Raw genomic sequence first — 72,089 nt, forward strand, 5'->3', positions numbered from 1 at the left:
CATGTAGGGAATTTATTTTGTTGATTTTTATAGATTCAGGGTAGAGCTTATGAATGTATATTGCATGTGTCACTTTTTGTAAATTAACTCTGATTAATTAAAGATTATTACTTTGTTTATGTCATTGTGTATATATTGTTGGGGGCCGATTTGTGGCATTTATTTCAGGGCATTACAACTTGGTATCAGAGCGTACCGGGTTTGAATACTTTGGGTACGTGGGAAGTGGTTAGTACCACAATGGGTGTGTCTCGCTTAACAGAGATGTTTTTATGTTTGTAATGTTATGTGATAACATGTTTATGTGATTATATGCGTATGGGATTTAATTTCTAGGGTGTTGGTTGAGTCCATAGGTTTCTAGGAGTCCTATTAGAAAGGCACTTGATCATTATTGTTTCTAATTGGAACTCTGGCAATGCTGCGAGACGATCACTATTCGGGAATGAAATTTGTATATGTTGATGTGACTATGTGTTTATGTGGAGTGAATTACTGTTGTCCACCGCATTAGGACGCAAGTGAGTTAGCTTTAGCACATTTGTAAATGTGCTAATCTCTTTTGTTGCCTTCATTAGAATGTCAAGATGTGGACGTGGTGGTGGTAGACGTAGTAGGCCTAGGAGGCATGAGGCGCCTTTACTGGATAAGATTTTGGCATAGGAAGAAGGGGTTGGTCAGGCCAATGTGGCCGAACCAGTTAGCCAACAAGCCATAGGCGCCTTAGCCCACAAAATGGAAGGAGCATTGCGGGAATCCATGGACATTCTCAAGGTTGAGAATCAAGTCTAGGCCCAAGTAACTAAGGTAGGGCCGTCTTTCTTGAAATGAGAGTTTTTTCGGCCAAATCTGGATGAGTTTTTGGGTGATCCCAAGGAGCCACTGAAGGCAAATGAGTGGTTGGAGCAGATAGCGAAAACATTCAAGATGCTTGACATTGAGGATGATCAATTATGAGTTGCCTTGGCATCCTTCCAGTTGAAGGGAGATGCGGGTCAGTGGTGGAAGTATGTGCGTGGACGCATTGGAGTGACTTGGGAGGCCTTTGTTAACACCTTCCAGGACAAGTTCTTACCTCTCATTGTTAGGGAGAAGTTGAGGGATCAATTTTCTCAGCTCAAGTAGTTGTACACAACAGTGTCCGAGTTTGAGGCAGCCTTTACTAGCCTCTCTAGGTTTGCACCAGAGTTAGTGGCAACAGAGGAACACCATTGCTTGGAGTTTAAGAAAAGGTTAAGGACCGGGCTTCTTTTCAAGGTGGCCAGTTCGATGATTAGAGATTACAAACGACTTGTAGAGTCAACGGCTCATCTTAAGACCATAATGCAGATGGAGGAAGAGAGGATGACGGGCCCTAGTAGGAGTTAGGATATTCAGGGGGATAGTAAGAAGTAGAGGGGTTCTAGCCCACTACCATTCCAGGGAGCTCAATCGAGATCCACTTTTCCAGTACCGAGTTTAGGTTCAGGGAGAGTTAATCAGGGAGATTTCAATTGTTACAAGTGTGGCCAGTTGGGCTACAAGTCTCCTGCTTGCCCGCAGAGAGGAGGAAGGCAACAGTCTGCATCGTTTTCAGCTCATTCTCAGAGCCAGAGTCAGGGGAGAGAGCAACGAGGCATATGAAGAGATTTTACCCTCAGTTGGGTGGTACACCCGGTACGTCTGATTCCAGACAGACACAAAGCCACCATTCGGCACAGTCAGCACAGGCCTAGAGGGCCAATCAGGGAGCCTCTTCGGCTTAGTCAGTGCATTAGATTTATGCTCCGAGGGGTGAGCAGGTTGAGCAGAGACCGACAGGGCATACGTATATTATTACCGCGCTAGATCTAGTACTAGCACCTTCGGTAGTGAGAGGTACCTTATTGTTTTGTAATTGATAATGTGTTGATTTATACCCGTGCATCTCATTCATTTATCTCGTCTGCATTTGCATTAGTTTTGAGGTTAGAGTTGGCTCAGTTAGAATCTCCTATTTGTGTAGAGTCACCTATTGGTGGTAAGATTGTTTTGAAGTAGGGCTGTTGGGGTTGTGACATAGAAGTTGTCGATCGCTAACTTCCTTTTGCATTCGTATTGATTGATATGTCTAGTTTTGATATTATATTGGGTATGGACTGGTTGTCATCATACTGGGCTGTTATAGACTGGTACCACCAGAGGGTTACTATATGTACCCTGAGCGGTGATTGTTTTTATTTCTTGGGAAACCAGGTTGATAGAGTCTTATCACTGGTGTATGATCTGCGTGGGTAGAGTGAGCTTAGTTGCCTTCTTGCTAACTTCTTGAGTACTGAGTGTGATGAAGTCCTAGTTGAGTTGCCAAGGGTAGTTTGTGAATACTCTAATGTTTTTTCGGAGGATCTTACTAGTTTACTACCTCACCGAGAGATTGAATTCTCTATTGATTTAGTGCTTGGCATGGCACTGATTTCTGTGGCACCATAGATTTGCACTTACTGAATTGAGTGAGTTGAAGATTCAACTCCAGGAATTATTGGATAAGGGTTTTATTGGCCCTAGTACTTCACCTTGGGGAGCACCGACTCTTTTTTCCAAAAAGAAAGATGATGCGTTACAACTTTGTATTGATTGCCGGAAGTTAAACTGGGTAATTGTTAAGAACAAATGCCCAATGCCTTGCATAGATGATTTGTTTGATCAGTTGAAGGGGTCTTGTTGCTTCTCTAAGATAGACCTGAGATCGGGTTATCATTAGTTGAGAGTGAGGGAGGAAGACATCCCGAAGACGGCATTCTGTATGCAGTATGGCCATTATGAGTTTCTACTAATTTCCTTTGAGCTAACCAATGCACATGCTGTGTTTATGGATTTGATGAACCGGATCTTCCGTGAGTTCTTAGATTTTTTTATGGTTGTCTTTGTGGATGACATCTTGATTTACTCACCCTCTGAGGAGGAGCATGAGGAACACTTGCGGGTAGTACTTGAGTTACTTAGAGCCCGCAAACTATATGCTAAGTTTGGGAAATGTGAATTTTGGTTGAAAGAAGTTAAGTTCTTAGGCCATGTAGTATCCGGGAAAGAGGTGAATGTAGATTCATCCAAGATAGAGGCAGTGCAAGATTGGAAGCAACCTAAGAATGCTTTCGAGATCCATAGTTTCTTGGGGTTGGCCGGGTATTATCGTAGATTCGTGAAGGATTTCTCTAGGCTAGCCTCACCATTGACTAGATTGACGAGGAAGGGAGTAAAGTTTGTGTGGAATGAGACATGTGAGAAGTCATTTCAATAGCTTAAGGTTAGACTTATCACTGCTCCAGTATTGATTATTCCAGAGACGGGTTTGGGCTATTCGGTATATTATGATGCCTTATAGGAAGGTTTGGGTTGTGTTCTGATGCAAGAGGGAAAGGTAGTAGCCTATGGCTCGCGGCAGTTGAAAACACATGAGAGGAACTACCTTACTCATGACCTAGAGTTAGCAGCGATTAGTTTTGCCTTGAAGATCTGGAGGCATTATTTGTATGGTGAGAAGTTTGAGGTATTTTTTAATCACAAGAGTCTGAAATATCTGTTTATACATAAAGACTTGAATCTGAGGCAGAGGAGATGAATGAACTTTATGGAGGATTATGATTTCGAGCTACATTATCACCCGGGAAAGGCAAATGTTGTGGCTGACGCCTTGAGTATAAAATCCATTAGCAGTGTAGCTTTTATCGCTATCTGGGAATATGAGATGTTGGGTGCTATTGGAGAGTTTGACTTGCATCTTGGCAAGTCCGTTAAGTTTGCAGTCTTGTTTTGATAGTTGTACAACCTATACTTATGAATCGAGTGATAGAAGCATAGAAGGGTGACCTTGAGATGGAATCACTCAGGGAGAAGATCTCTAGTGGGAAGGTAGAGAGGGGCTTGAATATGTATCCCGACCTGAGTGTGAGATACCATGACCGTTTCATCATGCCCGAGTCTTACCGAGAGGAAGTACTTCGAGAGTTTCACCATTCACACCTTGTGGTGCATCCGGGAGGCACAAAGATGTATCACGATCTTAGTCACCAGTTTTGGTAGAGAGGTATGAAGAAGGATGTATTCGTGTTTGTATTATGAAGAAGGATGTATTCGTGTTTGTATTATGAAGAAGGATGTATTCGTGTTTGTATCAAGGTGCCTTACTTGTCAATAAGTGAAAACCGAGCATTAGAGACCAACGAGTTTGCTATAACCCATGCCTATGGCCAAGTGGAAGTGGAAGTGGGAGCATGTCACGATGGATGTTTTTTGGGTCTTCCTAGAACTCAGCGGGGTAGTGACGCAATTTGGGTGGTAGTTGACCAGTTGACGAAGTCAGTGCACTTTATTCCTATGCGTGTGAGTGGCTCAGTAGATCATCTTGCTGACCTTTACATTAGGGACATAGTGAGGTTGCACGGGGCCCCAATGATAATTGTGTCGGATAAAGATCCTCGTTTCACAGCTCGGTTGTGGCAGAGCCTACAGAGTGCCTTGGGCACGAAATTGACTTTTAGCATAGCATATCATCCTCAGACCAATGGACAGTTAGAGCGCACCATTTAGATTTTAGAGGATATGCTTCGGGGTTGTGTTATTAACTTTAAGGGCTTGTGAGAGAGGCACTTATCCTTAGTGGATTTTGCCTATAATAATAGCTTCCAATCGAGCATTGGCATGGCACCATTTGAGGCCTTGTATGGTCGACCGTGTAAATCCCTTGTGTGTTGGGTCGAGGTGGGTGATGCACCTATGTTGGGGGTCCAGAGTTGGTCAGAGAAACAACGGAGAAAATTACACTTATTTGTAAAAGGTTAGCTACGGCTCAGAGTCGCCATAAAAAGTTATGCCGACCGTAGGAGGAGACCCTTGTCTTTTGAGGTGGGGGATCATGTCTTTTTGAGGATATCACCTAGGAGGGGTTTGATGAGGTTTGGAAGGAGGGGTTTGATGAGGTTTGGAAAGAGTGGGAAGTTGTCCCCTCGGTTCATTGGGCCTTTTAAGATCCTTGAGCAGATTGGAGAGGTAGCTTATCGTTTGGCCTTGTTGCCTCAACTTTTTGAGATTCATGATGTGTTTCATATTAGCATACTTCAGAAGTATGAGCTGGATCCATTGCATGTGTTGGATTGGATCGACTTAGAGGTAGATGAGGATGCCTCGTATGAGGAGAGATCGGTGAGAGTCTTGGATACCTGGGACCAAGTCTAGTGAGGCTAGACAATTCCCTTAGTTAAAGTATTGTGGAAACATCACGGAGTTGAGAAAGCAACTTGGGAACGTGAGTTGGAAGTCCATGAGAAATATCTGGATTTATTTGTGAAAGTTTGAACATGTATTGTATTGTTGTAATGTTAATGAAATATGAAAATATTGTATATGTTTTGGAAATATAGAAACATTGTATATGTTGTTTATGTTTTGGAAATGCGAGTTTATTATAAACATTGTATATGTTTTGGAAATATGAATGGTGTATTCAGTATTGACGATTCATTCATCATGTTGACGGGATCAAATGACTGGTGGATGGGTCATGAGGTTGAAATTGATTTGCAATCATTATGGTAATTTGTTAAAACTTGGTTTTGAAACTTAATTGGTAATTTTTGGGACAAAATTCTTTAAGGGAGGAGGTTATAACGATTCTAACCTTGATCCAACCCATATTGCATTCTGGACTCTGGTTTTATGATTTTTGAATGTTGTTCATGTCTTTTTTCCCCTTATTCTTGCTTGAGTTTGGCTATTGGGTTGTAGTAGTTGTGTTTGGAACAGGTTGGTTGCTTGGTTTTCAAACCTTGTGTTGCCCAGATTTTTTTCTCTTCCGCTCGAACGACACTTCTTGCGCTCGAGTGGGCTTTGTAAACTCTCAATACTTTTGCAGGTCTACAAAACTACTAGGAGGGTGTATTCTACACTCGAGCGGCATTCTCTACGCTCGAGCGGCCTTTCTTGCTCTTGACCATTGGTCTATTGTCTGCAAAACTATTGGATGTGTGTATTCTGCTCTCGAGCGTCATTTCTTGAGCTTGAGCGGTAATGCCCTATTGTTTTGTGCCTTGGTGCTAGAGCGTCACTTCTTACGCTCGAGCGGAACAAATTATTGTGTCTGACGCTCAAGCATCAACTCTTGCGCTCGAGTATACTGTGCGCATATCAGTTCGCAAAAATGACTTTTTACATCATTTTTTCAGATCTAATTCTCTACAAACCCTAAAGTTGAGACCCTTTCTCTCTAAAACCTACCCTCTCTCTATTTTTTATCTAGATCTAGTGATCTCTCCACCCTTGTGCCTTTGTTAAAAAGGTAGAGCACGTTGTGAGCTCTCTTTTTATCCAAACAAAAGTGGGTTTCAGTGTCTTTAAAGTTTCCCCTTTGCTTTGCTCGTCTTCTCACTTTGAGGTAGGGACTTTCTACACTCTTCTATGAGTTTTAACTTGGTTATTTGTTGATGGGTAAGAAATGTTGAGACTTGTTGTGATTTTGAACAAACCTAGGGTTTGGTTTAAAATCAAAAGAGGGGTTTTTGAATTAACGTATTGGAAATGGTTACGGGAGTAGATATGAGCTTGTGTGTTAAAATGGTTGATTTTGGTGTTTGGCATGAGATTGGGAAAAAGAGGGTTTTGCCCTAAAATGTCTTGAATAATTATTTTGCATAAATAATGAAATTGGTATTGGGAATATGAAATTGGATGGGTGTTTATATAAAGGTGGAATTAGATATGCATTATCTCGCACCTATGGAAATTTAGATAATTTACCTGTTATAAAGATTGTATATTTGTTTAGAAATATTTGTTTTAGACTATCGGTGAAGGATACCCAGGATTGTTGTAGAAATTGCATGTTGATTAGGCAAATTGAAACAAATCTCTTAGCTATTATAATTGAATATGATTATGATTTATATACATTGTACATGTATGATGCTTGGGAGGAGAAAGGGGATATACTCCGTGTTTGGGAGGGCAAAGGGGATGGATTCTATTAAACTAAGTTGGCTTGTTTGTCTAGGGTGAAAGTCCTAAAAACCATGCGTATACATCGGTGCCAATTCCCGTGGACAAAATTTTTGTAAAATGGCAAGTGAATGTATTTTGTATGATAATTATGTTGGAGGCCTATGGGGTGTATCCTCTGTTTGGTTGACTAAATGAAGTGGGAATAAATAATGGATGGAGATGTAAGTTTGATATAACATGGTGTTGGAAAAGGTTGTAGAAGATCTATCATTTGGGAATTGAACATGTGCATGATACTTATATCTTTGTTAATATTCATATATTGTGTTAGATTGATTCTATTGGGCTTTGGTTCACCTTACTTGGAAAACCATTTTTAGGTGCTGGTGACGTGCCTCCTCCAAGGACTTAGCTTGGGAGGAGTTAGGAGGTGAAGGCTTTGTTTTGTCATTTTGTATTTAATATTTATTCAAGCCTAGGGATTTATATGTATGGAGCTTAAAACTCTCTTTTGTTGTAGCCAAGCATAGTCTTGGAAAGATGTAAGCCTATAAGGCATATATTTTGTTGATCTTTAAGTTGGTATCACAAGCTATAGATTTAGGGTAGAGTTTATGAATATATATCGCATGTGTCACTTTTTGTAAATTAACTCTGATTTATGAAAGATTATTAGTTTGTTTATGTCATTGTGTATATGTTGTTGGGGGCTGATTTATTGCATTTATTTCAGGGCGTTGCATTGGCAGCTAGTGGTGAGGGTAAGGGAAGGTGTGGTCGACAGTGTTGGTGGACAGTGATGGAATTAAGGTTAGTGTTTCGAGAGAAGGAGGAAGAAGAAAAAAAAAAGAAAAAGTTGAAGAAGCTATGTCAGCGGTAGTGGGTGGTGGCAGTGAAGGCAGCGGCACAGTGGTGGAAAAAAATGAGGAGGAGGTTACGATGATGACAGTGGTTGGAGGTGATAGCGGTGCTGTGATAATGGAGAAGGGGGTGGCTGGAGTAGGAAACATATGGGGAATGAAGGCTGTCGAAGAAAGAGGGCTGCATAGAAAATGGGCAAAGTTGGAAATAGTGGAGAGCACTTTTGGAAGATGAAAGGCCAAAGAATTAGATTTTTTTTTTTTTTTGGGGGGTGGGAGGGGTCCAATGCAAAAAGGTAGGGGCATTTATTAGTCCTCTGATTTTGTTTATGAATGTCATTCCAATTTAAGATAATTATCAAACTCTGCATGTATAATTTAATTGAGTAATGAGAATGGATAACTGAAATGGTTTATACTTAATAAACTAAGTTTTATAAAATAAGGAGCATTACAATATATAACGCAAAATAGATGCAAAAAGAACATAAAACACATTTAGCATTGACAATTTCACATAACTATCCAATTCATATTACAATTGACCCATAAACTTAAGTTCCAAATTATGTGCAAACAATTTGCATTTAGACTGCATCTTCCTTGATAATAGATGAGTTCAGTGTAGAAATTCCGCGCATGTTTGTTATTGTAATGTCTAACAAATTTACAACTGAAATTGGAATCACAATCTCTTTAAGAAGCATTGAAGAGGAAATATATTATTTTACCCCGTAAACTATTACTCAAAAATCAATAACCTCTATTCTTTTAATATAATCAATTTTATACCTAAATTATTTGATTTTGGATCAATTTTGCCTCTACCATTAGCTGCTATTTATAATCATACAAAAGTTGTTGATGTGGCACTGAAATTTTGTTTGAAATTTTTTTTGCCTCCCAAACACTGATTTCCCTAGTAAATAATGTGAGAATACATAATGCTCCTTTGAGTAGCCTCACAATCTAAAAGTTGCACTCGGTTGTAGAGGAATGAACATATAATGAGATTGACTCATTTCCATACTATTATCTTTCTAAAATGGATGATAACTATGAGTTTAAATTTAAACTGACTATTCTATCTACAAAACAAAATCAAGAAGGTTTTTATCCTACCTAATATGTATGAGTTCCTACAATCCAAATAATGTGGTACTTTATTAATCGTTAAAAGAATAGTTATTATAGGTAACATATTTATCTTTTTTGCAATTAAATCTTTATCTAAAAATGTAAATTCAATATTGATAATTTTTGGATGATCAATCAACTGATTTGTATTTTTTATTTTTGTAGGATCAAATTGTTCGACAATAAAATAAATATTTTTGGTTTCATTTTGAAAATTATTTTTGAGTTATTTTATTTTATTTTTTTGTCTTTAAAATAAGTTTTTCATATTTTAGCCAAATTTTTAAAACTTTTTAGATATAAATAATCTAGATGCACCTTAAAATATTTGTGAACAAATCTGGAAAAATATGTGAGTTTGAAAAGCCACTAATGTATATTTTTATACCATCCACTTGGAAGGCCAAGACTGTTTTGCATATTTTCGTAGTTAACATTATCATAGATTCATAGTTGATTCATAGATATTGGGTTTTCTTTACAAAAGTGAAATACATGATAAAGAAACTTAAGCAATTAAAAATCAATATACCAAAATGCGATCGACTGTTTGGTTTTCATAGTTTACATTATCATAATTTGTTTATATATATTGGGTTTTCTCTACAAAAGTGAAGTACATGATAAAGAAACTTAGGCAATTATAATCAATATATCAGAACTATGTACAAAGAAAGCACATAGAGCAAAAAAGACGATGAAAATTTTACACAAATCAATTAGGTAGATGATAAAGATGTAAGAATATCCATAAAGTGGCACAAATGCCACATGTTTGTTTTATTTATTTTTATTATTATATAAATATTTTATATATTTAATTAGTTTAATGGGTAATGGGTAAGTAATGTAAATCATGTCCACTACCCCATAAAGTGGTTTCATGGGAAGTTACAACTTCTCTGATGGTGGGAAGTTATGAGGAGTTACACTTGGATCATGGGTCCAAGCCTATCTATATATGCCTGTGATAGCCATCAAAACACAGACGTTGTTTTTTTGAATAGAATAGGCTTGAAACTCTATTTTTTTCACTTTTTCATATGGTTTTGTAAAAGTGTTTTGTGTTTTGTGTTTTGTGAGTGGTTTTGTTTATACATTCAAGACTTAATCAATCAAGAACAAGATTCAAAGGCTTGAATATCATGAACGGAGGCATTCTTCTTTCTTTTTGAATTATTTTAATTCTCACAATTGGTATCAGAGCCTTCTTCTATTATGTTGTTTAGCATTATTGTAACGCCCTCAAAATAATACATAAAACCCATCACTTTAGACATGCATTGATATAAAAGAAACCAACCATTTCTATTCATCAGAGTAGTTCTTACAACAGTATTACGTGTTAACAACAAAAGCAAATGCCCTATGGGCTTACAGCTTTCCAAGTCAACACCTGGTTACACAAAAGAAGAGTACTAACTCTATACAAGATAAGCCCTTGGCTTGATATACATGTAATACAAACAAAATAAACAAAAAGAGTCTTCAACTCTCATCATCATCCAAGCTATGTCCTTGGAGGTGGCATACTACCTGTACCTGAAAATAATGTCCCATATAGAGTGAACCAACGCTCAGTAGAAATATGCTAAACACAGTATGAGCAATAACTAAGACATTAGCAATTGATAAATGTTCAATTTCCATAAATCAATTCATAACCCATTTCCATTTCATGACCACTATGTTCATGTTTCATTTCAGTTTCCATTTCTTATCAATTTCACGATTTACATCAACGGCTTAGAACCTGGCCAACCACTTATACGAGACAGTGACTCATATTAAACGTTTCCCATTTTACAATAGATAAACATACTAGTTGTATCAACATCTCAACAGATAAGCATACAAACTGTATCCACATTTCAACAAATTTGCATATTAGCTATATCAACACTTCCAAAGATAAGCATATGAGCTGTATCAACACTTTCATAGATAAGCATATAAGCTATATCAACACGTTAACTGACAAGCATATGAGCTGTATCAGTGGAGTCCATCCCCTATCTCCTCCCAAACAACATCCAGTTTAGAGGTCTATCCCCTATCTTCCCTAAACCGTGGAGTACATCCCTTATCTCCTCACACACACACAACGTATATACACATAGGTCATATACACAATCAATCAATACATAACGTTAATGTATTCTATCAACAGTCATACTCTATGACATATCCAATTGATTAGTTTTAGTTTGCCTAATCATCATGTATTGTCTGCAACAATCAAAACTACCCACCATCGGTAGCCCAAGCAATTATTTCTAAACAGATAATAAAAGCTCCAACAGATAAAATATCAATGTTTTCAAAAGTGAGCGATTAATAAATCCAACTCCACTATTCTACTATATAATGAGCCAATTTCATTATTCCCAACTCAATTCCATATAATCACAATTTTCCCAAATTAATTATACCAATTAATTTATACAACCAATTAGGGTTTTCTACCCCATTTCCCAATATTGACCCAATGGTCTATATATCAACAACCAACAACAATTCGTTATTTTGAAACCCAAGATACACATTTTAGAATCAAAATAGCAAAACTCCCTTTTAACATTTTGAAATCCTAAGTCCCAAAATTTCCCAACTTCAACACTTTATCAAAACAACCAAAAATCTATGTTAAAGACCATAAGAGTGAGTAGGAATCCCTACCTCAAATGATGACACCTAACGAAGAAGATGAAGAAAACGGAAATGCTCCAAATCCCGAAATTCTTGGATCAAAAGATAGCCCTTGACGATCAACAACTTTTTTGTAAAGGCCAAAGGTGAGGAGACAACTCCTACTAGATCAATACTTAGAGAGAAGGCAAGGTTCTAGAGAGAGAGGCTCTCAAATGGCGTTTTTGGAAAAGTAAGAGAGAGAGAGTGTAGAAAAATGATTCAAAAATGCCCAACTGCCCTCTGTTATACGAGATTCCTGCTCGAGCGGAAAATACAAAGCTCGAGCGTCAAGAACAAAAAACTAGGTTCGCTCGAGCGCAAGAAGGCCCGCTCGAGCGCCAAGACACAAGGATAAAGTATATCCGCTCGAGCGCGAAAACCAGTCCGCTCGAGCGTAGATTTCCCCCTCCTAGAACTTACACCAAAAATGTACTACCCGCTCGAGCTCCAGAGTACCCACTCGAGCGTAAAGAAACCCGCTTGAGCGTGAAAAACATGCTTGCAGAAGTTTCGCAGAGCACCAAAATACTGGGAGTGTGCAATCTCTGCTCGAGCGCAAGAAGACCCGCTCGAGCGGACCTCCTAAAAACTGGGCAACAAGGAATTGAAACCAAAGTCTAACCAACCTGTAACAACTCTGCCCAATACATCCTAAAACTCAATCAAGCGGAATTAAAGGATGACAACAAGGTATACAACCCCCAACATCACAGAACCAAAGTCCGGAAAATAACAGATACAGAAAGGGAAAATCGGGATCGCTATAATTATTAATTTTACGGAGGCCAAATCCTGTTCGATCCTATTCATATTTTTGTCCCATCATTATCTTTGTTATACCAACGTATTCACTATTTGATAAAATCCTGGCTTTATCTTGATGATTGTAACATAAGACTCTGTTTATGAACTGTTGTATGAGGTATCAAAGAAACAAAATTATTTAATTCGTAACACAAGACTCTGCTGCGTATATAAATAATAATAAAATTGTTACTTTATCATTGTTTAACTCCATGAAGCAGAACATGCCCATTGTTTTGAATTATTTAGTTCGTTTTACCCATCTAGGTTTGATTTATGATTAACTGCTTGTATAAAAAATATATATCTATATATAACTACTTGTATAACATATATATATATATATATATTACTGGACTGTTTTACTAATTCAATGAATATATATATATATATAGATTATATGTGAAATTAAGTAATAAACTCATGTTTGCTTATGGAATTCAAGTTGATTTATGATTTCTTCCTGTATTTGGACTTTCTGTGACTATGATTTTTATTATAAAAAAAAAAATACAAAGGATATAATAAGTCTTGTATGTGTGGTTTTTGAGCAAAACATCATCTTGTCTTGTCCAATATTGATCTAAATTTAATCTTGAATTTTATAGTGACACTAATATGCTATTTAGATTATTCTATTGTAGTTGCATATGAAGGTAGTGATTGAATTCTCTTGAATTTCATACAATAAATTATTTTAAATAATGTCCCTTCAAGCCTTATAAATTTTCAAGTTCATTGGCATGCTATCTAGAATAGTGTAATATTATAATACATGCATTAAAGTAATTATTTATGCCATGAAAATTTATGTGAAATAAGAGCATGTATACACTATGTATTGGACTTATGGAATTTATTTTGGCCCAACTTTTAAGCAAAATCTAGTATAAGGTTGAACTATATGGGTTTTGGTCTTGGGATTTTCATGTGATATTATTCTGATTGCATATATTATATATTATGTGCATTAAAAGATTATGTACTTGTTGTGACCATATGAATTTGTTCACATTAATAAGTTATGCCATAATTAAAAAGATTCAATTATGTTTTAAGATTAGCCATAACATCTTAAAAACATAAAGATGTAGTGATCCTCAGTATTACGATTACATAAAGTTAAAAGTTAATTTGGCATTTTTCATATTGCAATTATGTTTTATGAGTAATTTCTCGGTCCCTCAGGAAAGTAATTATTTATAAAATTTAATTGGAATAAGATAATGGATTGGGTATTAAAGGGGTTGGACACTCTAAACCCACAGGTATGAGTTTTCTTTTCCTTGAATATTTCGGAATCCATTAGTCTTGTTATAAAGTAATAGCAAATCTAATACAGTTTAGCGACCTTTACCCACAGGAAGATTTAGATTTGTTACTGAATTTGACATTGGTTGATTCAGACTATAGTTATTGTTTCAAAGCGTGAATGATGTTCTTGGTAATTGAAGTGATTTCTACTCCTGTACTGTTTAATAAGTCTTCTTGTATTCCATTCTTGAACGGTGATAATTTTTCAGACTTGAAGGACAAAATCCTTCTAACATTAGGGTGCATGGATCTTGATCTGGCACTCTGTGTGGATGAACCTCCTGAACCCACAGACGAGAGTTCCATTGTAGAAAAGAGTGCTTATGATAAGTGGGAGGGATCTAATCGCTTATACCTAATGCTCATAAAGTCACATATCAACCAGAGCATTAGGGGCTCAATCCCACCATCTGATAAGGTCAAGAACTACATGCGGGCTATTGAAGAGTAATTTGTTAGTTCTGATAAGGTATTGGCAAGAACCCTAATGAAGAAACTATCATGAATGAAGCATAATAATTCTAGAAGTGTGCGTGAGCACATTATGGAAATGAGAGACATTGCAGCTCGTCTTAAGTCCTTAAAGATTGAGATTTCTGAGTCATTCATTGTCAATGTCATACTCAATTCTCTTCTTGTGGAATATGGAGCATTTCAAATTTCTTACAACACAGAAGGAAAAATGGTCTATCAATGAACTTTTGACCATGTGTGTTCAAGAGGAGGAGAGATTAAGGCATGGAAATGTGGAAAGTGCTCATTGAGCAACACATAAAGGAAAGGCAATGGAAAAAAGGCAAAGGTGATCAGAATTGGAAGAAGCTTGGTAAAGTGCCATTTAAAAATCATGGCAATAAGGATGCATGATTCTTTTGCAAGGAAAAGGGTCACATGAAGAAAGACTGCCCCAAGTATAAGAAATGGCTTGAGAAGAAAGGTAATCTTATATCTCTTAGGTGTTATGAATCTAATTTTGTTAATACGCATCAATATGATTGGTGGATTGATTCGGGTTCTACAATTCACATTACTAATACCATGTAAGGCTTCCTCAGCCTAAGGAAACTGACAGGAAGTGAACAAGGCATCTATTCGGGCAATGGGATGCGTTTGCACGTTGAAACTATGGGAACTTTTTGACTTGTTTTAAAGAGTGGCTTTGTTTTGGATCTTGAAAATAGATTTTGTAGTGTTAAGAAATTGAGTAATAACAAGTGCAATGGATGTTACCTTAAAAACAACCAAAAATGAATTATCAAATGAGAGGAATAATTTGAGAGCCCCTTTTTTTTTTTTTTGGCACAGTTGCCCAGCTGATTTCTGTAGGTGGATTGAAAGTCAAAACCAAAAAGAAATTACTCAATTCATACAAAAAAAAAACAAAACCCTTACTATTAAAGCCATGTTCTGTTATGTCCAACTTCCCAGTTAATTCCTCCATGTAAATCAAAGCCTAAAAACCTCAAAATTTACAACAAATAATTAAATTTGGCAAAAATAGAACCAAATAAATGAAACCTTAAATTCATACCATTGTAAGAAGCAAAGCTTTTGGAGGTGGACATTGTATCAAGCAAAACTAACATTGTGTTAAACCTCTTTGTCAAATATAGTTCACAAACACTTTGTTTTGTATATAAACATATATAAATAAATTAATAATAATAAAAAGTCCAAAAATTATTTAAAAATAGTAGAGCTGCGGAGATGCAATAAAAGAAACAAAAAGTTGGGACTAACAATAGCTTATAAAAGGAATAGGCAATTATGTGGTTTTTTTTTTTTTTTTTTCAAACTTTTAGTTGTGCTGTATAATTTTTTAGTTGACAGTTATGAGGTATATTAAAAGTAAAATGAACAAAATATATTGCACAGAAGGAGATGAATAATCAACAAACAAATAGAGCCATTGCCAAAGAAGGAGAACAACGAAGAAACTTAAGAAATCATATCAAACAAAGATCATTTAAAACAAGATGGATCAACAAACAGAGCATGCTTAATTCTAAAAGACAATTACATATAGTGTATAGATATAATGAACACATAATTACATAAGAGTAATTTATAAGCTTGTAGCAATGGTGGTTAGAAGGACACAATTAAACAACACAACAACTACAACAATCAAACAGATAAAGATGAAATAACATATCAAGTTAATTAGTATTCATAATAATAATAATTTTTTTAAAAAAAGGAGCGCATGACAATTGATGGTCAAAAGTAAACATTTCCTGACTACGTCTAAATTTGTAATCCTTCACTTTAACATGCAAAGTCTAAGAACCGCTCTTCAATGTGATAATGGAAAGAGCTTTCCAAGTATCTTTGAAAAGACTGTAGGGTTCCCTGTATAAATGTCATTGAGCATTATAGTTTTCAAGTTAAATAAGAATGAAAAACACAATAGCATTGTTAAAACTACATAGCTAAATAGGACAAAACTAACAAATAAGGCAGATTCAAGGAATCACAAAAAAAGAACAATAAACTAACATTTTTTTATATGAAATAAATTAAAGCGAAGTTATCATAAATTTCTATTGTGCATATTGAAAATTCTTATTACTCTCTGGCTAAGCTATAAAGTTCCTGCAAACAAATGCAATCAAAGTTAAAGAACAACTAGAAAATGAGCATAACTAAAAAAAATTAATGTTGTTTTGCATCATGGATTTGAAAAGAGAAAAGAAAATGTGAACAAAATATAAGCTACAATTTGACTTTATTTCCCTTAGCTTTTCCTTCAATTTTCTTATTTCTACTCAAATTCATGATATCTTAACAAAATCTAAAAATTAGTATAAGAGAGAGAGATCATTGGGTTTATTTTCAATATTAAGCTGTAATTTTTTTCACAATTTAGCAAGCCTTTTGGAAGAAAAAACCAATGAACAAAAAGAAAAAAAAAACACTTGTGAATTTTTTTTTTTCCAACTGCTCTTCTTCTCTGTTTATTGCATAAATAGTTTTGAGTAAAGTAAAACTTTCTCAACCTGATTACAAATTTCAAGTCGCCTTTTATATACTCTCCCAAAACATACCTCTCTAAGAAGATAGTTCCCGCTAAAAATTTTTGTTGCAGAAGCCAATTGGCGAAATGTAAAAGTTTGGCCAGTAATATGATCTGACACTATCTTTTGAGGATTCCTTCACTTTCAAAGAGGGATTGTTCTTCAATTTATCTAAAAACATAATAAACTTATAAAATAGTGGAAAATAAAGTTGTAATGAAAAAACATACAAAGAGGGTTCATAAATGTATTATTCACAGGTACATATAGTGTAACTAAATTAAGTTCAATATAGCAGGGGGATGTAGGGTATTATGGAAGTTGAAAGGTGCTTTAGCTTCTGAATTGAATGCTTCATTTAATATCATGGTAAGGGCACAAACTTGATGTGAAGACATTGAAAACAAATCAAAGCTGCACTAACAAAGAACTTGTAACAATAATTTTTACTCTCAAATGTGGCCACTGGCCATATCTTTCCCAGAGCTCCTATCTATTCAAATCAAAATAACTAACATAATCTCATAGAGATTAAAAGTTCCTTTTTCACACTTGTAATTAAGGATATTCAGTACAAAATAACTTTTGTAGAGAAAAGCACTCCTTAAATAAATATTGACAAACTATCAAAGAAGGATTTTTCATCTTTGACTCTTGCAATGATGTCAAATGAACAACGCACACCCAAATGCTTATAGAACAATGATGTCAAATGAACAAGAAATAAAATGCTTATAGAACCAACTACATACTCAAAGCTTTATTTGTGCTCATAATATTAGTTGGATTCAATTATGTTTAAGTCCATACACAATACAAATAACAAGCAATGAGGAACTATAGAACCCATATAGCGATTTTACCTTTGTGATGCATTAGATGAAATTGAAATCAAAATCAACCGAGTTAGCTTAATTAAAAGTTTCACTTTGATATTGTCCCTACATATTATGAATCACCTTAAGAACATATTTGGAAGCCAATTCACAACATAACAACATGCAAAAATCTAAAATTAGGGATGGAAAATAATTTTTTTTTAAAAAGAAATCGGTAATCCACTTTTGAAACTGACCCCACAGTCATAATAATACACAATTTTTTATTTTTTGTTAAAAGCGTCATAAGAAAGACATTCAAGCTTTGTTTGAAGCCAACCCAAAAATATACCAAGTTTTTTTTTTCTTTTTATTCTTAAAAACATCCTAAGAAAGGCATTCGGGCTTTGTTTGGTTACTAAGAAAACAGATGAACACCATTTCTAAGAGTTAAAAACTTTTTCAGTTATCATGCTTTGAAGAAAATGAACATCTAACTAATTGTACAAGAAATAGCCATAGACACAAAAATAGGATGAATTCTACTACCAAATCCCCAAATTCTTTCTCTTAACTTTTTGCCTACTAATAAAAAATTCTTCTAGGATCCACAGAAATCCCATAAATGAATGCACTGAATTTATCCAATTCTAATGAATCCAAAACAAACCCAAATACTGGTATACTATATAATCAAGTGGCTTCTGTCAGTAGAGTAAGATGGAGATCGAAGAAAAGTTCTATCTTTATTTACATATATCAGTAATGCTATTTGTGAGTTTGATTTGTTCTCCAAATTGTGTGATTAAACAAAACAAATAGATCCATGATTTATTAAATTAAATAATAGAACATCAAATAAAACCATACTTGATAAATTACATTTTAGAGCATGAAATATGAAACACGATTAAAAGAAATACATATTTAATTGAAATATGAAAACAAGGAATCAAACCAAATTCTGTGTGATATCACAGTGTCCTTAAAACAGATTAGCCGCCTCACCATGGGTGCTGGAGGAACGTCGACTTCTGTTTCCCAGGATAAGATGGTCTAGACCGTGTAGACGTCCCCGAACGCCCCGGGAGGATGGGTCCCGTTCTGTTCATCTGTGGGCTTACTACAGTTCGGACTCGATTTGTTGTCACGGTTCTAAATCTGAACCAAAGAGTCCAAATCCGGCAAATCGTTTTGAGAAAAATAGATTTTGAAAGAAGTGCCAAACATGAACTGCTTTGCCAGATACAGAGTCGCCACCTAAATATTTTTAAATGGGGAAATTTAGGAAACCCTGACTCGGTGCCAAAGGCCACGTGTCCATCATCACCAAAGTTGCCTCGGCTCGGGAACTTGGGTACGATTGGGGAAGGTCAGCTATGAGCACCCCCTCTCGCCCGGTCCGAAGACCGGCCTCTACTAACCATGATATCCAATTTTGAAAGCGTTATATGTTCTTAAACCAATTATTAGCCTAGCATTACTATGTTATGCGCACAACACACAAGTATAGACTAGATTGCCTAATTTGGAAATAAGCATTGCATATCCGTTTGTCTTAAAAAGTACTTTGGAATTTGCTACTCGTAAGTAGGCTAAAATACGGATTTCAACGAGTCTTTCCAACTCAGACAATCCAACCTTCACCCACAGGCATTCAAACAGTTTATCAAATAAGCATCTAGCCACATGGTAAGCATGCTGTCATGATAGCATTCACACGCATGCGATATGCTAAAGCATGAAAATACTTACATCGTACTCCGTGCCAAAACAATAAACTAGTTAGCCAACATGTATGGTCCTAGTTTATGTCAAATTGACTAATGCAACACATACAGGATGCACTTAGAGTAGGCTCGGCTAAACTAAACATGGGATGTGAAATGCAATTAATTGATGCACGTATTCAATTTGGAATTGAAGTACAAATGCAGTTAGCGTGATGTACCGAGCACGGTGCATGCGAGACGAATGCATGGATGCACGCATGCATAGCATAAGGTATGCTAAATTAAACATGTCCTATTACTAACCATCAAAGCAGGTAAGTAAAAGGGAAGAAAGAAGTGGGGATTGGAAGACATGCACACACACGCACCCACACTTATTACAGATTCGCCCTCGCCCGGAGGGACCAAATAAATATTACAGATAATTAACCTACAAGCTAATTAATTATTACAAATTACCTAATTAGTTAACAAACTAACTAAGCTAGGAAAAACAGTAAACTGCCTCGGGAAGAGAGCTCAATGCAATGCATGCTCGGTCTTGCTCGAGAATTCACTGCCATGCGCAATCTGCCTCTGTTTTCCCTGCTCTGCTCCTCTGAAGACTGTCAAAATCTCAGAATTGCTTCTCTGGATACTTGGGAATGCCACCGGCTGAAAGGAATCATTACCGGTTGTGATTTGGTGTCCATCGGCACACAATGAATCCATCGGCCACCGATTTATTGCCGGTCGGCACTCTATGCAGTCGATCGGCAGAAAATGTCTGCAGAACCTATTTGACAGCAGCAGAGGACAGGACTTTGCATGGCAATGCAATTCAAGCCATATATGCACCAATCATGTCTCTTATCATGTGGGTGAGTCAAAGGGACATGCTCCTTGGTTCTCGGACCATCAATCGCGCATTTCCATGCGTGATGGCCCAAGGGACCAAGTGTGCACATTTTGATGTCAAATGCAATGCAAACCAACAAACCAAAGCCCAATTCCTATTACTAGATCAAGGAACAAGACATGCATGCTAGATGCAATGCAACCTAGGCATGCAAGCTAAGGATGCAACATGGGAATGCAAGATGTACATGCAAGCATGCAAACAACATGCAAGGTAATCATGCAAGCAAGCAAAGGATGGACTTAAACATGATTTGGGCAGCTCTAATTAGGCCCAAAAACAGTGGCCAAAGCTTAAGAAGATGGGACCGAACACACATACACACATGCACATGTTAAGGCCTAAACACTTAAGCATCAAAGGACATCTTGCAAGCACACTTGAAAGAGGCATAACATGGACCAATGGCCTGCAAGGTAAGCATTGAAAATCATGCAAGAACATGGTGCCAAACCAAGCAAACAAGATAGGCTAAACATGCAACAAATGGCCCAAGCATTCAAGGCAAGCTAATTATGTATTGAACTACACTTAACAAGACCAAACATGGCATGAATTTAATGATCAGAAACAGAGTTTTAGCACATAAAACAAAGCCCAAAAGACCACTTAGATAGCATCTAAATGGCTCGAATTCAAAAGCATGCACAAATGCACTTTCAAGGAGCATACCACATAAGCTCATAAGGCATCAAAGAGGCATCCAAGGCAAGCATACAAGCATGCTAAGGGGACTGAAATGATGCTATAAATGGTGCCAAATCATTAAAACAAAGCAAGTAATGCATGCTACACACTCGCACGCTTAAGGCCAACAAGCCAAAATGCAAAGGGGCTATACTAAACATGCCAAAGTCGACCCAAACAACTATGGACAGACCTCTAGCATGGCAAAATAAGCACAAAAGCTTCACAAAGCTAGACCTAAAACATGCTAGAACAATGGTTTACAACCTAAGGCATGTTAAGGCCTAAACATGGCATTACATGGTAGGTATGCTAAGCATGCATGGTGTACCAAAACCAATTAAAAACAGAGGCATATTATGACATAATAGGCACAAAAATCAGCTAAGGCATGGTCAACATGAAGCTTGGCTAGGTGCTCATTAAAGAGGCAAAAATGGCCCTTTTCAAGGACAACAAGGAGAGGGGGTGGCCCTCTCCTCCCTAGGACCTCAAGGCACCATCCTCACCTCTGAAATCCCTCAAGATTTCAGTGGTGAGGAGGCCCAAACACCAAGGTCCCGGAGTTCACTCAAAATAGCACAAAATGGGGCCTCTCAAGGCCTAAGAGGGGTCAAACACCTCCAAACCACAAAACACTCTAAACAAACTATTTAGAGGGCCTAAAAATAGAACTTTTTTATATTATACACTAAGCTCAAAAACAGTTCTAAGATAGGCAAAAATAGTATGCAAGAATGGGGAATAAAAGGGCAAGATTGTTACGCTTGTAGACTTTTTTCAAAAATGGTGGACCAGCTGGTTCTTCAAGCTCAAAACCACCCAAGAACACCAAGAACAACCTCTGGTCCTTCAAGAATCAAGCAAATGTGTAACACTATGTGTTTGTGTGCAATAGTAAGACACAAACACACTTATACACACACAAAGGCCAAATGATAGAGAGGTATAGAGATAGAATATGTATCAATCCTAACCCTAGAACTCAAAACCCTAAAATGGCTGTCTAAAATGTCTAAAACTTCAACAAGAGAGAAGGGCTCCTCTTATAGAGCTTTTTTGTCTTGTAAAGCTTACAAGACAAGCTTCTAAAGAGAGAGATCCCTCCATACACGTGTATGGAGGGGAGCCAAATGCAAGACAGCTGTATTAAAATATCTGCAAAAGCAGATGAACAGTAGTCGGCTGCTCAAAATTGCCATTTTGACAAAATGGACTGCCGACCGGCAACAAAGAATGCCGACCGGCAATATACATTGCCGATGGAAACAAAACACCAGTCGGTGGCCCATGGCCATGGCCGGTGATGTGTGGGGATGCCTCACAAGGCATTTCCTGTCCCTCTAAGGCAAAACACAAGTGTTTGGTGCAAAACCAGACACTAAACAGTCGAGTTCGGGGATCCTGAGGCAAGGCGCGTAGCCGAGACCTCCGGGAACTCCAAACGAACACAAACATGGATGATCACCGGGTGTTCAAACGGTGACGTCCAAGTCTTGAGGACAGTCAAAAATGGGGTGTCTACAGTTGCCCCTCTTTGACAGAACTCGAAAGTCATAAAAATGACGGGAGTGAATGTCAAAGCCCAGAGATGACCCATTTTTGACAAGGCCGAAGACTTAGACAAACATGCAAGACAAACAAGGTATGCGCCTGAAGGCAGGGGCAAAATGCAAGACAATACACGAAGCCGAGCATAACTTATGATCATGCAAAGAAAAGCTGTAACGAAGCATACATGCGACAGTTTTAAGCTAGCATACACCGAACTACACTACAATGCAGAAAGGATGTAAGAGAATTATGCAATTCTCAAAACGTCTCACTCGGAGGATACAATACCTGTGCGGCTCGTCTGGTTGCACCAGCCTCAAATGAACCGTACATACAATATCGTGCCTGTAAAGAAAACAACTTAACAGGTACGATGTTATTAGCAATATGCATAACATGCAAAATGAATGCAAAATGATATGCAATATATACAAAACAATGTATAAATAATGCAAATAAAGATGCAATGTAATTGAAACAATGCAAACTACATGCAAAGCAATTGAATCATGATCCAATCATGAGCGGTTTGAAACCATACCTATGTCAAATAGATTGATGGAGGTAACAAGTCCGTCTACCATAGAACGGTCCACTGAACTATGAGTAATGTAGACGGACACCAGAGCAAGTATTGGGGGGGGGGGATGACATAAGTGGGGAAACGACCCGCTGAAGAAAGGACAATGATCCTAATGCCGGATGCAAAAATTACATTACAATGTAATATATATGTGTGGATATGCTGGGGAGATGGCAACGGATATGGCACGCGGGCCAAACCAAATCTTGCTTAGGCAAAGCATGTACGCATACAAGCCACGTCTAACATAGAACGGCCCACTGAACTATGCTTCGACACGAGAAGTATGGGCACATACCGGACCAAGCTCAACATGGAAAGGCGCGAGCCATAGGCGGAGGTGACGCAGTGAATGCATGCAAGCTACAATGCAATATTTACAAATATGCAATGGAAATGGAAATGGATATGATGGATATGGCCTGCGGGCCAAACCAAATCTTGCCTAAGAAAGGCATGTACACGTACAAGCCTCGTCTAACATAGAACGGTCCACTGAACTATGTTTCGACGTGAAAAGTATGGGCACATACCAGACCAAGCTCAATCATGGAAAGGTGCGAGCCATAGGCGGAAGTGATGCAGTGAATGCATGCAAATTACAATGCAATATCTACAAATATGCAATGGAAATGGAAATGCAATATAGCCTGCGGGCCAAACCAAATCTTGCCTAGGAAAGGCATGTACACGTACAAGTTGCGTCTAACATAGAACGATCCACTGAACTATGTTTTGACGTGAAAAGTATGGGCACATACCAGACCAAGCTCAACATGGAAAGGTGCAAGCCATAGGCGGAAGTGATGCAATGAATGCATGCAAATTACAATGCAATATACACTATATTATAATGATGCATGACAATGCAACTATTTACGATGATGCATGACAATGCAATTATATTTTTTGTTTTTGTTTTTGTTTTTGGGATGCAAATGACGCATGAAATGCATGTTGCATGGAACGCGCGACAACACGCGGCTTTTGAGATGCATGTGAACTTGAATATGCGCAACAACGTGCGGCTTAAGATATGCATGACAATGTAAATGGACTGTGCATGACAATGTAAATGGACTGTGCACATCAATGTACTAAAGGTCTTGCACCTTCTGAGGATTTAAGGTCTCCTAGACCGTATAGATTCTCGATATGTCTCACCCGGAGGATATAATACCTGTGCGGTTCGTCTGGTTGCACCAGCCTCAAATGAACCGTACATACAATATCGTGCCTGCAAAGAAAACAAACTTAACAGGTACAATATTGTTAGCAACATGCATAGTAGTGTACTCGAAATGCGTGACAACGCAAAGCAAGTGGGAAGCATAACAATGCTGTGAAGGTACAGACATGTAAGTGGAGCATGCGGTCTACGCAGGCAACGAAATTGATCATGAGCATGCGGTCTACGCAAGTAATGAAATTGAACATAAGAATGCGGTCAACGCAAGCAGAACATGCGGTCTACGCAAGCAAAACATGCGGTCTACGCAAGCAAAATATGTGGTCTACGCAGGTAATGAAATTGAACAAACATGCGGTCTACGCAGGTAATGAAATGAACAAACATGCGGTCTACGCAATCAAAACATGCGGTCTACGCAAGTAATGAAATGAACAAACATGCGGTCTACGCAAGCAAAACATGCGGTCTACGCAGGTGAAACATGCGGTCTACGCAAGTGAAACATGCGGTCTACGCAATCAAAACATGCGGTCTACGCAAGTAATGAAATTAAACAATCATGCGGTCTACGCAAGCAAAACATGCGGTCTACGCAGGTAATGAAATTGAACAAACATGCGGTCTACGCAATCAAAACATGCGGTCTACGCAAGTAATGGATTTGAACAAACATGCGGTCTACGCAAACAAAACATGCGGTCTACGCAAGTGAAACATGCGGTCTACGCAATCAAAACATGCGGTCTATGCAAGTAATGAATTTGAACAATCATGCGGTCTATGCAAGCAAAATATGCGGTCTGCGCAAGTAAAACATGCGGTCTACGCAAGTAATGAAATTGAACAAACATGCGGTCTACGCAAATAAAACATGCGGTCTACGCAAGTAATGAATTTGAATGCAAACATGCGGTCTACGTAAGCAAAACATGCGGTCTACGCAAAGAAAACATGCGGTCTACGCAAGTGAAACATGCGGTCTACGCAATCAAAACATGCGGTCTACGCAGGTAATGAAATTGAACAAACATGCGGTCTACACAATCAAAACATGCGGTCTACACAGGTAATGAAATGAACAAACATGCGGTCTACGCAGGTGAAACATGCGGTCTACGCAAGGAAAACATGCGGTCTACGCAATCAAAACATGCGGTCTAAGCAAGTAATGAAATTGAACAATCATGCAGTCTACGCAAGCAAAACATGCGGTCTACGTAGGTAATGAAATTGAACAAACATGTGGTCTACGCAATCAAAACATGCGGTCTACGCAAGTAATAGATTTGAACAAACATGCGGTCTACGCAATCAAAACATGCGGTCTACGCAAGTAATGGATTTGAACAAACATGCGGTCTACGCAAGCAAAACATGCGGTCTACGCAATCAAAACATGTGGTCTACGCAAGTAATGAAATTGAAGAATCATGCGGTCTACGCGAGCAAAACATGCGGTCTACGCAGGTAATGAAATTGAACATAAGCATGCTTGCAAACTGCAATGAGATGCGCAAAACCGCGCGATGCGTTTTAGACAACGCGAGCGCACAAGACAGTGCGATTGATATGCGATACGCATGGGGCAACTTGTGAGAGACAAAAGGATACAGGAAGGATACACCTTGCACTAATTCGGGCGCCACGCACAGAAGACACGACCCGAGGTCAAAACGGAGGCCGGTTGAGCGTCGGAAATGCACTGTTTTGCGCTGTTTTGAGCACTAAAGGCCCTAGACCCCACACATAACTCAAACAAGGGTGTAGGAGGTTCCAAAATCACAGTAGGAGACCACCGGATGCCCACCGGCCATCAGAATACATCACCGGCCGACCATCGGTCTTCATAAAATTCCATCGGCACAATATATTGCCGACCGGCAAAGAGTGTGGCCGACCGGCAAAAACTCCCTGTATCGGGGCAGTTTTGTCAATTGGCCACGGGTCTTTTAAAATAGGGTTTCTAACCCTATTTTCTTCACTCCTCTTTGGTCGAAAATCCTTCCCCCTTCTCTCTAGGGCATTTTCCTCCCTTGATTCTCTCATTTTCTTGCGTTCTAGCTCCCATTTCGTTGTTCGATTTGCGATCTCCTTCGCGTTTCGGACATTTTCAACCGAACGAAACTTCGTTTCGGTGTTTCTTTCTTGATTTTAGCCACTCGGGGCTTGTTTCCCTCGCGTTTTTCTCGATACCCGTACCTTTTCCGTACTCCGGCTTTTCTGGCCTTTTCCGACCCTCTCGGGGTTTGACTTTTTGTTGACTTTTTGCCTTCTTGCCCGGTTTTTCGTCTTCCGGCCATTTTCACATTTTCTTCGAGATGGCGGATGACCTTCCACAGGGCGGGATCCCTCCAGAGCACGAGATGGACCCTGAGGCCGAGCCCTTGCCACTCTGCGTCCGGCCGTTCGATCCGGAGACCTACAGGCCTGCAGTTCATGAGATGCTCCCTGACGGACTACGCCAGTTCAGGAGCTTTGATAGGCACGTGCCTCCCGAGCTACTACTGCGTGAGCTTACCTCCCACCTGTCCTTCGGCGCTTCCAAGGTAACTTTGTTTCTCTGCTTTATTCTCTGCAATGTAGGATGCAAAACTGCCGTAGCTGGTCATGCTCTTTAACTGCTTAATTCTGATATACTGTATACCGTAGTTGATCGTAGACATACGTGCAACTGATATCTGTTTGAGACTGACACATGCACACACACTGCACTGGCTTTGAATCACCCAAACACACGGCGCACACTGTATTTTACTGCATACACACTGGTACCCGGTATCTTCTTGAGTCTGAAAATATGCTACATGCTATACTGTACTGAACTACCCAAACACGCTGACACATCACACGTTGTAGTTCGCTGTAAGCACACCGGCACCCTGTATTTGTTTGAATCTGTTAAAACTTGCACGCATGCTACATCTGCCCTGAACCACCCAAACACGCTGACACATCACACGTTGTAGTTCATTGTATGCTTCTTAGAATTACATTTTGAATATTGCCTTGCAATTGTTGTTTTTGATTACAGGGGGATTCCCATACCATCCGCGGGTATGGGAACACCGTTGCTCGGGACTGGTACCTCGAGCTGCCAGATGCGGTTTGTGACATCGTCGACGAGGCTGGCTTTGGCATCTTCTGCAGGGGGCTCTCTCGACTGACTACCTGCAGGCCCTTGCTCGCTGCTCTAGCGTAGGGGACATGACGATGACCCCTTACAACTTCTCGATGCTTACTGGCATTGGGGTAGGGGGTGATCCGATCCCCTTCGACACGGATATAGATGAGTGGGACGCTACCCAGCTGCACCTGCTTGGCACTCAGCCTCCCCTCGCTCGAGCGGGGTTCGTCAGGTATTCCTGGTTTGAGAGCCACTTTCGGGTCCAGCCGGCTTTGGCAGAGGAGGTGCAGATGTCCCCGGAGGAGGTGCAGATGTCCCCGGAGGAGGTAGACCAGTATGCGCGGGGCTTCATTATGTTCCTCTTTGGGACGACCCTTTTCGCCGATCGGGCGAACACCGTGCCCTTATGCCTGTTGAGCGCGCTGGTGGACGTCAGGCAGATCCGCCATTATGACTGGGGTGGCGCTGCTCTGGCCACTTTGTACGGTTATACGAGCTCTTCTTCCCATCTCAGCGGACAGCTTCTCGGTGGCTACTGGTGAGCCTGGGAGGTACGTCCTCTTCCCTTTTTACATTTCTGCTTTCTGCTTTCTGCTTTCCGTATTCTGCACACTACACATATACTGTACACTACCCCACACTGACTGTACACTGTACACCCGACACACATATACTCTGCTTTACACCGACTGCACACTGCACACACTGCACATTCTGCACAATACACTGCACAACACACGGTTCTGCTATTTCTACTTTATTCTGTATTCTGCCTTATCTGATAGTCATACTGATATCTCTTCTGCAGCTGTGGGTGTATGCCTACTTTCATAGGCTTGCCCCAGTACCCGATGAGGAGATCCCACTCGGCGTCCCCTTCTCTCATCGCTTCGATGTGCGATGCGTGCGGAGACCACGGGAGTCTTTTTCTTTCTTCCGCCGATACTTCAACACCATCACCACCGCGGAGGTATGTTCAACCTTAGAGTTTATTTTTTGGCTTTGCTTTGCACCGTATGTTTTCAATAACGGTAGATAATAAACTGCATTTTATTTTCAGATCACCTGGCAGCCCTGGGCTCCGTTGCCGGCCGTGGTGAGGGATCACTATGAGGGCGCAGAGGAGACTGCCCGTTGTCGGATCCTGTTGGAGGGCCCGGTCTGTCGAGCTTGGTACCTAGGCGAGCGTTTCTTGCGTCAGACCCTGGGTTTACCGGAGCAGACAGTGCCGGGTCCGCCTCCTGCCCACATGAGGCATACAGAGAGGTTCTCTCTTGAGCAGATGAGGGACTACACCATCGGCTAGGGAGCAGAGCATCACAGAGGCGAGGGCGACTACGAAGAGTACGTCCGGACCTACATTATGCGACCCCTGAGCGGCGGTCACCGAGTTGAGGGAGAGAGGCCAGCGGCGTCGGCAGCTGGAGCGGGAGCGGGGGCTGGAGCAGGCACATCGAGGAGGGCTCGAGTCCGCGACAGGGGTGGAGTTCAGAGGGGGTAGGGGACCAGCTGGCCTGCTCTGCCCACTTTACTGTCATATAGAGGGCAGGATGGGGCGACCTACCAGATCCCCTTTGCTCATCCCCCGGCTGGTCATGAGTTAGCCGGTATCCCCGACTTGCCTCCTGTATGTTTTACTTCATTTTGCATCTTGCATTGGCATTTCATTTCAGTTTATTTGATATTCCGTAGAACATTGATGTATCTTATACTCTTGCAGGCGTCCTCCGAGTACACCCGGCAGTCCGTGGAGTTGAATGCCTCCATGATGGGGATGCTACAGCGGACCTTTGACCTCCTGGCCCTCTACAGCATTCCGGTAAGTTCTTCTGATCACGGCCTCAAACCATTCATAAGCTGATTCACGTAATATGATGCACGACACAACACCTGATACACTGATCTCACAGCATCTGATACACTGCATTTATACACTGTACTCTGCACTGACAAACTGCCCACGGCATTCACACACTGTATACTGCATTCTGCACTGACAAACTGCCCATGGCATTCTCACACTGTACACTGCATTCTGCACTGACAAACTCCTCACGGCATTCTCACACTGTACCCATACACTGTATTCTGCACTGATGCACTACTCACATTATTCTGATGTATTTGCCTTTTATGCTTTTCAGCCTCCCTTCCAGATCCCTCCGGTGGGTGGTGCTTCGGCTGGGCCCTCTATTCCTGTTTGAGAAGGGCGTGGAGACACTGCACGTCCCCGTACCAGGGGAGGGCGTACTCATGTTGGGAGTAGTTCTCGGGCGCCGACCCCTGATGATGATGATGATGACGACGATGATGAGTCCGAGGCAGAGGCAGAGGCCGGGTCATCTGAGGAGGCTGGAGATGACTCAAACTCAGGCTCAGACGGCGACGCTGATGACGATGCCCCTGGACCTTCGTCCAGGAAGAGGGTGAGGACAGATCCCCGGGCCCGAGACTACTGATGACGATCCAGACTGCTGCTTTTCTTCCTTTTGTACTTTTTTTTTCTTCTCTTTTTTGCTGGTAGTTAGATTACCTTGTACTGCCGCAGGCAGATTTTTGTTTTCAAAGCTATGTACTTGAAAAAGATAATGAAATGAACAAACTTTTTGCTTAAAAAGTGTTACATTTACATTTCTCATGTATTGCATCGCATCACATCATGTTACACCTCAATGTAAATGGAATTGACTGGTTGTCTGAAAATTGAACACTTGCACGGTAATAATCAGATAACTAAACAGCCAACAGCAAAATAACCCAAGCAACCCATTGCCTGATTCTAGACACACACAGCCCTTAATCTACTGGGGATTAATCTACATACAGCCCGTAACACAGCATTTGGTTCATTTTACACATAGCAAATTCTGAACAAACAGCCCAATCTGATAAGACGGACTACGGAGGTGAAACTAGCTGGAGTTGAAACACAATCAAATATAGAGAATGGCACAGCATTCTGAGCATAAACAATTTTTGCAATTAAATAAGGGTTTTTCAAACCGGGGTATCGAGCCTACAACTGAACACAGCGGGGAGGACTCAAACAAAAGGGTACACGACCTAAACACAACGAGACACGCTCGGAAGAGACTTAAAACAAAGGTTGAGGTAAACAAAACAAAAGACACGACACACAGACGCGTTAACGAAGACGGGGGACCTCAGATCACGAGGAGCCAGTTTCTCTGGGTATTGTTCCTCACCCTTTTCTCATTTGTGATTCTCACATCACTCTGACACTCAAGCTCGGTTTTTCTCTCAAAACCCTTTGGCTCGCTTTTTTTCTCTCAACTTACACCTCTCTATTCTTTATTCTCTCATTTTTCGTCCCTTCCCAAGGTGATTAATGAATGAATAGGAAGTTGCGGGTTCACGCCTGATGCCATTAGCTCACAGCTATTTCTTCTGGTGGGTAGAGTGCCCTCCGGGCAAGTATGTTGATGACGGGGGAAAGACAGAACACCTGACTCAACTGTGCCCCTAGTTCATCATTTTGACCGTTCTTCATTTTGGTTTTCAACTAAAACAGTTTTGATCAAGATGAGAGTCAGATTAACGTACTTGTTCGATTTTTGATTTGAAAACCATGCAAGTCAAGCTGTAAGCACTGAAAATTTTCTTTTTTGGGTCCAAGAAAATGGTCCAGTTTTGGAAAATGGAATAGTTTTCGAGAAAATAGTCAACCTCAGTAAAAATTTCCAAAAACTATTTTACAAACGGCTAATGCTCAACGAGAATGGAACCTACTCTTTGAGATGCGCAACCTCGGATCGGAGGCAATGGAAAATTGCCCCTGGCTTGAAAGGGGTGGATGGCAACGGAAAGTTGCCCTTGGTTTGAATGGCGGCTCACGGCAACGGAAAGTTGCCCCTTGTTTGGATGGTGCCGCAGCAGTCCGCAAACAGTCTTCATTGCTGATGGTCGAACTCTTGGATACAGAGATGATGAAGACGGTTATAACAAATATATGGACACAATCACCTTGGAAGGTGTTGGCGACTAGACTTTTGGGATGAAAGCGAAACCATTGTATGGACCGAGACGCTATGAAAGCGTTGGGGGCTGGACTTCATGATGAAGTTGCCTACGTATCCCAAACATGGGAATCAAACCTTACGTAGTTCCGGTTAAGGTACACTCGGGTATTTTAACCTTCACTTTTCAGGCTCTAACTTTTGCCAAGGTGCCCGATGCGGGTTTTCGACCTTGCGAGCTTTGTTCTTCTTTCTTTTTTTTTTCAATTTTTATATCTTTTCATTCTTTTTCATTCTTTTTTCTTTTGCATTTTTTTTTGCTCTTTTTTCTTTTCTTTTGCATTTTTTTTTTGCTCTTTTTTTTTGTATTTTTCTCTTGCTCTAACTTTTGCCTGGGTCGCCCTTCCGGGTTTTCGGCCCAGCGAGCCTCTCAAAGGGTAAAAGTGTAACAAGTCCATGCCAAATGGTTTTTTGAAGTTGAAGCCTCTCTGTATCTAGAACGGCTGTTGCAATGATTTATAGGAGAGTCCATCATGGCTGCTCCATGAGCTTCTTCTGGTGAGATCTAATCTTTTGATTCGGCTTTGGTGCCTCTTGCTCGAGGGCTGCTTCAAAACTGGCCACACGGGCCTCCTCCGACAATTGACCATTGAATGTTCCGAATGAGTTCGAGGTTCAAAACAAACAGGTCAAATCTTGAGGATGAGAGCGATCCCAGGCTGCACAATCTCAAGAGCGATTCCACACAGGTCTTTACAGGGCCGTGTAAAACATTTGTTTTTGAAAGTTTTTAAGAAAGCGATAAATCGCTCGCGCCGAAGATAGTGTGGAACCAATTTGGATCAAGCCAGGGTCCTTCCCAGTACTCACGCTGACAAGCATGGTTTCATTCATTAAAGGCTTAGCATGCCTCTCTTTCTCTCAAAATGATCAAAGTTTTGCAAAAACCGAGGAATTCCTTCCTCTTCGTTTTTATCACCGCAGTGTTCAAAAGGTTTTTTGTAAAACTTAGGTTAATGCAATGAGTTTGGCGCGCAGGAGAGCAGGCGAGATGTACTGTCAGCCCATTCAAATCCTCTGGCACAACTAACTTACACTGAAAGCAAGCATGAAAATGAGATAGCCACAGCTGTTTCATTTAGATTTGTTGGTGTAACTGGCCCCTCGGCAGAAACAGACTCAAAAAACAAAAACGGGTAATTACAAGACAAAACGGTGTTCGAGGCAACAACCTCGAAATCACCTGGTATTCTATACAAAGGGGACTGACTCGCTACAATAAGACAGACCCTTAAGCAAAAAGACTGACTCAAAACAAAGAGACAGACTCAAAACAAAAGACTGACTCAATACCCAAGCTAGAATTTACAAAGCTAGCATTCACAGATGCTCAAAAATGCGTGCCAGACGCCACATCCAAAATATACCGAATGCCGCCCGCAGGTGGTTCACTTTCCGATTACATACTTGCAGTATCTGTGTCCTCAAAATCCAATAACTGGGTGGTAACGGACTTGGCTGAGGTGGGCGGGAGGATAACCTCGTTGTCAATCAAATCTTGCACCTCATGACGGAGGCGGAAACAATTGTCAGTAGCATGGCCTGTCTGCTGGTGGTACACGCAGTACTGAGCAGCATCATGCGTAGTAGGGAGATTCTTCGGGAGAGGCCGAGGCTCCAAGGGTTTGAGGTGTCCCCTCTCGGCAAGGATCTGAAGTGCCTTAGACAGAGGCATGTAGAGAGCATGAAAGGTCTTGCGCCCTCGGGGCAGGTATTTTGAAGTCTGAGCGTTCTTACTAGACGCATAAGCGAAAGGGTCGGCAGGCGCCACCTTGGCTTTCTGATCCTTTCCCGGTGCAGGGGCGGGAATAGGAGGAACTGTTCTGTCATGACGGGGCCTATCCCGTTTTTTTGACTGACTTGAACTACCCTCAGGTGGAGTGGGGAAAGCATCCTCCACAGTTTTTGCCACAACTGCAGATATCTGTTGCTTGTTCATCCCCCCGGCTTTCAAAACCTTGACTGCCCGCAATAGCTGTTCAATGGGATCGGCATCTACCTTCACTTTGTCTTTTCCTCTGGCCTCAGCCTGATCAAGGGTTTGGGTTGATGTTGATATGTCATTACCATAGCTGGAGGCCATCTCCGGTTGGCTAAGTTCAATCACAATTCGCCCCAACAGCGAGGGCTCCTGGGGTACAAAACTCCCGGCATATGGTGTGGCTGGAGGTGAAGCTGACATTCCGTAGGCAAGATCCGCCACAGACCTCTGGAGATCACCTATCATCCCCATTAGTTCAAATGTAGTAGGCTCGCGAGCCTGGTATAGCTGGGGGGCCCAGACCGGGTGCGCAACAGGCGACCTGGGAGGATGTGACATATCAATGTTGGTCTCACTTTGCAGAGTGATCCCTTGATCTAATGCAACTGTCATAACCACGATCTTTTCTGAATTCTGCGTCATCATAAGTCCTGCCTCAGCAAGGGGGAGCACTAGCTATTCTGTACCAGCTATCCGAACTGAAAGAGACAACAAGCAGCATTTCAGCCCAAATGGATCAAACATGGGTGTAGCGGAACAACTGTACTCTACCGCTGATCACTGTTCCCCAGAAATCACTGCCCCAAAACTGAACCTGATACCCGCAGATAACTGATTCTCAGCAACACTGATACTGGTGCCCTCAGGTCTAATACTCAACCTTGCAAACTGATATGTGCGTTCCCTGTAGAGATACACTCTAAAGCACATAGCAGATAAGTGAGAGCAAAAACACCCCTATGTTGGGGTAGAGTTTCCCTGTCCTATTTTGTCAGGAACTAGGGTTTCACTATGCACACAGCAGTTTCAAACAATCTAACATCGGGTAAGCAACCTGCCCTAATTTGGAATGGTCACTATGGATCCGAATATGCACTAGGTCGAATGGTCAACAAGGGTGCCCCGGTAAAACCGGGGTTTGTGTTCCCATACTGTCAGAGCCCATAACCGGTCAGCCTTATGGTCATGCCTTGACAAGACAAGCCTCCGGCAAACCGTTCAGGAATGGCAGATGGCAAACACGGTGTCCTAGGTGCACCAATGCACATGCAATGCAAAGAGACACATAAATGAGATCAAAACAGGATATCATGAGTTCGAGTCAAGCTCTCTAAATATCCCCAGCAGAGTCGCCAGAAACTGTAGACATCCCCGAACACCCCGGGAGGATGGGTCCCGTTCTGTTCATCTGTGGGCTTACTACAGTTCGGACTCGATTTGTTGTCACGGTTCTAAATCTGAACCAAAGAGTCCAAATCCGGCAAATCGTTTTGAGAAAAACAGATTTTGAAAGAAGTGCCAAACATGGACTGCTTTGCCAGATACAGAGTCCCCACCTAAATATTTTTAAATGGGGAAATTTAGGAAACCCTGACTCGGTGCCAAAGGCCACGTGTCCGTCATCACCAAAGTTGCCTCGGCTCAGGAACTTGGGTACGATTGGGGAAGGTCAGCTATGAGCACCCCCTCTCGCCCGGTCCGAAGACTGGCCTTTACTAATCATGATATCCAATTTTGAAAATGTTATGTGTTCTTAAACCAATTATTAGCCTAGCATTACTATGTTATGCGCACAGCACACAAGTATAGACTAGATTGCCTAATTTGGAAATAAGCATTGCATATCCGTTTGTCTTAAAAAGTACTTTGGAATTTGCTACTCGTAAGTAGGCTAAAATACGGATTTCAACGAGTCTTTCCAACTCAGACAATCCAACCTTCACCCACAGGCATTCAAATAGTTTATTACATAAGCATCTAGCCACATGGTAAGCATGCTGTCATGATAGCATTCACACGCATGCGATATGCTAAAGCATGAAAATACTTACATCGTACTCCGTGCCAAAATAATAAACTAGTTAGCCAACATGTATGGTCCTAGTTCATGTCAAATTGACTAATGCAACACATACAGGATGCACTTAGAGTAGGCTCGGCTAAACTAAACATGGGATGTGAAATGCAATCAATTGATGCACGTATTCAATTTGGAATTGAAGTACAAATGCAGTTAGCGTGATGTACCGAGCCCGTTGCATGCGAGACGAATGCATGGATGCACGCATGCATAGCATAAGGTATGCTAAATTAAACATGTCCTATTACTAACCATCAAAGCAGGTAAGTAAAAGGGAAGAAAGAAGTGGGGATTGGAAGACATGCACACACACGCACCCACACTTATTACAGATTCGCCCTCGCCCGGAGGGACCAAATAAATATTACAGATAATTGACCTACAAGCTAATTAATTATTACAAATTACCTAATTAGTTAACAAACTAACTAAGCTAGGAAAAATAGTAAACCGCCTCGGGAAGAGAGCTCAATACAATGCATGCTCGGTCTTGCTCGGGAATTCACTGCCATGCGCAATCTGCCTCTGTTTTCCCTGCTCTGCTCCTCTGAAGACTGTCAAAATCTCAGAATTGCTTCTCTGGATACTAGGGAATGCCACCGGCTGAAAGGAATCATCACCGGCTGTGATTTGGTGTCCATCGGCACACAATGAATCCATCGGCCACCGATTTATTGCCGGTCGGCACTCTATGCAGTCGATCGGCAGAAAATGTCTGCAGAACCTGTTTGACAGCAACAGAGGACAGGACTTTGCATGGCAATGCAATTCAAGCCATATATGCACCAATCATGTCTCTTATCATGTGGGTGAGTCAAAGGGACATGCTCCTTGGTTCTCGGACCATCAATCGCGCATTTCCATGCGTGATGGCCCAAGGGACCAAGTGTGCACATTTTGATGTCAAATGCAATGCAAACCAACAAACCAAAGCCCAATTCCTATCACTAGATCAAGGAACAAGACATGCATGCTAGATGCAATGCAACCTAGGCATGCAAGCTAAGGATGCAACATGGGAATGCAAGATGTACATGCAAGCATACAAACAACATGCAAGGTAAGCATGCAAGCAAGCAAAGGATGGACTTAAACATGATTTGGGCAGCTCTAATTAGGCCAAAAAATAGTGGCCAAAGCTTAAGAAGATGGGACCGAACACACATACACACATGCACATGTTAAGGCCTAAACACTTAAGCATCAAAGGACATCTTGCAAGCACACTTGAAAGAGGCATAACATGGACCAATGGCCTGCAAGGTAAGCATTGAAAATCATGCAAGAACATGGTGCCAAACCAAGCAAACAAGATAGGCTAAACATGCAACAAATGGCCCAAGCATTCAAGGCAAGCTAATTATGTATTGAACTACACTTAGCAAGACCAAACATGGCATGAATTTAATGATCAAAAACAGAGTTTTAGCACATAAAACAAAGCCCAAAAGACCACTTAGATAGCATCTAAATGGCTCGAATTCAAAAGCATGCACAAATGCACTTTCAAGGAGCATACCACATAAGCTCATAAGGCATCAAAGAGGCATCCAAGGCAAGCATACAAGCATGCTAAGGGGACTGAAATGATGCTATAAATGGTGCCAAATCATTAAAACAAAGCAAGTAATGCATGCTACACACTTGCACGCTTAAGGCCAACAAGCCAAAATGCAAAGGGGCTATACTAAACATGCCAAAGTCGACCCAAACAACTATGGACAGACCTCTAGCATGGCAAAATAAGCACAAAAGCTTCACAAAGCTAGACCTAAAACATGCTAGAACAATGGTTTACAACCTAAGGCATGTTAAGGCCTAAACATGGCATTACAAGGTAGGTATGCTAAGCATGCATGGTGTACCAAAACTAATTAAAAACAGAGGCATATTATGACATAATAGGCACAAAAATCAACTAAGGCATGGTCAACATGAAGCTTAGCTAGGTGCTCATTAAAGAGGCAAAAATGGCCCTTTTCAAGGACAACAAGGAGAGGAGGTGGCCCTCTCCTCCCTAGGACCTCAAGGCACCATCCTAACCTCTGAAATCCCTTAAGATTTCAGTGGTGAGGAGGCCCAAACACCAAGGTCCCGAAGCTCACTCAAAATAGCACAAAATGGGGCCTCTCAAGGCCTAAGAGGGGTCAAACACCTCCAAACCACTAAACACTCTAAACAAACTATTTAGAGGGCCTAAAACTAGAACTTTTTTATATTATACACTAAGCTCAAAAACAGTTCTAAGATAGGCAAAAATAGTATGCAAGAATGGGGAATAAAAGGGCAAGATTGTTACCCTTGTAGACTTTTTTCAAAAATGGTGGACCAGCTGGTTCTTCAAGCTCAAAACCACCCAAGAACACCAAGAACAACCTCTGGTCCTTCAAGAATCAAGCAAATGTGTAACACTATGTGTTTGTGTGCAATAGTAAGACACAAACACACTTATACACACACAAAGGCCAAATGATAGAGAGGTATAGAGATAGAATATGTATCAATCCTAACCCTAGAACTCAAAACCCTAAAATGGCTGTCTAAAATGTCTAAAACTTCAACAAGAGAGAAGGGCTCCTCTTATAGAGCTTTTTTGTCTTGTAAAGCTTACAAGATAAGCTTCTAAAGAGAGAGATCCCTCCATACACGTGTATGGAGGAGAGCCAAATGCAAGACAGCTGTATTAAAATATCTGCAAAAGTAGATGAACAGTAGTCGGCTGCTCAAAATTGCCATTTTGACAAAATGGATTGCCGACTGGCAACAAAGAATGCCGACCGGCAATATACATTGCCGATGGAAACAAAACACTAGTCGGTGGCCCATGGCCATGGCCGGTGATGTGTGGGGATGCCTCACAAGGCATTCCCTGCCCCTCCAAGGCAAAACACAAGTGTTTGGTGCAAAACCAGACACTAAACAGTCGAGTTCGGGGATCCTGAGGCAAGGCGCGTAGCCGAGACCTCCGAGAACTCCAAATGAACACAAACATGGATGATCACCGGGTGTTCAAACGGTGACGTCCAAGTCTTGAGGACGGTCAAAAATGGGGTGTCTACAGACCGGCTAACGCAGAAGCAATTTCTATTAGCTTTGGCGAACTGACAATGGCAGCACTCTCTCATACATGAAGAATATATTATAAGAGAAGCAAACTGACTGATATATTTTAGAAGCAAAAAATCTGTCCCAAAACCAAAGGACAGGGATCTGCTTTTATACACCATGGGGGAGAGAGGAGGAGCCTCCAGCTATGAAGGCTAGCAACTAATGCCCATGAAAGTTGGCCACTAATGGCCATTACTCCTGCAGAACTGCTAGAGTAATGGACATAACTAATGGAACAATAATATAAGATATATATTTTGTATACACAAGTGTGTATATCTGCAGTAGACTTGGCCCAAAAAGTTTAGGTTGGTGGACCACCAATTTGGCCCTGCCCAAACCTAGCCCATTCCAGTAAACCTCAAGCCTCAAGCCCAAGATCCAAGATCCACGATCCACAGATCACGGACCACGGACCCAGCTCGATCCCCGGGGGCGGGCGGCCAGCGCCCGCGCGTGCATTTTGCAATTTTTCCATAACCAACTTAGACCATAGTCTGAGCCCAAGCCCATCCTTGAAGCATCCATAACTCCCTTCCTTCGAAAAATTTGGATGCCCCAAAGGGCTCATGCCCTTCTCCTAATCTTGAGATTGAAATACCCATCAAAGTTTTCCTCTACAATCAATGTGGGATTGGTAACTATGCACAATTCCCAATACCTTATTTACGAGGCCAACTTTATGAGACAATTTCTCATTCAATTCTTAACGGTTTTTGGTAATTCTTTTTGTGGTGTAAAGATCTTGTTACAAAGAATCTAAACCCATTTAATCCCACCTCAACCAATGGTTAGGACCTACTTTAATTTCACATTAAAAGTCACCAAAACACCATTTTTTCCAACAATCCCCCACGTGAATAAAAATTAACCGAATAAAGAAAACGGACAACGTTTACAACAAAGATATGGAGAGAAAGCACACAGACTAACCTTGCATTAGAAAAGGTAGTTGTTGGCCTTGAACCTTTCGTAGTGAAAACCTATTAGATTTATTGGCTGACCAGTGAATGTGATATCTTGAACTGTTCTGCTGTTTGTGTAAATCGAGACAATAGACCTCACACAGGAGTTAGTCCAACCATTGTTCTTATTCTCACTGGTAAGTCCGGTATAGCTATGGAACACTAGCCTAGTTCAGTGAGTGGCTTTGAAGAATTCAGCCATACCAATTCGTAACGAAGCGACCACACTTCGCACTCACATAGGTGACCTATATGAGGAATCTCATTATATCACAGTTGAATATTCATATCACTTAGGTCATTAAAAGCATTAGCTTAACCTTCTACCCCTACCGGGTATCACTGTACAAAGAAATGGGCAAGAGGGTTTACCTCTTCAGTGACTCACCCGTTACACGAAATTAGGTTGTCCCTTTGAACGTAGATCATGGGATCTCCAGTCAACTAGGTTAGTTTTTCTGTTCCAGTAACATTACTAAAGTCCTTAACCCCATTCCCCTTGACGACGTTTCTACTAACTCTTGAGTTAACCCTTTGGTTAGCGGATCCGCAATGTTGTCCTTAGACTTTACATAGTCTAGAGAGACAACTCCATTAGAGAGTAATTGTCATGTGGAATTATGTTTACGACAGATATGTCTAGACTTTTCATTATACATATGACTCTGTGCTCGTCCAATCGCCGATTGGCTATCACAATGAATACAATTAGCAGGCACAGGTTTCAGCCAACGTGGAATATCCTCAACGAATTGGCGAAGCCATTCAGCTTCTTTAGTTGCTTTATCCAAAGCAATAACTCAGATTCCATCGTTGATCTTGATATACACGTTTACTTGGAAGACTTCTAAGATACGGTTGCCCTTCCGAGGGTAAACACATAATCACTAGTGGATTTGAAGTCTTTTATATCAGATATCCGATTAGCATCACTATATCCTTCTAGTATCACTGGGTATCTGGTATAATGTAGCCCATAATCCCAGGTGTAGCGCATATAACCTAACACCCATATAATGCCTCTCCAATGAGTGTCATTCGGATTACTCGTGTATCTACTAAGCCTGCTAACAGAATAGGTTATATCCGGCCTTGTACAACTCATCAGATACATCAAACTTCCAATGACCTGAGAATATTCTAGCTGAGAGACACTCTCACTATTATTCTTGGTCAAATGTAGACTCACATCTACCGGTGTCCCAGACACACTTGTATCTGATTTTCCAAATTTCTCAAGTATCTTGTCAATATAGTGAGATTGAGAAAGTACAATACCACTAGATGTTCTAGTAATCTTAATACCCAGAATGACATCTGCAAGGCCCATATCTTTCATGTCAAACTTAGAGTTCAACAATCTCTTGGTAGTTCGAACCATTTCATCATTATTACCAACAATGAGTATGTCATCTACGTATAGACACAAAATGACATAACCTCTGTCAGTGTCTTTAACATATATGCACTTGTCACACTCATTCATTCTAAACCCATTTGACAACATAGCGTCGCCAAACATCTCATGCCATTACTTAGGAACTTATTTAAAATCATATAATGATTTGACAAGCTTATAGACTTTTTGATTTTTCCCTGGAGCTGAAAACCCCTCGGGTTGTTCCATGTAGATTTCTTCATCTAAATCTCCATTTAAGAAAGTTGTCTTTACATCCATCTGATGTATCTCCAGACCACGTAAAGCGGCTATCGCAATCACCATGCGAATGGATGTAATCATTGTCACAGGTGAATACGTATCAAAGTAATCCAGGCCTTCTCGCTATCTGTATCCTTTGATAACTAGCCTAGCTTTATACTTATCAATTGACCCATCCGATTTCATCTTTCTTCTGAAGATCTGCTTACTGCCCAAAGCTTTATTACCTGGGGGTAAATTAACCAACTCCCAAGTATGGTTTTGTAAGATGGTGTCAATTTCACTCTTAATTGTTTTTTTCCATAAGGGACTTTCAAGTGAAGTTATAGCTTTATGGAAAGTTTGAGGTTCTCTCTCTAACATATAAGTCAAGAAGTTCGGACCAAAGGACTTGGCAGTCCTAGCTCTCTTGCTCATTCTTGGCTCATCTACTTCCTCATCTTGATCATCTACTTGATCATCATCTTGATCATCTTCAAGTTCCTTCTCATAACTTTGATCCTCTCTTCGGGTTCCGCAAGGAAATATGTCTTCAAAAAAAGACGTATTCCTTGACTCCATTGTGGTATTCTTGTGGATATATGAAATATCAAACTTGTGCACAAGAAACCTATATGCACTACTATTTTGTGCATAACCAATGAATATACAATCCACGGTTTTCGGACCTATCCTAACCCGCTTGGGTGTAGGTACCGCCACTTTTGCAAGACAACCCCACATTCGTAGGAAATTATAAGAATGCTTGTGGCCTTTCCATAATTCATATGGAGTCTTGTTTATTTTCTTCCAAGCGATTCTATTTAGAATGTAATTAAGGGAGAGAATTACTTCCCCCTCTAAGTTCTGTGGCTATCCAGAACTTATCAACATTAGATTCATCATCTCCTTTAGCGTCCTATTCTTCCGCTCAGCAATCCCATTTGACTTAGGAGAATAAGGCAACGTGGTTTGGTGGATAATCCTAGATTGAGCACAAATCTCAATAAACGGTGATTCATACTCACCACCATCACTTCTTAAAGCCTTAATCTTGTAGTCTAATTGATTTTCAACTTCATTCTTATAAAGAACAAACTTGTCAATAGCCTCATCTTTGCTTTTGAGCAAATACACAAAACAATACTTAGTGCAATCATCAACAAAAGTGATGAAGTACTTATTGCCACCACATGATTGTATGAACTTTACGTCACACACATCACTATGCACTAAGTCCAATGGCTCTGAACTTCTTTCAATAGAATGAAACAAAGATCTTGTCAACTTTGCTTCAACACAAGTTTCACACTTGTGTTTCAGATTAATCTTAAAAGATGGTATGTGATCTAACTTGATTAATCTACATAAAGATTCAAAGTTTACATGTCTAAGTCTACCATGCCACAAATTGGAAGGCTCAAGCATGAAAGCACAAGAAGATGCATCTTTATTCATCTTTGGGATAAGAGTCATTACATTGAGTTTAAACATACCCCCCAACATATATCCCTTACCCACATACACTCCGCTTTTGGTCAGAATGACCTTGTCGGACTTGAAGACCATGCGAAAACCATGTTTGCTGAGAAGAGACCCTGAGACAAGATTCTTATGAATGTTCGGAACATACAGGACTTCGTTCAAGGTCAGCTCCTTTCTTGAGCTTCCTATAAACAATTTCTCGTCATTTATAACCGGCTCAAAAGTTGTAAACAACTTCTTCTCAGAGCAGATGTGGCGTGTAGGCCCAGTATCAATCCACCATTCTCTTGGATTTGATCCCACCATATTCACCTTAGAGACAATGGTGGACAAGTGCATGTCATCCTCATCATAGGAGTGCTCTAGCATATCTTCCATGTGAGCATGGGGTTTGGTTTTGTATGGCATCTTCTGCTTGCGACAGTCACTAGCCCGATGCCCCTTGCTACCACAGTTGTAGCACTTTCCTAAGAATCGATAAACAGGTTCCTACGGCTTGTATGCCGACTTCTTTGCAACACCACCCCATGGCCCTAGCTTTGAGCCCTTGTTCACAGGGGACTTCTTCCTCACCCCAGAATATTTGCCATGCTCAATGACATTGGCTTTCATAGAGGAGATACTCCCTCATTTCTTTCTATTATCCTCCTCAAATCAGAGTAGAACAATCAGTTCTTCAACGGACATTTCCTTGCGCTTATGCTTCAAGTAGTTCTTGAAGTCCTTCCAACCATTGGGAAGTTTCTTAATGATCATAGCAACTTAGAATGACTCATTTAAAGGCATCCCCTTAGCATGAATTTCATGTAAGATCACTTGGAACTCCTGGACTTGGCTCATCACAGTTTTTGAATCAATCATTTTAAAGTCCAAGAACAGGCCAATGACAAATTTCTTTGCCTCGGCATCCTCAGTCCTATATTTCTCATCCAGAGATTCCCATAACTCATTTGTTAAGCTCTTGGCACAAAAGACACTGTAGAGTGAGTCTGCCAAGCTGTTGAACACATAGTTTCGACAAAGATAGTCTATCTGCTTCCATGTGTCAAGCTCTATGACCTTCTGCCTGTCTGGCTCATTCTCTGCCACAGCTGGAGGATCCTCGCTCAAAACCTTTGTAAGGTTCAGCGTGGTCAAGTAAAACAACATTTTTTACTACTATCTCTAGAAGTTCACCCTAGCAAATTTCTCTAGGCGCTCATGGTGACTGAGTGGTTCTCCTGGAACAACCGGAGTAACACCAGGGTTGACCACAGAGATCACAACAATAGGGGTTGGCAACCCAGTTTCCCTGGGGTTTAGATCCCCACCAACATTAGCAGTAGCTGCATCCTCAGTGACAGTTGCCATTTCTGAAAAGTACAACAAAATATCACTTTTGTTCTTTCCAAAAATTAAACTTAACACTTAGAAAATTCACAGTTGGAAATATAATTCAAAACTAGTCTCACCACGTAACCTAGAATCGAACATGGTCAAGAATGTTCCCAGGAAGACTGGAGAGGTCACATCAATCCCACTTAAAATCTAGTTAACCTTTTGACAAAACTTTCAGGAGTATATTGACTCCTAGAGTGGACTCGACTTTCTTCGCGTCCCATTTTGGAGAGCTCGAATTGGTCCTACAGTTCGGACTCCTGTCACGGTTCTAAATCTAATCTGACAAAGTGCAATGTGAGACTGATAAACACCAAAGAGTCCAATCCAGAAAATCATTTTGGAAAATCAGATTTTGAATCAAATAATGCCAAAACTGGACTGCTTTGTCAGATTACAGAGTCACCACCTAAATGTTTTGTTTTTGGGAAATTTAAGAAACCCTGACTCGTGCCAAAGGCCACGTGTCCGTCATCACCAAAGTTGCCTCGGCTCGGGAACTTGGGTACGAGCGGGGAAGGTCTTGAAATGAGCACCCCCGCTCGCCCGATCAAAGGATCGGCCTTTACTAAGCAGGATATGTTGTTTTATAAACACATGTGTTCTTATTCCAGTTATTTAGCTAACTTTACTATGTGACGCACACACAAGCAAGTATAGACTAAGTCGCGAGAATTAGAACAAAACAACTCATGTTTGTTTTCGAAAATGGTTTGAAGGTGTCACCCTCAAGTGGGCTAAAACGCGGATTTTCCACCTCAAGTGGGCTTAAAACATGATTCGCCACTTTGCAAAGTGGTCTTAAAACTCATATTTATCGAATTGTTCCAATTCAAGCAACCAAGCCTTCATCCACAGGCACATAGCCTCATGGCAAGCATGCGAAACATGGCAACACTCACACTCATGCAAACATGCTAAAGCGTAAAACTTACCGAGTACTCCAAGCCAAAACAAAAGCTAGCTAGAAATATGCATGATCCTAACTATGCTAAGATGCATAATGCAACACATGCAATAATGCAATTAATAGGCTCGGCTACTAATATGGCATATGATTTGATTCAATTTGATAACATGCTTTGAAACATGTATTCAAATAAGTATTGAATTGACGATGCAGTTTGAATGATACGCCGAGCCTCGGTGCATGCAAGACAAATGAATGATGCAAACATGCAAGCATAAGGTATGCTAATCGAAACATGATCCCTAATCTAACTATCGAAAGCGGATAAATAAAAGGGAGATAGACGTGGGGTTGGAAAACATGCACACACACGCACACTTATTACAACGTTGTGCCCTCGCGATGGAGGGTCTGAATAAATAAGCTAAGCTAGACTAATCTAAGCTAATTATTACAAAACAACTAATTAACTATTCTATCTAATTAATTATTACAACACAATTGAATAACTAGCTATGCTAAGCTAATTAAAATATTACAAAACAAATTGAATGATTAGCTATGCTAACTGTGGAAAAGTGGTTTGAAAATACTCTTCTGATCCTAGGGGACGCTCGTGATCCTCAGCTAGCCACCTGAAAAAGAATTAACACTCCGGTCGGGGGTGCCAGAATTAGCACTCCAACGAGCAAGTCACTCTCTACTCTTTGGATTACTTGTATTTTAAGTAAAGTGTAATGATTCCCACATACCTTCCTCTGACTGAAGATCCTATATTTATAGTATTCTCTTTGGGCCTTAGGACCTGGCCCATCCCTGATCCTTTACATGTACTTCTACTCAGCCATTGTTCTACTGGTTGGAATACCGACTATTTTATTCGGCTCTTCAATTGACTGGGACCGATGCCGAATAGAGGTTATGTTATGGACCAGACTGGTCCATTCTTCTCTATTGATCCAATGAAATTTGGCTCCCACACTAACTAACTAGTAAAGCAATTTAAACGGCCTCAAGGGACAAGGGATGCATGCATGCTTGGTTGCTTCCTCCCGAAAATGCTTTTGCCTTGCCATCAGATGCCTCTGTTTGCACTTGCTGTGATCTCTGAACACTGTACCAACTTCCATATCGCCTCTGCTGCAACACAGGAACACATTTGCATGAAAATTCACTGGTGGCTGGTCGGCCCAAAAAGTGGCTGTCGGCCACCTTAACTGGCCGGTCGGCTAGTTTAAGTGGCTGGTCGTCTACTTCAAGTGGCCGGTCGGCCACCCCATTTTCTGGACTTCTGCTTTTGCTACAACAGAGAGCAACAGAGGCAAAACAAAGCATTTTCAAGGAATGTGTGCACTGCTACTGTAGACCGCCCCGAACTCTCTCCGCACGCCCCCCCTTTTCGGAGAGGGCACGAATTGGGTTCATGTTACTACAGTTCAGACTCCTGTTATAGTTTTGAATCTAATCTCACAAAGTGTAATGTAAGACTGATAAATCACCAAAGAGTCCAATCCGGCAAATCATTTTGGAAAATCAGATTTTGAATAAAAATGTCAAACTGGACTGCTTTGCCAGATTACAGAGTCACCACCTAAATATTTTGTTTTGGGAAATTTAGAAAACCTTGACTCGTGCTTAAGGCCACGTGTCCGTCATCACCAAAGTTGCCTCGGCTCGGGAACTTGGGTATGAGAGGGGAAGGTCCTAAAATGAGCACCCCCGCTCGCCTGATCAAAGGATCAGCCTCTACTAACATGATATGTTGTTTTTGAAAACACGTGTGTTCTTATTCTGGTTTATTAGCTGACTTACTATGTGATGCGCACATCATACAAGTATAGACTAAATCACGCAGATTGGAACAAAACAACTCATGTTTGTTTTTGAAAGTGGTTTGAAAGTGCTACTCGCAAGTAGGCTAAAGCGCGGATTCGCCACCCTCAAGTGGGCTTAGAAAAACAAGATTTTGCCACTTCAAGTGGGCTTAAAACTCACAATCATCGAGTTGTTCCAATTCAGGCAATCAAACCTTCACCCACAGGCATTCATGCAGTTAATCACTTAAGCAGATAGCCTCATGTCAAGCATGCTAACATAGCAACACTCACACTCATGCAAGGATGCTAAAGAGTAAACACTAATAGTGTACTCCGAACCAAAACATAAAACCAGTTAGAAATCAATGCATGATCCTAACTATGTTAAGATGCCTAATGCAACACATGCAAGATGCAACTAAATAAGCTCGGCTATTCTAAGATGGCATATGAATGCAACATTTGATACATGTATTCAAGAAAGTGTATTGAAATACGATGCAGTTTGAATGATGCGCCGAGCCTGGTGCATGCAATACGAATGAATGATGCACGCATGCAAAGCATAAGTATGCTAAAACTAACCATCGAAAGCTGGTAAATAAAAGGAAGAAAGACGTAGGGTTGGAAAACATTCACATACACACGTACACTTATTACAACATTTGCCTTCTCGACGGAGGGTCCGAATAATAAGCTAACCAGCTATGCTAATTAAATTAATTATTACAAACCAAAACTAATTAACTATTCCTAGTTAACTAACTATTACAAAACAAATCGATTAATTAAGCACATTAACTAATTAAGTACAAAACCGACGAATTAGCTAACTAAGTATAGTAGCTAAAGCAGTTAAAAGAGGTCCTCGGGGCAAGGGTTGCACGCATGCTCGATTGCCTTGCTCGGAAATCCATTGCTATGCCCAGAATTGCCTCTATTTGTATTTGATTTGATCTCTGAAAAGTGCACTAGCTTCTAGATTGCTTCTGCTCCAACATGGGGACCTCCTGGTGGGCTGTTGACTAGAAAAGGGGGCTGTAGACCAGAAAAATTGGTTGTAGACCAGAAAAAGTGGTCGGTCAACCATCCCTACTGGTCGGCCGACCAGTGGATTTGCCAAACTCTAGCTTTGCTGCAACAGAGAACAACAAGGGGCACAACAGTGTATTTGCAAGATATATGTGCACAACCACCCTCCTTATCATTTCTCAAGCTCAAGGGAGTGCGGTACTCGACTCTCGGGCCACCAACCGAGCATCGCAATGCACGATGGCCGAGAAGCCAAGTTTGCACAAGTCAATGTCAATGAATACACAAATAACACATAAGGGCCTCTACCTCTATCATACTTGATCAAGAGGGTCGGCGACCAAGAGATGTCACACATTTCATCACTTTGAATATGAAATGTGCGACATTCCTCGTGTTTGGATTGATGTCCAATCCAAACACATGCAACGCAAACAAGATGATCATCCTTCAATGCTAAAGTGACATGCGCAAGACTCTATCATGTAAGCAATGCATACATAGCATGTTTAAAAGCTAAGGCATCAAAGCTAATGAAACATATTACACATGAGGCATGCACTATCAATCTTAAATGGTCAAACCAACCCCGGACAGAGGTCAAACATGCCAAAGTAGTGGCTGAAATATGATAAGATCAAGGCATATAACACAAGGAGAACATGCTCATTTGATGGCTCATTAACAATGCAAAAAGACACAACTCTCAAAAGCTCTCAAGGAATGAAAGAAGTGAGAACATGACACACGTACGTGCTCTGAATAACATGTTAAACGATGCCCAAACATGCAACCATCACAAATATAGCATAGTAGGGTGCTCAAAACTCAAGACTAGCTAAGGTACTTGCACAATAGCCATATCAAGCAAGCCCCAAAGGGCCAAGATGACTCAAAACAGTCCTAAGGCAGGTCAAAACAATGCCAAAACATTCATGGAGTAGAGCTAACACATGCTAGAACGAGAGGCATAAAGCGTGACGCATGCAAGGCCAATGAGTGGGATTACACTACACATACCAAAACCAAGCATGAGGTGACTTCACCAAAAAAAATCAGAGTTGTAACATGGTAAAATAACACCAAAAACATGCTGAGATGGTAGCCTAAAATCTTAGGCAAGCATGCATACATATTGGCTCATGATCAAGATATAAGGCACAACTCTCCAAAAGCATTGAAAGAGGGAAACAAGTGAGAGTATGTTTACACTACATGCACTGAAATCATGTGAGAGATGAGGCCAAAGCATGCAAACAACTCAAGTAAAGCATACTAGAGACTTTGAAACGCAAAGCTAATGAGCAAGATTGCACCATGGCTATACAAAGCAAGGCATGCATGACCAAAATCACTTAAAACAGAGCTTAAGCATGGTAAAACATGAGTAAAAGCTTGCTGGTGTAGAGCCAAAACATGCTAAAATGATAAGCCAAAACATCAAGTGAGCTAGGCTAGCATGCAATATTGCACTACAAGTGTGTGAAGCATGCAAGAGGCAACCAAGACAACCAAAAATAGAGTCATGACATGGCAAATAATGGCTAAAAACATGCTTGAACTAAGCAAATTCAAGGCACAAAGACATGCTACTTTGCAAGGCTACAAGTAGGATTACACTACAAGCGCAATAAGCATGCAAAAAGTGACCAAGATAGCCAAAAACAAAGTTATGGTAGGTCTGAAAAGTCACAAAAAAAAAGAGCCTAAACAAAGCCACTAAGAAATAGAAACACATGCTCCTATGATGAGCCATCAACACATGCAAACAAGAGAAGAGAAGGGGGGACAACCCCCACCCATATGGGAACTCAAAACCACATTTTCACCACTGAAATTCCCCTGGAATTCAGTGGTAGGAAGGCCAAAATAGAGATAGTTTCAAGGGCTTTAAAAGGTAGCACAAAGCAAAGCAAATAAGGCACAAAAGAGTGAGAGACACCCCTAACTCAAAAAAGGCCTCAGATAACCTTTTTAAACACTTCAAAACAAAGGTTTTTGTAGTTGAAAATTAAGCCAAAAGTAGCATGCAAAGATGGCTAAATATGTAATCAAAATAAAGCTTAAAAGGGGAAAAAAGACTCACCCTTGAAGAACAACAAGAACAACAACTTCTTGAGCTCAAAACTAGCTTTCAGACCTCAAATACACCCTCTAAGAACCTCAACAACAAAGATGGTGGTGTTTTACTAGGTGTTGTAGTGCAAAAGTGGAGAGACAACACACTTTAAGGCACAAATATATATATATATATATATAGAGAGAGAGAGAGGAATATATATAGGGAGAGTAAACTTCAGCTCTGGAGATTTTTGTGAACCTGGAAAAGGGAGAGAGAGCCTCCCTCTTATAGAATTCTAAGCTTCAAGCTTCTTGGAGAAGCTAGAAGCTTGGTGCAATCCCTCCATACACGTGTATGGAGGATGCAATCTCTGCTCACCAGCTGGCACAGCTGGTACCCACAATATCTGCAGAAGCTGCAGAAAGGCTGCCGACCAGTTAAAGTGGTCGACCGACCACCTTTCCTAGTCAACCGACCACCAAAAGTGGTCGACAGTGAATAAAGTTGGTTGGCAAGGGAGAAAGAGGGTCTACAGAGAGAGTAGAAGGTGGTGGCAGGTTACCGACCACCTTAGGTGGTCCACAGACCACCCACCCTAGCTGACCGACCACCAAAAGTGGCTGGTAGGGAAGCAAAGTGGTCTATAGGGGGGAAAACTGGTCTACGCCCCTGTTCCACCCTCCAGGCAAAGCGTAACAAGGTTTGGTTCAAAAACAAACCAAAAGGAAGAAAGACAAGAGTCCGCAAGGCAAGGCACATAGCCGGAAGCCCCGAAAACTAGTCTACGGGCCATTACAAGTGGCCTACGAGAGGGAAAGGTAGCCTACGGCTACAAAAAAGTGGCCAACAGGCCCTTGTCTCCCTCTAGGCAAAGGCAACAAGGCATGGTCCAAAAACTAGGCCAAGAGGAGACAATTAAGAGGTCCTGAGACAAGGCGCTCAGCAGAAGGCCCCGGAAACTCAAAACAAGCACAAACATGCACAATCACCGAGTACACAGATGATGATGTCTGAGTCTTAAGGTCGATCAAAAATGGGGTGTCTACAGCTACACTCCTTATCATTTCTCAAGCTCAAAGGAGTGTAGCTTTTGGTTCTCAAGCCATCAACCAAGCATTTTCAATGCATGATGGCCAAAGAACCAAGCTTGTACTAGGTCAATGAATGCACAAATAAAACTTGAAGGACCACCACCTATCACGCATGATCAAGGGTGATGGTGACCAAGAAAAACGACACGTTTCATCACTTTAAGTATAAAAACGTCCCATTTTTCTTGTGTTTGGATTAACGTCTGATCCAAACACATGCAATGCAACACAACATGCTTATCTTGCTTAAGTTTTACTTGGTTCATTTTGTTCACACATTTTAGATTACCAATCCATTCCTTAATTGATTAAGTTCAAAGTGAGAGTTCTCTAATTGGAAAGAGGGCTTAAGCCACAAGTACCTTGAGCATGAAAGAGGTCTCATGCTGTTGGTTAGTAGAAACCCTCAAGAGAGGATTGAAACCATTATGCATGAGAGCCTCAATTTCACATTCAAGCCAACAAGGGGCTCAAGTCCACTTTCAAAACAAATTAAAAAGTGAAGAATAGAGGGAGGTTATAGACATTGTAGTGCTGATATGGCATGCAAAATGATACTACAACATGCAAGCAACACATCCAAGACATGTTCAAAAGCCAAAAACACTAAACTAGTGAAGAGCACTACACTAGAGGCATGCAATACTAAGCTCAACTTACCAAACCAGCTCAAAATAGAGCTAAAACATGCTAAAACAGTGGCTAAAACATGCTGAGATTGAAACATAAAAGACTAGAAAAACATGCTCACATGTTAGCTTGCAAACAAGACTCAAAACACAACTCTCAAAAGCAATGAAAGAGTGAAATAAGTGAGAGTGTGACAGAGCTATATGCACTGAAATCACATGCAAAATGACACTACAACATGCAAGCCACTCAAACACTTCATGCTTAGAGCCTCAAAACAATGAGCTAGGGAAGACCATTACACTATAGCCATGCAACACAAGCCTCGAAGGATTTAACCAACCCAAAACAGAGTTAAAGTAGGCCAAAGTAGTAGCTAAAACAACCTGAAGTTAAGCTAACACATGCTACAAAAATAGGCTAAACCATTAAGCATGCTGGACTAGTAAGCATAATTGCACTACAAGTACAAAAAGCAAGCAACGAATGCTCTAACCGACCCAAAACAGAGTTGAAACATGCAAAAACAGGGCCTAAAACATGCTGAGATTAAGGTAACACAAGCTACAAAATAAAGCTAATATGTAGTGCTAACTAGGCATGCAAGAGAGACATAAAGAGGGGAGGCTAACCCCTCCATTTTTGGACTTCAAAACATACTTTTTACCACTGAAATAACTCTGAATTTCAGTGGTTTAAAGGCCCAAAAAGTTTGATTTAAAGGTGGTAAGAAATGTCACAAAAGGTTTCACAAGCCAAAGAGCAAAAAGAGAAGACAACCCCTTAACTCAACAAGACTCAAACCACCATTTTGAAGCCTTAAAAACAGAGTTTTTTATGGATAAAAAACCAGGTCAAAACAGTGTAAAAAGATAGCCAAGCAAGCAACTAAAACAAAACTTAAATAAGGTAAGCCTTATACCTTTGAAGCACAGCACTAAACAGGTCTAAATTCCAGCTCAAACCACCCTTAGAAGCTCAAACCAAGCCTTAAAGAACCTCAGCTCCAAGATAAAGATGTTTGGCTAAGGGTCTTAGTGCAAAAGTGTAGAGAATTCTCACTTTCAAGTGTACAACAAGAGGAGAGAGAGAGAATTCTAGAGAGAGAGGGAAAAATTTGCTCCAAATTGTGTAACCTCTCAAAATGGGGAGAGACCTCCCCTTACATAGAAAATCAAGCTAAAAGCTTGCATTCATTCCTCCATACACGTGTTTGGAGATGAGCATCAGTGAACAACAGTTGGCACAACTGGAAAATAAATATCGAAAAAAGGAGAAAAATGGCCATCGGCCATCATTAGTGGCCGACTGGCCATCAATGTAGTCGACTGGCCATTAACATAGTTAACCGGCCACCACTGGTGGTCGACAGGCACAAGTCTTGGCCGGCAGGCTAGGGGGATGGCCGACAGGTCACCCTCTCCTCCAAAAGTGAAGCAACAAGCTCTTGGCCCACAACCAAGCACAAAACAGACAAGATTAGAGGCTCCAAGGCAAGGCGCTCAGCCGAGACCTTCAGGGACTCAAAACGAGCACGAGCAAGCACAATCATCGAGTGTTGAAACAATGATGTCCAAGTCTTGAGAACGGTAAAAAATGGGGTGTCTACAGTTGCCCCTCTTTGACAGAACTCAGAGGTCATGAAATGACGAGAGTGAATGTCAAAGCCCAAAGACATCCCATTTTTGACAAGGCCGAAAACTTAGACAAACAAGCAATCAAAGCAAAGAACGGTTGCGCCCACAAGCTGCCTACGTATCCATTTTGCAAGGAATCAAACCAGCGTAGTTCTGGGGCAAGATGCAAATGATATGCACGATGCAAGAACATAACTTATGATCATGCAATGAGACTGCAACGAAACATCTAGATGCAAATGTTATGCAAAGAAACGCTACAACAAATTCATACATGAGCAAGTTAACATGAACCAAACCACATTTCATACAGAAAGGATGTAAGAAAATTATGCAACCTTAATTGCGCCTCACGCGGGAAAGGTAAAGAACCGCAACCATCGGGTGCACCTAAGGCGGCAAACAAGATCCCAACGTGTGGCACACGCGAGGAGCCAGATGGTGTGAACCTAGGGACACATCCTAAGGTTTTGTACCATAGAAAACAGCAATAACAAATGAAACACATCCAACTAATATGCAACCAAAACAAAGAGCAGTATAGGCATTGGAATATGTCCAGATGCTTTTAACCAAAACGTCCTAACGCACCGCGCGCGAGAGGGAAAAGAGAGCGGTGCAAACACCGGAGGGTGGTATAAACATCAGAACACGTTCCAATGGTTTCTAACCAAAACAAAGAGGTATAAGCGTCGGGACACGGTCCAAACGCTTCTAACCGAAGAGGGGTGGTATAAACATTGGGCGCACGTCCCATTGTTTCTAACCAAAGAAAGGTGGTATAAGCGTTGGGCACACGCCCCAAACGCTTCTAACCGGGGAGTGGTATAAACATCAGGCACACGTCCCAATGTTTCTAACCAAAGCAAGGTGTAGTGTAAGCACCGGGTGTACCCGAATGCTTCTAACTAGAGTAAGGTGTGGTGTAAGCACCGGGTGTACCCGAATGCTTCTAACCAAAACAATGTGTGGTGTAAACACTGGCCGTACCCGAATGTTTCTAACCAAAACAAGGTGTTCAAAGGACATGAATGATCTTACCCAGAATTCCTCTGAATGGACCGTACATACAATATCGTCTGGTTACAATAGCTTTGAATGAACCGTACATACAATATCTTGCCTGCATAAGAAAGAGACTTAACAGATACATCAAGATAGGAATGCATGTTCCATGCAAGATTGACAGCATGTTCTATGCTTAATACCAAATGCATGTTCTATGCGAATGTGAGAAGTGCATATTTTATGCAAGCATGGAAAGTGCATATTCTATGCAAGGGTGACAAATGCATGTTCCATGCTCGATTAACAAATGCATGTGCTATGCGGAAACACAAGATGCATGCTCTATCTGAATAAGAGACAATATAAGACCTTAAGTGAAAGGCATGTTCCATACAATGACAAAGAAGCACGCGCTTTGTGCAATGACAAAAATGGTGCACGGTAAAAACGACTTGATCGCAACCTCTGCCCTATCTCTTGGAGGAGTTGCAAGAATTTTAAGGATACACCTCGTTCGTGTTGAGTACCACACACTGAAAACACAGCCTGGAGCTTCCACAGAGGCCACTTGAGCTTAAAAAAGGTACTTCCTTTGCACTTTCTTGAGGGATCAAGGCACAAACACAACAGAACAACAACCAAGGAGAGCACCAGAGGCCTACCGGCCACTCTGGGAAGCCACCGGCCACCCATCGGCCACAAAATAATTCCATCGGCCACAAATGGTGGTCATTGGCCACCACTAGTGGCCGGTTGGCCACCGATGACAGATTCGGGGCATTTTTGGCATTTCACCATGGGTCTTTAAATATAGGGCTTCGATCCCTATTTCCACACTACCGTAAACCCAAAAATCCCTCTCCTTTTGCTCTAGACCATTTTCTCCTTCCGATCCACACTTCATACGCATTTTCAAACATCCTATGGATGTTCGATTCGTTAAAACCTCTTTGCACACTCCGTTTTGAACCGATTAAAAAGTGATTTCAGTGCTTCCTTCTAGAATTCCATCACTCGGGGTTTGTTTCCCTCGAGTTACCCTTGATTTCAGTGCCCTCTTTCGAGCCCTGACCTTTTTTCCATTTTTCCTCCCTTGAAGTTGACTTTTTGTTGACTTTTGGCATTCCCGCCCATTTTCCACATTTTTGACAATTTTCTCATCTTTTTTTGAGATGGCGGATGACATCCCACATGACGGAGCTCCTCTGGGGATGGAGATAGATCCAGAGTTTGAGCCATTGTCGCTCAGTATTCGACTGTTCGATCCGGCGACGTATCATTCCGAGGTGCAGGTGCTACCTTCCGATAGTATTCGCCAATTTAGGGGTTTGCGCAAGGTGCACCGGAGGACCTCCTGCTATGCAATCCGGAGTCACATTTATCCCATGGCACCTCCGAGGTATATGCTTTCTCTTTTTCCGCACTGTAGGTTGCATTTCTTGTATAGCTCAACACTGCCTTTCATCTGTTCTTCCCAAACACATTCTTGCATTATATTTCTTACACTGCCTTGCATCTGCTTGTCCTGAACATACCCTTGCACTATATTTCTTACACTGTGTTGCATCTGTTTGTTCTTCTTACAGGGGGATTCACGTGCCATTCGTGGATACAGGACCACCTCCGCAAGGGAGTGGTTTATGGAGCTTCCTAACGCCATCTGTCACATCATCGACAAGGCTGGCTTCAGCCCATTTTTCATGGGGCCCTCTCGTCTCATTGCGAGCCGGCCTCTACTGGGCGCTTTAGTAGAGAGGTGGTGGGATAACACTGATTCCCTTCACTTCTCTACAGCAGGGGAGATGACGATGACTCCCTTTGACTTCTCTATGCTCACCAGCATAACAGTAGGGGGTTATCCGATTCCTTACGACGCAGAGATGGGCGAGTAGGACGCTGCTCAAATCTACCTGCTGGGGATTCGCGCACCTATCTCCCCGATTGGGGATGGTGTGATATACATAGTTCGCTGATCATTTTAGAGGAACGACGCCGACGACCCGCGAGGAGACCGAGTACTACGTCTGGGGTTTCCTCATGTTTCTATTTGGCACTACTCTGTTCGCAGACCGGGCTAACACCGTCGGGCTCTACCTCATGAGCGCCCTGGTGGATCTGTCTCGCATCCGATTCTACGACTGGGGTGGCGCAGGCTTGGCTACACTATACGGGTACATGAGCTCCACCTCCCATCGGAGCGGGCATCTGCTAGGAGGCTACTAGAGGGCCTGGGAGGTATGTCCAACCCTTCTGATTTACATTTCTACTCCATATTTTCTGTAAACTACACACATCGTACTCTGCACTGCACACAATCTGCTTTTTGCTTCACATTATCTGTACACTGTACACAATCGGCATTCCGCTTTGCACGCTCTGTACACATTGTATTCTGCATTCTCTGCACATTTCATTTTCTGGACATGGCACACATACCCTACTTTCTACCTTACATTATTTGTACACTGTACACATTATACACTGCACTGCATATCATCTATATTCATCTGCATTGCACTGCCCCGAGAGTCATTCTCATTTTTCCATCAATTTTTCGACACTGTGACCGCAACAGAGGTAACTCAAACCTTACAGTTATTTTAGCTCTATTTCATATTGCATATACAATGGCAGCTAACAATCTGTATATTCACTATTTATAGATCACCTGGCAGCCGTGGGCGATGATGCCTGACGGGGTCAGAGATTAGTTTGCCGGCGCTCGGGAGGCCTCTCGATTCCAAATCTTGCTCGAGGGCCCAGTCTATCGGGCGTGGTTCTTAGGGGAGCAATTCCTGTGATAGAGCCTCGGCTTGCCTGAGCCGGTGGTTCCGATGCCGCCTTCCACATATATGAGGATCATTGAGAGATACACTATGTAGGAGATGATCGATTTCACCGGAGGTTGGGACGTTGATTTCTTCAGGCTTGAGGGCGATTAGAGTGCCTTCATCTAGACATACCTCATACTGCCCTTGACTGGCGCCCGCGGAGATGAGAGAGTTAGAGGTCCAGCTATAGGAGGGAGAGCGGGAGGATCTTGGACGTCTCGGGCTCATGACATGAGAGGTTCTCAGAAGAGGCAGAGGGTAGGATGGCCAGAGCTACCTACTACACTAACTTGTTGGTGACCTACGGGGAGGCTTACCAAATTCCCATCGAGCCTGCACCAGCTGGACACGAGCTTGTCGGAGTTCGAAGCCTGACTCCGATATGTACTATACTTTACATTTTGCACATTCCATTCATTTCAGTTATGCTTTGTAGACCGCTGATCATCTCAACACATTCACAGGCATCCATAGAGTACACCAGGTAGGCTCTCGAGCTAGCGGCTTCTCTGATGGGGATGGTTCAGACGAGTATGCACCTACTCAGTCTCTAGAGGATTCTGGTAAATTTCCTTCAGTTTGCACTTCATGTCATAAAATTTTCTACTGATATATGAGCATTTCGATTGCAATCTGCCCCATACTGATCTGAATACATTACATTAACAACACTGCATTGGTACACTGCTCCCACACACTGCATTCAACACCATACTCATCTTTGCATACCATAACTGATGCATTTGATAAACTGTCCTTTTTAGGTTCCTTTTCAGATGCCAGCCCCACCAGACGCCCCAGCGGGAGCCACAGTAAGACCTTCAGTGCCTCCCCTGACAGCAGGGAGAGAGAGACGAGGGACTCTGACGCACAGTCGAGGTAGAGCTAGACGTACTCATGACGAGAGCGGTCCACCAGAGCCTATTCCGGATGATGATGAAACAGATAAGGATGAGGAGCCGACGAGCTCGCAATTAGAGTCATTTGAGGGTGGAAGCGACGGCACCGGCTCAGGTTCTGAGGGCGGTGGCGATGCTGAGGATGGCTCCGAGGAGGGGAGCGGAGATGCTGAGGAGGGCTCCGGGAGGGGGAGCGGAGACAGTTCTGGATCAGGCTCCTGCTCAGATTCAGACAATGGTGCCGATGGTGATAGCTCTGAGTCCATGCCTAGAAAGAGGAGGAAGAGGGCCTCTCGATCCTGAGAAGGGTGGCACTGATTTAGAAGCTTTTTGCTTAGTTTTCTTTTTGCTAGTAGTGTTAGCACATTGTATAGCCTTAGGTAGTTTTATTTTCTTTAAAAACTTGTACTCTTTGTGAAAAGAAACCATGATCGGAACGAAAACAACTTTTGATTACAAAGTGTTATATTTTGTATTCTGAGCATTCATCGCATCGTACCATTTTTCACGAAAACGGGATTGATGGAAACTGAATATTGTATTGGTAACTGCTTAATCTGGTAATGAACCAACCAACACATAACAAACTGAGTAAAACAACTCAATGAACAAAACAACAACTCGACAATCAAAACAAATACAACTCGATAAGCAAGTCGACAACTCAATAAGCAAAACAATAACTCGATAAGCAATTTGACAAAATTCTTAGAGAGAGACGAAAGAAATGCACCAAGAGTGGAACAAAAGATAGGTTCTTAACACTTTCAATATATGGAGGGCCTAGAGGGCAAAATAAGAGGCCTGCAGGCCATCAAAAGTGGTTGTCGGCCACTAGTACTGGTCGGTTGGCTACGAAAGTGGCCGGTCGGCCACCAATATTGGCCGGTCAGCCACCAGTGCAGGGAACCTCCAGATTGCTACCACCTATCTTCCACCCAGCACCTTATCTTCTACAAAAACTCCATCTTCGTGGTTTCTTCAATTCAGCTCTATTTTTGCCATAAATGGAGCCATTCTTTGCCCAAAAACTCTCGACTTGGATTGCAACTTTAGATGGCTCGGAAAAGTTGAATTTCCGGGGTTTCGGGATAAATGCACTATTCTCGCCGAGTCGTACTCCACTGTGTTTTCTGTTCCTCCATGCCGTGGCTAGATGTTGGAACCCGGTTACGCATGTTTTCAGCTTTGGCAGACAAGAGATATGTCCCACAATCGAAGAATTCCTGGCTTTGATGGAATCCCTGCATGACGAGAAAATCTTACCCTAGTCCCGTTTTGGCTACATCCAAGCTTTAGGACGGATGTGTGGGCTCACTTTACACAAGGCCTGATCTTTGGTTCATAACGGGGAGTTGAAAATTCCCAGCTTGATTCATCAATTTTCTGACGCTGGCGACCGCGGCAATCATCTTTGGCAAGGTTTTCGACAACATGCCCTTTGCTTGTGTATGTTGGCTCATTTCCTGCTTGCCCCTGGCTTCGGAGGGTCTAGCATTCGCTTGATCGAAGTTGCCCAAGGCTTGAAAGAGGGCAAGAGCTACATTGGCTTGACACTAGCTGAGACTTTAATGGGTTTGGATGCTTTCCATTGCCGGGAGACAACCAGGTTCACAGGAAGTCCACGACTCTTGCAGGTAACGTTTCCCACCCTTCTCACATGTGTTTCTCACATCACTCAGCCCTCAGGCTTTGTTTTTTACTCTCAAAACCCTTTTCTCACTTTTCTCTCCACGTACACTTCTCTATTCTTTAATCTCTCTTATTTTTCATCCCTCCCCAGGTATGGCTCATGGACAAGTTAAAACTAGTGGATGCTTGCCCTGCATATTCAGTGTGCGGCTATTTCTTTTGCCCACGACTAGTTGATTTCCCAAACGAGGGGCGGTGGTGCCACTAGATGTGCAACAAATCCGCTGTTGACATTGTTTGGCGTTGCCCCTGGTTTGATCTGCCTGAGATGAGCTACAACATGTCTCGACAACCTGACATTCAGTTGATTGGCTTGACGCACTATGTTTTCTATTTTCCATTCCAGTTCAGGCGTCAGTTCAAACATGACAAGACTTGCCCAGAAGAGGGGATAAAGTACCCAGTTTCATTTCTGATCTGAGGCTCATAGCTAGCTCGATATCCCACTGCATAGAGGACAAGAGAACTTCTGGTCCCCGCTCCTAATTTCAGTTGTGCCCTTTCTGGCGAATGCATAGCTGGGCTTGAAGATGAGGCGCAAACCGGGCCTACCTTAGCATCTAAAGCTTCCACAAGCTCTGGAAGGGGACGTAGGAACACCTGACTCAACTATGCCGCAAGTTTATTGCTTTAATCTGTACTTTCAAGTTTTCCTTTTGGATGTAATATAAAGCAACTTCGATTTGTATCAAGAGTCGGAGAACTCTGTATTGAAATCAATGAAATTCAAGGTTGTGGGTACTAAAAATTTTCCTTTTGGTCCAAAGATGGTCTAAGTTGTAAAAAGATTAATTTGAACAAAATCAACTTTTATTAAAACTTTTCAAAACCATTTTTGATAAGGATCACAACTAGACACACTCGGAATCTATCTTTGAGATGTACAACCCGAATCCAATAACTGGAAAGTTACCCTTGTCTGAAGAGCACTACACTGTATTGTAACCAACTCTGATAGCAAAGATCACAACCGAACTCTTGGATGCAGAAAAGACAAAGATGACCAAAACAATCACATGGACACAGTTGATTTGGAAGTGTTTATGGCTGGACTTCAGAATGAAGTTGCCTACGTATCCCAAAGATGGGAATCAAGCCTTACGTAGTTCAGGTCAGGTTCACTCAGGTATTAACACTCTCCTTTTGCGCTCTAATTTTTGCCAAGGCCGCCCTTTTTGGGTTTTCAACCTTGCGAGCGCAGTTTTTCTTGTTTCAAATTTTTTGTGCTCTAACTTTTGCCTAGGCCGCCCTTTCGGGTTTTCGACCAAGCAAGCCACTCAGGGATAATATTTCTTCAAATTGTCCATGTTGATTGGTTGGGAGAATTCAAGGCCATCTAAGTCCATAAGAACGACAGTTCCACCCGACCAAATAGATTTGATGATGTAAGGACTAGTCCAATTGGGTCTGAACTTGCCCCTAGATCGTGAATGGGACCTCGGTTGTCTTTGAGCACCAAATCCCCTTCTTTTAGATTCCTGGACTTAACTTTCTTGTTGAAAGCCCTGGCAATCCTTCATTAATAACCTTGGACATGGTACAGTGCTTTCAGCCTCCTCTCATTGAACAACATAAGTTCCTCGAACCTGCTCTGCTGTCAATTTGCTTCTGCTATCTGGCACTCAGCCATAACTCACAGCGACGAAACTTCAATTTCAATCGGCAGAACAGCTTCCATCCCATAAACCAGAGAATACGGAGTTGCCCCAATAAAAGTTTGAATTGATGTTCTATCGCCCCAAAGAGCAAATGGCAACTTATCTAGCCAGTCTCTGAAGGTTTCCACCATCTTCTGTAGAATGTGCTTGATGTTCTTGCTGGCGGCCTCAATAGCTCTGTTGGTTTGCGGCCGATATGTGGATGACTTATGAAAAGCCACGTTGTATTTCTTCAACAAGTCGATCACTTCTTTCTTGAAGTGGGAACCATTGTCCGAGATGATCTTATTCGGGACCCCATAACGACAAATAATGTTATTCCTGATGAACTTGGCTACGTGTGACGCTTTCAGCACTGCATAGGATTGGGCCTCGACCCACTTTGTAAAGTAGTCTATTGCCACCAAGATATACTCGTGCTCGTTTGACCTCTTCGGAGTAACTTCCCCAATAACATCAATCCCCCAGACTGAAAATGACCATGGTGAAGTCATGTTGTACAGCTTCGACGGCGGGATATTCATGCGATTTGCATGAATTTGGCATTTTGTGGCATCGCTGAACAAAACCAATACAATCCTCCTCCATGGTTGACCAGTAGTAACCCTGCTTGAGAATTTTCTGAGCTAGCATCACTCCGCTCATGTGCAAACCACATTCTCCTCCGTGGATGGCCACCATTAGGCGCTTTGACTCTTCTGCACCAACACACAGTTTATGCATTCCCAGATGGCCTCGTTTGTACAATTTACCCCCGCAGAAGATATATTGAGCAGCCATTTGCCGTATTACCCTTTTATCTTTGCCATTTGCCCCTGGTGGATAAGCCTCATTTTCCAAGAAGTTCCAGATGTCATGATACCAGGGGTTCTGATCTTGTACCTCATCTATTGCAGTAATCAGTTCATAGGCCGGCACATACCTCTGTTCAATAATGATCGGACGCATCCAGACTCCCAAAGGGATGTCTATCATGGAAGATAGAGTTGATAAAGCATTAGCGAACCTGCTACTCTCTCTTAACAGATGGGTGACTGTTAGCTTCTTAAACCTGGAAATTAGAACGTCCAGGGTTTGGTGATAGATTTTCATCCGTTCTTCTTTAACCTTCCAATCTCCTTTCGCCTGAGGTACAACCAGGTTCGAGTCCCCAATGACGTCTAACCGTTTTGCCCCTAGTTCCAGGGCGGCTTCTAAGCCAGCGATACATGTCTTGTATTTTGCTTCGTTGTTTGACACCTTGAACCCGAGTTTGAAAGCTAAAGGTTTGTGGGAATTGTCTGGTGCTATCAGCAACACCCCTATCCCATACCTGTACTGGTTAGATGCTCCGTCAAAGTACATAGTCCAAATCTCTTCTTCGACCTGCAGAATGGCCTCATCTAGGAACAAATACTCTATTGCTTCGTCTCCCTCCACTGGGTGATCGGCTAGGAACTCTGCTACCGCTTTCCCTTTCACCGTCTTGCGAGTCATGTACTTCAAATCAAATTCGGAGAGAAGAAGCAACCAACGGGCTAGCCTACCCGTAAGTGCTGGTTTCTCGAAGAGATATTTGATGAGATCTAATATCGAAACCAGAATTACGGAGTGAGCTAACAGGTAGTGCCTCAACTTCCTGGTAGCCCATACCAAGGCTAAGCAAGCCTTCTCGAGCGGAGTGTAACAGGTCTCATATTCTAGCATATTCTTGCTCAGGTAATAGATTGCCTTCTCCACTTTATCCTCAAATTCCTATACGAGCATGCAACCCATTGTCGTGTCAGTTACTGACAGATACAAAATCAACGGCTTTCCCGGCTCTGGCGGTGACAACACGGGTAGGTTCTATAGATACTGCTTGATCTGCTCGAAAGGAACTTTATAACGATCCCGGGTGTCCCTTTACTGTTCTGTTGTATTCTGGACTCGGTTCCATGATGTTGGTGGTGGCATACCTTGTTGTCATCCTTTAATTCCGCTTGATTGAGTTTTAGGATGTATTGGGCAGAGTTGTTACAGGTTGGTTAGGCTTTGGTTTCAATTCTTTGTTGCCCAGTTTTTAGGAGGTCCGCTTGAGCGGGTCTTCTTGCGCTCGAGCGGAGATTGCACGCTTCCAGCATTTTGGTGCTCTGCAGAACTTTTGCAGGCATGTTTTTTGCGCTCGAGCGGGTACTCTGGCGCTCGAGCGGGTAGTACTTTTTGGTGTAAGTTCTGGGAAGGGGAAATCTACGCTCGAGCGGACTGGTTTTCGCGCTCGAGCGGATGTACTTTATTCTTGTGTCTTGGCGCTCAAACGGGTCTTATTGCGCTCGAGCGGACCTAGTTTTTGTTCTTGACGCTTGAACGTTGTGTTCTCCGCTCGAACGGAATTTCATATATCAGTTGGCTGCTGGGCATTTTAAAATCACTTTTTACATTCTCTCTCTCTCTCTTACTTTCTAAAAAGCCATTTTGAGAGTTCCTCTCTCTAGAAACTCCCTTCTCTCTAGGGTTTGATCTAGTTAGAGTGTTTTCTTTTCCTTCGGCCTTTGTAAAAGTTGGGTTGATCATCGAGGGCTACACATTGATCCGAGAATATTGAGTTTTGGAGCACGTTGAGTTTCTTCACCTTCTTTCTTTGAGCTCCGAATTTGAGGTAGGGATTCCTACTCACTCTTATGGTCTTTGACCTAGATTTTTGGTTGTTTTGATAAAGTGTTGAAGTTGGGTAATTTTGGGACTTAGGGTTTCAAATGTTAAAAGAGGATTTGTTATTTTGAGTCTAAAATGTGTATTGTGGGTTCAAAATAATGATATCGTTAAGGGTTGTTGATATTTAGACCATTGGGTCAATATTTGGAAATCGGGTGGAAAACCCTAATCTTGGGAAAATTGTGACTTTATGGAATTGAGTTGGAAATAATGAAATTGGTTCATTATATGGTTGAATAGTGGAGTTAGATTTATTAATCGTTCACTTTTGAAAACATTAATATTTTATCTGTTGGAGCTTTTATTATCTGTTTAGAAATAATTGCTTGGGCTACCAGTGGAGGGTAGTTTTGATTGTTGTAGACAATGCATGATGATTAGGCAAACTAAAACTAATCAATTGGATATGTCATAGAGTATGACGGTTGATAGAATACATTAACGTTATGTATTGATTGATTGTGTATATGACCTTTGTGTATATACGTTGTGTGTGTGGGAGGAGATAGGGGATGTACTCCACGGTTTAGGGGAAGATAGGGGATGGACCTCTAAACCGGATGTTGTTTGGAAGGAGATAGGGGATGGACTCCACTGATACAGCTCATATGCTTGTCAGATAATGTGTTAATGTAGCTCATATGCTTATCTTTGGAAGTGTTGATACAACTCATATGCTTATCTTTGGAAGTGTTGATATAGCTAATATGCATATCTGTTGAAATGTGGATACAGCTTGTATGCTTATCTGTTGAGATGTTGATACAACTAGTATGTTTATCTATCGTAAAAATAGGAAATGTTTAATATGAGTCACTGTCTCATATAAGTGGTTGGCCAGGTTCTGAGCCGTTGATGTAAATTGTGAAATTGATAAGAAATGGAAATTTAAAATGAAACATGAACATAGTGGTCATGAAATGGAAATGGGTTATGAATTGGTTTATGGAAATTGAACATTTATCAATTGCTAATGTCTTAGTCATTGCTCATACTGTGTTTAGCATATCTCTACTGGGCGTTGGCTCACCCTTTATGGGACATTATTTTCAGGTATAGGTAGTATGCCACCTCCAAGGACATAGCTTGGATGATGATGAGAGTTGAAGACTCTTTTTTTTTGGTTATTTTGTTTGTATTACATGTATATCAAGCCAAGGGCTTATTTTGTATAGAGTTAGTACTCTTCTTTTGTGTAACCAGGTGTTGCCCATAGGGCATTTGCTTTTATTGTTAACATGTAATACAGTTGTAAGAATTACTCTGATGAATAGAAATGGTTGGTTTCTTTTATATCAATGCATGTCTATTACTCTGATGAAATTTAAGACAACAGCATTTTTATTTGTTACGCCAAATCGAAAGCTCCAATTTTGTACATGTAAATGTGCTACATGAACTATGCGGACTAAATGCATGTTCTATGTGCTTCTATCAATTAATTGTCTGCATATAACACATTCTTCCCTATTTATACTATACAAAAATATCAGACTTTGTCTTACCTTTACAGAAAATGTTCTAGGAATGTAGAGTAGTCATCATTAGATGAATACCAAAAATCCTCTCATCCAAAACTGAAAACTAGTAAGACATGTTTCTTTGACTAAGATATCAGTGTTGTACCAACAATACCTCACTGGTGCTTCATCGTTTGGATGCCCCATTTCATACGGAAACCAAATCTAGTTTTCATTATTCATTTTAGAAGCCAAACTACAACAATTAACACCCTCTAAAGGTAGACTAGATTCAAATTGGATATGTGCAATATTATTTCTGAACTTCAAAAAATAAAGAAAAAAATGAATCATCAAATAGTTTCAGGAGGTAGATCCATCTAGCCCAATAAACCATAAAAGAACCTCAAAGGAGCAAAAGAAGAGGATAACCTCACAAAAAAGAAAAACTTGCCAATGTTTGAGTCAAACTTGAGTGAGCAGATAACCCCAGAAAAAGGAAGACTGAATGAGACCTACTGTTACACTGTTAAAGTTAAACTCCTGTGATATTGGACTATATGAGTATCTAAATAAAGAAAAACTTCCCCTTTGAACATATAAATTTTTGTAGAACATGTTTGTATGCACATTTTATCCAGGAGCAAAGCCCAACTAGTCTCTACGCTGATGTGCTGTAGCTTTTTCTTTTTTATATACTTTTCCTGCCAATATAAGTATTGCCATATGAAAAATGCTAAGTTGAGTTAAACCTAATTTAAATTATAGGAGAATTATAAATGAAAAAACATAAAACTAAATTGAATACATATCCGATGCAATTTACTCCTCTTTATATTCTCAAAGAATTCACAGATTCTCCAAAATTACACAAGGTTTGTTAGATTTCTTGGTCATTACTGGTCAGCCAACCTTATTATTCATCAAATCATCAAAAGTTCTAACAATTTACCAGTAGCAAGTAGTTCCCTAATCATTAATCACCAAAGATACACACTCATTCTAATATATAAACTATCAAAGACTAGGGGATTGGTCTAGTGGATGAGGTGTGCTACGTTATTAGTTGTAATGTTTGAATTCAGGTCTTACTGTTACACTATGCAACTTCCCTTTCCCTATTTCCCTCTTCTACTGATTGTAAATAAATAAATCAATAAAAATATGTAAACCATCTTCAATTACTTAAATAAAACCCACAGTTTATCTGCTTGCACCGACAAGTATGCCCGAATTTCAGGAGTAATTTTCTTCTTCCTTTTTTTTTTTCATTTATCTTTAACTGACAACAAAATATAACCCTATCACCTCCCATTTAAGTAGGGCTGAGTAAACAAATCCAAAAAAAAAAAAATCGTAAACTAGTCTCATTCAGTCCAAACTACACTATTTGGTTTGGTTTTCTCAATACAAAGTTCAATCCTGTTCTTAAAATAGGTAAACCATACTTCACAACTTGATTTGTAGTTTTTTCGTTATGGTTCCAATTTGCAACCGAACCAGACCATTTACATATATACATATATTGCTTGATCTTTGAACAAGTTGTGATTATGATATAAATGATGACAAAATTGTTGAAAACCATGGTTCCAAGACCGGAGAGAACCGTATTTTCATGGTTCGGTTTGGTTCCAAATTTTATAAAACGGTAAGTGATGATTTGATCTTGGTTTACTCCAAAACCAAACCAAATTGAACCATGCTCATCCCTACATTTAAGTGCCTAGCTCGCTCACACTTTTACCAGGGGTTTGGTTATCATTGGTTGCTTTATCAATCAATTTAATCAATTTTTTTTTCATAATGTAGCAATTACCATACACAACTCATACTCCAAAAAACAATAATATTAAATATAGCGTTAATAACATTTTCTACTCAACAGACACGAAATCAAGACATGTTCAAATATCAAACTAAAAATTAAAAATTAAAATTGAGCTTAGACAAGCAAGTTCGAGTAAATACATTGGATTATGCACATATATTGTAGATTTATATACAGACATACAAGAATCGGGAAGGGAAATCCATACCTAAATCGATGAAATAACCAAAATTTCGATTGGAAAGAACAAAGCCAATTGCCATTGTTTCGTTCAACAGCGATTGTCAACACACTTTGATGTGATGCCTTCGAAACCTCAAGCTATTCCACCATCTCTCTCTCTCTCTCTCTCTCTCTCTCTGAGTGGATAATGGAATGGGGATGTGTTTGATATGAATTTTGTGCCAAGTTTTTTTGTTTGATTTTCAAAAGCGGGAAAAAAATCCCAGTGGCGTTGGTCGGAGATGGGTACTACAAGAAGTTGGGTCTTAAATGGCGAAATTTTTTTTTTTTTTGTCACCAAAGAGCTAATTTCGTCACTATAGATATTTGTGAGGAAATATTTTCGTCACCGGTTCCATCATTGAATGCTCGTCACTAAAGATCACTTTGAGGAAAATGAATTTCTTCGCAAATAAAATTACTTTAGTGATGAAAACCTTTGTCACCAATTGGACAATATTTTCTCACAAAAAAATCCTCGTTTTCGCTACCAAATAATTACTTAGTACCGTATATATAACTTTAGTTGACGAAAATTTTTGTCACAGATGTTGATCATTAGCGAGGAAATATTTTTGTCACAATAAGATGTAAAGTTGATGAAATTTTTCGTCTTCAAAAGTTTGATATAGGTGACAAAATATATTTCATGACAATATGATTTATACGTGATAAAATTTTTAGTCACTAAACAACAAAATCAACAAAACTTTTCATATATAAACAGCAACAAATTTTGCCACAAAAAGCTATTTATTAGTGACAAATAAACACTTTGTCACAATGAGTACATACGATGAAAAAATTTGTCACAAAACTTATTGTTTCATATTTTATATTTCACTTTAAATTATTATTTCACATATATCTCTGCTCATATTTCAATAGCCTTAAAAATTTACTAAGAAATCCACTAGCTATTATACACCACTCCACAAAAAATTCAATAAACAATTTATATTATAAACCAAAATATATCCATCAAACAAATTTAATAACAATTCATTAACTATAACAAAAAGACAATCACAGCAAATCCCAAAATGAACTAAGTATCAATCCACAAAATAAATAAATAAATAAATAAGAAAAAAAAAATAAACACTTGGTCTTGAGTTACAAGTAGAACTAATTATCAGTCCACAAAAAAAAAATTACACTTGATCTTGATTTGCAAGTATGCTTCCAAGTGTCATAAAAAATCAATTTGTAAAGAAAATAAAAAAAGGAAAACATTAATATATTATCAATTACATCTAAACTCATATACAAATAATTTTATATATAAGTAAACCAATTTAGCAAAAATGCATTTTCTATCGAAGTTTGACTGGCATCTGTACTAAATCACAAAACAGCAGCTAATCTAATTGGGGGCAAGTTCTTGCAAGTTATATGAACACCTATGAACCTACTAATATTGAAAACAATCAACCAACATGATGAGTTTTATTGTCATATAGAATGGTTCAATGAAACTTGGACTGGATCTTTGTTCTACTAACTCCAGTTTTCTTCACAAATTCCACTATCTACCAGTGGATGTCCCTTTGATACAACTTCACAATCTCACTCATTATTTCTCCAACTTTGCTTAGAAAGAAATGAGAAATACCAATATGGGTTGATTGTTTTTAATGGGTTTTCAATTTCACAAAATTCGAACTATGATAGATCGACATAAGCAATATAAAACTAAGCCTTTTAGTATGTTATGATCATTTTCAATGTTTCAATGTTTGTACTAGCAATTTAACAATGTTGCAAGTGTAACTTTCTTAAACAATTGTGTTTTAACCAATATATATTAACCAACATGAGAAAAATGAAAAGATAAACCATGATAGACTTACCAAAAAGGCGATCTAGGGATGCCCCTTTCCTAAATTGTCCTTTGAAACCTTGTTTCTTAAGAAACTAGCAACTTGAGTCAGCAATTCGGCACGCTTTTGTGGGGTCATGTCTCGAAGGTCTTGAAATGTCCTCACTTTATGTATTACAAAACAAAAATTGATATTTCACGTTACGAGAGTATGTTTTAACGTGTATATATATAATGTGAGTGACATGCGTAAATATGTCTGTATTAGACAAAAGCATCACTCCAAAATACTATAAAAATAATTTAAAATCAAACATTCAGAATATTTAAAATTTAATAGATATAGATTACATTTAAAATGTAATAGAAAAAAAATAAAACAGAGGAGTTCCATTTCTGTACAGTGTCCAGTCACCCTCTAAATCGCACAAGAATTAATGTGCACTGATATGTAAATTAGCAAAATAATAATAAAAAATAAATAAATAAGAAATACAGCAAACAATACAATGATACACCCAGGAAAGACAAAAAATATTATAGTAGAATAAGATTTCAGTGATCAAACACCTGAATTATACTTTGAGAAAGCTCAACCACTCCGGTGGCAGGCCTCAGCCATCCATGTCCTTGTTGAGTGTGTGGTATAATTGCATCTACATGCACAAAGTATCTATAAGTTATCTTAACTTGAAGGGGAAAGCAATGGGAATGGTGACAGCAGAAGAAATAAAAACAAATTAAAGCAATATAAAAAAGGATGAAATCATATGATGGCACATACAACATATGTCACTGTAGACGTCCCCGAACGCCCCGGGAGGTGAGTCCCGTTCTGTTCATATTGCGCTCACTACAGTTCGGACTCTCGAATTGTCACGGTTCTTAATATGAACCAAAGAGTCCAAATCCGGCAAATCGTTTTGAGAAACAGATTTTTGAAAAGAAGTGCCAAACATGGACTGTTTTGCCAGATACAGAGTCGCCACCTAAATATTTTATTTTGGGAAATTTAGGAAACCCTGACTCGGTGCTAAAGGCCATGTGTCCGTCATCACCAAAGTTGCCTCGACTCGGGAACTTGGGTACGATTGGGGAAGGTCAGCTATGAGCACCCCCTCTCGCCCGATCAAAGATCGGCTTCTACTAACCGTGATATCTTGTTTTGAAAGCATTATGTGTTCCTATTCCGGTTATTAGCCTAGAATTACTATGTGATGCGCACAGCAAAACAAGTATAGACTAAATTGCCTAAGTCGGAACAAAGCATCGCATTTTCGTTTGTTTGAAAAATGGTTTGAATTTCGCTACTCGTGAGTAGGCTAAAATACGGAATTCGATGAATTATCTCAATTCAAACAATCCAACCTTCATCCACATGCATTCAAGCAGTTATATCATATAAGTAGCTAGCCTCATGGTAAGTATGCTGTCATGTTGACATTCACACTCATGCAAGATGCTAAAGCATAAAAATACTTACAATGTACTCCGAGCCAAGACAAGAACATGTGAGCAATCAATGCATGATCCAAGTCCATGTTAAGTGGCTAATGCAACGCATACAGAATGCAATCTAGAATAGGCTCGGCTAATCTAAGGATGACATGTGAGAATGCACAGATAGCACGTATTCAAGTTAGATTTGAAATACTTTATGCAATTAGCATGATGCGCCGAGACTAGTGCATGCAAGACTAATGAATGATGCACGCATGCATAGCATAAGGTATGCTAAAGTAAACATGTCCTAATACTAACCTTCAAAAGCAGGTAAGTAAAAGGGAGAAAGAAGTGGGGGTTGGAAGCCATGCACGCACGCACCCACACTTATTACAGATTTGCCCTTGCTCGGAGGGACCGAAAGAATAATACAAATTAATTAACCTACAAGCTAATTAAATATTTCAGACCAATTAATTAATTAACAAATTAACTAATCTAATGAAAGCAATAAACAGCCTCGGGAAGAGGGCCCAATGCAATGCGCGCTCGGCTCTGCTCGGAAAGCCACTGCCATGCACAAGTTGCCTCTGCTTTGACTGTTATCCTTCTCTAAAGACTGCACAAATCTCAGGGTTGCTTCCCTGAATGCTGTGGAACACCACCGGCTGAGGGAATTGGTCACCGGCCATGGAGAATGGTCACAGGCCACAAATTAATCCATCGGCCACTTATGGATGCCCGGTCGGCACTGCAGATGGCCGGCCGGCCAAATCTTCGTGCAGAGTCTGTTTTTGACAGCAGCAGAGTGCAAAACATAGCATGGCAATGCTTTTCAAGCAATGTATGCACCAATCACACCCTTTATCATATTCATGACTCAAAGGGATATGATTCTCGATTCTCGGACCACCAATCGCGCATTTCCATACATGATGGCCCAAGGAACCAATTATGCATTTTGATATGGAATGCAATGCACATAATCAGGCAAAGGGGGCTTAACCTCTATCATACTCAACTTAAGAGATGAAGCATGCATGCCAATGAAATGCATCCTAGGTATAGAGGCTAGTATGCAACATGGCAATGCAATGTGTAATGTAGGTTAGGCACACAACCTAAGTAAAGAGGCATGTAAGGCATGAAGCAATGAAATCTACAAGTATGCAAGACACAATATGGATGTCCAAGCATGCAAGCAAGCATGTGACTTCATTCAACCATGCAACAACACACTAGTATGCAACAACACACAAGGTGAGCATGCAACAATATGCAGAGGGGTGGACTTAAACTAATTTTGGCAGCCACCAAACAAGCCTAAAACAGTGGCCAATGCTATGGAAATGAGGGCCTACACACACACACACACACACACACACACACACATGTACATGTTGATGGGCCAACACTTAAGCATCAAACAAGAAATCTTTAAGCACACTTAAAAAGAGCCTAAACATGGACAATTAGCATGCAATGTAAACTCTGGAAATCATGTTAATAATGGTGCCAAACCAATTTAAACAAGACAAACATGGCATGCAATTGGTCC

This window comes from Camellia sinensis, chromosome 5 (genome assembly GCF_055761805.1).
Source record: "Camellia sinensis isolate YWXY chromosome 5, ASM5576180v1, whole genome shotgun sequence".
Classification (NCBI taxonomy): Eukaryota; Viridiplantae; Streptophyta; class Magnoliopsida; order Ericales; family Theaceae; genus Camellia; species Camellia sinensis.